This window comes from Nicotiana tabacum, chromosome 7 (genome assembly GCF_000715075.1).
Source record: "Nicotiana tabacum cultivar K326 chromosome 7, ASM71507v2, whole genome shotgun sequence".
Taxonomy (NCBI): domain Eukaryota; kingdom Viridiplantae; phylum Streptophyta; class Magnoliopsida; order Solanales; family Solanaceae; genus Nicotiana; species Nicotiana tabacum.
The window spans coordinates 149897190-149967294 of record NC_134086.1 but is presented as its reverse complement, the minus strand read 5'-3'; the positions used below and the strand labels follow the sequence as shown (position 1 = coordinate 149967294).

At 37.4% G+C, this 70105-nt stretch overlaps 7 protein-coding genes across 11 annotated transcripts; 3 read left to right on the top strand and 4 right to left on the bottom strand.

The window, feature by feature from the left end:
• Positions 1 to 19057: 19057 nt before the first annotated feature.
• Positions 19058 to 23759, top strand: LOC107767385 (uncharacterized). The gene is made up of 3 exons (XM_016586379.2): positions 19058 to 20094; positions 22201 to 22737; positions 22826 to 23759. The coding sequence occupies exons 1-3, from the start codon at positions 19231 to 19233 to the stop codon at positions 22919 to 22921; spliced, it is 1497 nt and encodes a 498-aa protein (XP_016441865.1). The 5' UTR covers positions 19058 to 19230; the 3' UTR covers positions 22922 to 23759.
• LOC107767386 (uncharacterized) lies at positions 23295 to 25855 on the bottom strand. The gene is made up of 4 exons (XM_016586381.2): positions 25427 to 25855; positions 24213 to 24367; positions 24055 to 24121; positions 23295 to 23942 (listed from the first exon to the last, which is right to left on the bottom strand). The coding sequence occupies exons 1-4, from the start codon at positions 25800 to 25802 to the stop codon at positions 23797 to 23799; spliced, it is 744 nt and encodes a 247-aa protein (XP_016441867.1). The 5' UTR covers positions 25803 to 25855; the 3' UTR covers positions 23295 to 23796.
• A 1095-nt stretch (positions 25856 to 26950) lies between these two features.
• On the bottom strand, positions 26951 to 32271 carry LOC107767384 (sphingoid long-chain bases kinase 2, mitochondrial). Of its 2 annotated transcripts, none has more exons than XM_016586377.2 (12): positions 31861 to 32271; positions 31605 to 31681; positions 30416 to 30469; positions 30280 to 30339; positions 29613 to 29690; positions 29427 to 29473; positions 29293 to 29333; positions 29030 to 29114; positions 28298 to 28412; positions 28017 to 28139; positions 27811 to 27911; positions 26951 to 27298 (listed from the first exon to the last, which is right to left on the bottom strand). In XM_016586377.2, exons 1-12 carry the CDS (start codon positions 32027 to 32029, stop codon positions 27169 to 27171), a joined length of 1080 nt encoding a protein of 359 aa, XP_016441863.1. In that variant the 5' UTR covers positions 32030 to 32271; the 3' UTR covers positions 26951 to 27168. The 2 variants fall into 2 exon arrangements, with proteins under 2 accessions (XP_016441863.1, XP_016441864.1); XM_016586378.2 differs by having other exon boundaries at positions 27886 to 27911; positions 31861 to 32220.
• Positions 32272 to 33760: 1489 nt separating this feature from the next.
• Positions 33761 to 43431, top strand: LOC107767383 (uncharacterized). 2 transcript variants are annotated; one of them, XM_016586375.2, is made up of 10 exons: positions 33761 to 34597; positions 34732 to 34830; positions 34982 to 35193; positions 37461 to 37654; positions 37798 to 37903; positions 38011 to 38330; positions 39525 to 39920; positions 40459 to 40540; positions 40647 to 42164; positions 43017 to 43431. In XM_016586375.2, the coding sequence occupies exons 1-10, from the start codon at positions 34533 to 34535 to the stop codon at positions 43169 to 43171; spliced, it is 3147 nt and encodes a 1048-aa protein (XP_016441861.1). In that variant the 5' UTR covers positions 33761 to 34532; the 3' UTR covers positions 43172 to 43431. The 2 variants fall into 2 exon arrangements, with proteins under 2 accessions (XP_016441861.1, XP_016441862.1); XM_016586376.2 differs by having other exon boundaries at positions 33762 to 34597; positions 43023 to 43431.
• Positions 43432 to 44421: 990 nt separating this feature from the next.
• Positions 44422 to 45554, top strand: LOC107767389 (agamous-like MADS-box protein AGL61). 2 transcript variants are annotated; one of them, XM_016586384.2, is made up of 2 exons: positions 44422 to 44538; positions 44830 to 45554. In XM_016586384.2, exon 2 carries the CDS (start codon positions 44854 to 44856, stop codon positions 45343 to 45345), a length of 492 nt encoding a protein of 163 aa, XP_016441870.1. In that variant the 5' UTR covers positions 44422 to 44538; positions 44830 to 44853; the 3' UTR covers positions 45346 to 45554. The 2 variants fall into 2 exon arrangements, with proteins under 2 accessions (XP_016441870.1, XP_016441869.1); XM_016586383.2 differs by having other exon boundaries at positions 44480 to 44595.
• A 489-nt stretch (positions 45555 to 46043) lies between these two features.
• Positions 46044 to 54622, bottom strand: LOC107767388 (protein REVEILLE 6). 2 transcript variants are annotated; one of them, XM_075217852.1, is made up of 8 exons: positions 54104 to 54622; positions 52792 to 52849; positions 51588 to 51711; positions 51332 to 51496; positions 51121 to 51246; positions 48294 to 48403; positions 47199 to 47295; positions 46044 to 46559 (listed from the first exon to the last, which is right to left on the bottom strand). In XM_075217852.1, exons 1-8 carry the CDS (start codon positions 54361 to 54363, stop codon positions 46525 to 46527), a joined length of 975 nt encoding a protein of 324 aa, XP_075073953.1. In that variant the 5' UTR covers positions 54364 to 54622; the 3' UTR covers positions 46044 to 46524. The 2 variants fall into 2 exon arrangements, with proteins under 2 accessions (XP_075073953.1, XP_075073952.1); XM_075217851.1 differs by having other exon boundaries at positions 47236 to 47295.
• Positions 54623 to 55265: 643 nt separating this feature from the next.
• On the bottom strand, positions 55266 to 61333 carry LOC107767382 (C-terminal binding protein AN). The gene is made up of 7 exons (XM_016586374.2): positions 60485 to 61333; positions 60065 to 60233; positions 59835 to 59965; positions 57202 to 57990; positions 56763 to 56810; positions 55911 to 56024; positions 55266 to 55603 (listed from the first exon to the last, which is right to left on the bottom strand). Exons 1-7 carry the CDS (start codon positions 61058 to 61060, stop codon positions 55532 to 55534), a joined length of 1899 nt encoding a protein of 632 aa, XP_016441860.2. The 5' UTR covers positions 61061 to 61333; the 3' UTR covers positions 55266 to 55531.
• Between the last annotated feature and the right edge of the window lie 8772 nt (positions 61334 to 70105).

Genomic DNA, 70105 nt, shown 5'->3' with positions numbered 1-70105 from the left:
ACAAGCAAATGCTATCTAATTGTTCATCTCAAATCAGAGTGTATGTTAATTTATACAAAGTATTTGCAGTTTGCGGTTAAACAAATACAGGCTAAACTAACATTCGACCTATTTTGAACACAAGTATTATAAAGTAAACAGGCATTCGTTTCTTTATTTCTGCTTCAAACTTCAAACTTTCAACAACATATGGTTTCAGAAGTTGTGTACCTGGAAATGTTTGACAATTGAAGAAAAAGAGAAGTCAGCAATGGCAACAAGTGCAGCAGCAGTAACAGCAAGTAACCAATAGAACAAATCCCAGTGCAAGATGCAGTTAGAGCCGATGAAAAATGGCAGAATGAAGCAAATTCCAGTAGTATGGAATCAGAATTTAAGCAGAACAAATCCATAAATGAACTAATGCTACAACACAACCAGTAACCTCAATCAAGACTCAGAAGAAAACCATATGGAGCAAGGAAATCCAGACCAGTGAGAATCAAGACAAAGATGAAAATGCAGTCCCTTTTTCGGTGCTATGCTTCTCCCTCTCTATTTCTGTCTGTGTGTGTATATATCAAAATCTGTTCCCCTAGATTTTTGTATGCCCCCCGTTTTCTGATGGAAGTCCTCCCCTTTTATAAGCCTTAACATCATCCCTTTAACAAATTGTTAGACCAAAAGAACACCCTCCCATGTGCTATCTTCTTTTTAGTTTCCACTTAGCTATTTAAGTATTAACCCCCCCATCACATTCCCTGGCAGACTTACTCTTTTAAATGAGGTTTAATACTTCTTAAACTAAAGCAGGGTAATGGGCAGCAGAATATATCTGACAGCATATACTGTCAAACTATTTTTAAATCAAAAAGCCCTTTATGCAGGAACCAGGCTGTGCACAAATGCACCTGTGGTGCACAAATGCACATGTTGCGCACAGGTGCGCATGCCCTCCAATTCAGAACTTAAACAAAACATTCCTTTTACATTTCTGATTCAAATTAACAACTATAAGTAAACAAACTCAGTTCCTAATTGATTCAAGCAAATGCTTAGCAGAAGTAAGTCGATTTGTTATTGTTCGGACAACTGAAACTAATTGACGACATATGTCGACTCGACTATACTAGTTATAACACATACAATCGTAACCAAAAATCAGACATTTAACAGTATCACACAAGGGGTTCAGATTGCAATGTTAATACAGAAAGGCCCTAGGAACTAAATGAACGAACCAATTCAAATTCATTTGATTGTACAGCTTACACATACACATTATCAGTGAACAGAAGAGGGACTTAATCAAACACGTAGGTTCAAACAAAGTGGACAGGACACAGTTGATAAAATTCGAAACACAAATTTTCACAAAACATGAACAGCCTTTTAAACAATCACATAGACTAAAACAAACAAAGAAAAGAAAGCAAAACTCACCTTAAACCCCGAAAAATCAAAAAACCCTAGCTTGGACTCGAACAGACCTTTCTTAAGGCAGAACGGACTTTAATCGAAGTGTTTCTCATATGAGAAACACTTCGATTAAGGTCCATTAGACCTTAATCTCTTGGTTTAAACGAGATACGGACCAGTGACGAGGAACCCTAAGGTTCCAAAAATTAGATCCGGGATTCATGCTTCCCTGGTCAGATTCGGACCAAACCAAGCATGGTTTGGTCACGAGGGGGGTCTGGGGAGTGTCTGGTGTGAAGTTGAGGCCGACTGGTGTAAATCAGGTTCCGACTCGAATCTTCAAATGAAGATTCGAGAAGGTGGGAGGGGATTCGAAGTGTGTGATTGGTGGATTTGGGTTCAGGATGGTGAGGAGCATCTACGGTGTTAAGGGTGGGGTCACCGGCGTCCATGCCGCCGGCTTTTCATGGTGAAAGTATACAGGGGCGGCTAGGGTTTGAAGGGGAAGGGTCTGGTGAAGACGAAGGCTGGGGTATTGGATAGGGGGCAGGGTATGGTTGTAGGTTTATATAGTTAGTGGATAGGTGGATCCTGGCCGTTGGATGAGACATGATGAAGGGCCAGGATCCTTCGACTAACAGGGAACGGCGTCGTTTCAAGGGTAAAGGGTTGAGGTCGGTCCGGGTGAGACGGGTCGGGTCTGTTAGTGGGTTCGGGGTGAGAGATCTTGGCCGTTGATCTTTCAGAGATCAACGGCTCAGATCAGCCTGGATTAAAACGGCGTCGTTTGGACGTTCTTGAAGTAGGCTGGTCACGGACCGGGCAAGCATGGGTTTTGGGCTGAGTTTGTTTGGGCCAATTTGTTTAAAATTGGACTGGCCCAAGTTCCTTTTATTATTATTTTATTTTCTTCTTTATTTTAAAAACAAAACCTAAGTAAATCAAATTAAAATTAAATAAACACTTAATACAATTGTTTGCACACACATATTAAAATATTTAAAACAGGTAAAATCAAACAAAAACACAATCACGGACAAAGATGCCTATTTATGATTTTCTATTTAACGAACGGATCCCGGTTCAAATTACGCATGACACATACATTTTTTGTATTTTGCTTTAATAAAAATAAAATGGGCAAAAATTATAAATAATTAACAAAGTGCCATGTAAAATCCAAAAAATTGTACAATAGGACCATTTGTTATTATTTTTATTTCTTTTTGGAGTGATTGTCGCGTAAAAGAAAAATCACGTGCTCACACTATTACCACACAACCCTGACGTGCAAAGACAGTTTAGAACTAGAGTGGGCTGGGAGCATTTCATGGATGACTGTGTAGACACCAATGAACATTTGGTCAAGGAGTTTTATTGCAATGTAGCCCACATCAAAAAGGGCTCCAAAGTGACCAAGGTTCGAAACTTGAAGGTGCTATTTGATGGGAAGTCGTTAAATCAGTATCTGGGATTCAATGAGGAGGATGAGACATTGTATATGGTGAAGTTTGAAATGGGCGAGGAGGTCCGTCAATGGCTAGCACAGTACTTGGCAATCCCAGGTACCGTCCCCGACTGGTTGACTGTTGGAGTCAAAATATTGAGAAGGGGCTTGAACATTGAGGCGAGGGGATGGGAGACTTTTGTTTGCATCCGGTTGGACCCTACCACTCTTGACAACACCCTCCCTCTCCACTGGGCTGTGTTAGTGGCTTCTATCATGGTAGGGTACCCCATCAACATAAGGAATGTGATATCCCAGATTATCACTATAGTAGGAGCGGAGCATGACCGGAACTATCTTTTCTCCATTTTCCTCACAATGTACTTTCGGGACTTAGAGGTGGACAAGAGATCCTATGACATCAAGGTCAAGGCGGCAACCCTATTTTCTTGGTATAGCACGAAGGGGGATGACAACCCCAAGATCAAGAACTACAAAGCTCCTGCTTCTGCTCCAACTGGCTAGTCTGAAGAGCCAGTTGTGGTAGAGGTTCCTGCTGAGCCTACCTCCACTCTTGCTGACATCCCTCCCGGACCTTCCACATCTACAGTTATTCCTGTCGGTCCATCCACATTAGTGGGCCCGGAGGTCCCATCTTCCCGGGCCCATCCTATTACTGCCCATCGTCTGAGCCAGGCACTTTTGAGTATTAACAACTGGATGCAGACTGCCTCATCCAAGTTTTCCATCTTAATTACCACTGTAGAGGCTCAGTCGGTTCCCCCAGCTCCATCAGATGCCACAGTCGATAGAGGATACACTCAAGGAGATACTTGGCAATCAGAAGAAGATCCTCGACACTCAGGCTGTGCTCTCAAAGGCAGTTGGTTCACATAGCAAGGCTCTCAAGGAGCTTGCTCGGGGGCACAAGAAGCTGCGGAAGACACGAGCCTCCAAGGAGTCCGTGAAGGAGCTGCGTGCAGATATTGACAGACTGAAGGCAGATCAACTACCTTTAGACTTATTGCTCGAGGACCCAGTCCCAGTAGCTCAGCCACAGTAGGAGCAGACACATAGGCCTCCGAAGAGGAGGAGGATGATTCCTAGAGCTGATGATGCTATCATCTAGTTGGCAGACCCACCGGAGACTTCCTCCAGTCAGCCACAAGATGTACCAGTTCCAAAGCCTGTCGAGGTCCAGGCCCAGGTTCCAGTAGCAGAGGAGCAACCATCGGGAACCAGTCTGAGGTTCCCGAGCACACAGAGGACCCAGGGACCACTCATGATCCTATACAGATAGACAGGGCTTAGGGAGTCTTCTATATCCTTTTTCCTCTTATCCTTTTGATGTTTTATTTAGACTAGTTGGCATTGGGGACAATGCCAGCTTTCATTTGAGGGGGTAGGACCTGCATTTTGGATGACTGTATATATATTGATACATTTTTATGCTTTCTTGATTTTTCATCTTTGGTCTGTATATAATTTGATATTTAGTTACATTTATTGCATTTTTATTTTACTTTGGGTCTGTATATAAAGTTACATTTCATTGTACATATTCATCCCATCTATTGTATATTCAAATCCTCTCTTGTATATATTCATTCTATTTTCCGCAAAATTTTTCGTTTTTAGCTTCTTATTTATGTTCGTAGCTTTTTGTTTTGTTTTGGACGTTTTTAATAAGCCTATGATTTTCTTAATGCCACGGTTCTTTCCAAAGATGGAGTGTTGTGTGAATCGGGTGGCTCTTCCCAGTGATGGATGACATGACAACCTTCTTAAGGGTTTTGAGTCCGTTTTTCTTTTTTGTTTTTAATAGTTAGTAGTTAAGGGTGCCTCAAGCAAAGCTTCAACTGGGCCTAGCACATTTTCCTTTGATCTCATGGTCAAAAATAAAGTATTGTGTTTAGGATGGTGAAAGTCGTGACCTTGAGACTCTTGTGTTGACCGATAATCATCAAATGGTTTTTCGGGACCATTGTGTGCTCAAATCGTATCTAAGATCGTTGTGGGCCTCCGACTCTATGTTTTTAGCAATCCCTTAGCTTGTGTGGTGAGTAATTGAATTGCACGTCTAAGTCCCAAGCCATTGGTCTAGAACTTGCCCTGAATGTTTGTTGAGGCGAAATCATAAGTGAATTTTGACTTGAAGCATGATTATAGGCTCTCCTTGATCCAAATGATAGTTTGAACAATTCCATAGCCTACCAATGATATGATCCCTAGTTAACCCTTTTGAGCCTTAGACCTTTTTTCTTTCAAGAACCATGATACAATCCTATACCCGTTCTAAAAGATATCCTCTTTTGGCACCCGATCTTTCCTTTAGCACATGGCAAAAGTATAAGTTTGGGGGGAGAGATGAGGATTGCAACAAAGTGGTAAAGGGGCATTAAAATGAAGAAAAGGAAAGGCAATGAAAAAGAAATAAAAGCAAAAAGACAAAACGAATGTTCAAAGTGAAAAACAATAAAAAGGGATTCAAGAAAAAGCAAAGATTGAAAGGTGTGGAAAGTTGAGAAAGGAGAAAAGGGTTTAAAATGCATAAGATAGAGTGACAATATGTCTCTCTAACCCCTTAGAAAGACGTGAAATGACTCAAAGAGTCAAGAGAATGTGTGCCAAATGAATCAAAAGAAGTACTTAAGGGAAGATGGAACCTACTTAGACCAAAATATGTCCTACCCTGAACCAAAAGCCTTCACAATATCTCCACAAAAGCCCTATATGATCTTGAGTTGAATGAAGCTTACATTAGTGGATTCTCACATAAGAGGCAAGCATATGGTACTCACATGAGAGATAAGTGAATTTCCATTAGCCTCGTTTTGCGTGCTAATATTCTAAAGGTGAGGTATGTTTAGGGAGAGTTAAGGATGTGTGAGTTTGGGTTCCACAATGACCAAAGTAATTGAAAGAGTTCTTTGATGTGTTGAGTCAACTCTTGATGCTCTTGTGTCACACTTGATCCATGGTTTTTCAAAGAGTAAATTTGTTAATTAATCATGTGTGTTGAGGGAAATTGTTAGTCCCAATTGATGCTAGTTGAGGTTGCTTTAGGAAAGCTGAAAATTTCTTGGATTTTCCCTTAAAGGGTGGGTCTTATTTTGTTTGCTTGAGGACAAGCAAAAGCTTAAGTTTTGGGGAGTTGATAACTAGGGATTTTGATGCATTTTATACTTATTCTTGCTTACGCTTTGATTATAAATTCATACAAAATAGTCCCAAAAGGCTCATAAGTTGTGCTTGATTGCAGGTTTGATCAACAAAGTGACAAGATGTCAAAGATCAGCTCAAAAGGAGCGAAACTTGCACAAGTACCAAAGACAAGACAAACTCAGGAAAAACAGGCCTAGTGCGGCTGCACTTCACTTTGTGTGGTCCGCACTAGGGAGATTCAGAGAGCTGGTATTTCAGGCATTAAGGCAGTGTGGCCGCAGAAGGTTTTGTGTGGTCCGCACTGAAGGCATTGCTGCCGCACTACCATTCTGTGCGGTTCGCAGAGCCAAAGTTCAGAGAGGGTGAAGTTGGAGTTTTCATGCCTATGCGGTCCGCGGTCCAGTTTGTGCGGACCGTACTAGAAATCTCTGCGGCCGCAGTCGATTCTGTGCGGTCCACGGAGCCTGAGTTCAGGGAGTCAAGTTTTCGAGTTGAAGAGCCTAGAACTTGCAGGACATTTCTTAAATGGGAAAAGCTAGGAGAAGTAACCTTTGTCCTGATTTTCTAGCATAGTATAAATAGATTCTTTTTCCATTTTTAGGGTATCAGACATTTAGAATAGCTGATGCGCTCGTGGGAACGTATCTTGTAGCCATTTTGGGCATTTTTACTTACTTTTTATCATTGAATATTTGTATTTAGCGTAGAAATTAATTAATATGCGTTCATCTTCATCTATATCTCTGTTTTTCTCTTCAAGCATGAGTAGTTATACCTGTTAGCTAGGGTTGTGGCTCAACCCTAGTGTAGGTAATTGATGGGTGTTGTGATTTAAGGCTAGATTGACTATGAGTGTTTGTTATTTGGGTCAATTTCATGGTTTAACTTATGAATTAGTGGTTGCAAACACTAGTTTGTGCTAAGTCGACTTGGGATCTTCTTGAGAAAGAGAGCCTAAGTCTCTGAAATTGACTCAACAAGGAATTGGGATGGACTCAAGAGATTTGATAGTCCCAATTAAAGGGTTAAACCTCGAGAGAGTAATACCCGACTTGAACCCTAGTTGCTTGGGCAAATATGCATACCCAATTGATCTTGAGAAAGTCAATTGGGCAAAATCAATCTTTCTACCGAGAGGTGTAGAGTGGGTAGTATCGATCAACGGTTATAATATATTACCCAATCATGTCAATCGTGCCTTAGATGCAATTACCCGTCAATTGACCACCTAGGCGGAAGTCACTACCCTAGTGCCTTTTAACCCATTAGATACAACTTGTAGCATTTAACTCTTAGCTTAACCTAGTTGCAACTGTAATTTGTAGTTTGATAATAGTAGAGTATAAAGAAAACCCAAAAAATGAATAGAAGTGCAATTTGGAACAATCACGCAATCTTAAGGTAAATATACACCCAATTCCATTCCTAGATCTCTGTGGAAATCGATCCCGACCCACAAATCAGGTAAAAGCTATTGCGATCCTCTCTCGCTACTTATTAGTGGTGCGGAGTTGGTTGCGGTAAGATATATCGGGCAAAAGCTACATGTCTTGGGTGCTTGATGCTGAAATTTGTACGGTTTAAAGCAATCTGGGCGATGTGGTATAATCGCCTTAGTAAATATTTGCTGAAAGAGGGTTACATAAATGATGTTATTTGTCTATATATTTTTATAAAGAAAATGGCCTCAGAATTTGTTATAATTGCAGTTTATGTTGATGACATAAATCTTGTTGGAACTCCAGAAGAGCTCTAAAAGGCAATTGAATATCTTAAGAATGATGAAAGATCTAGGAAAGACAAAACTTTGTCTTGGTCTGCAAATTGAACATTTAGAAGACGAGATCTTTATCCATTAATCTGCCTATACAGAAAGGGTCTTAAAATGCTTTTACATGGACAAAGCACACCCATTGAGTACACCAATGGTTGTTCGATCACTTGAAGTGAATAAGGATTTGTTCCGACCTCCAGAAGAGGATGAGGAGCTCCTTGGTCTTGAAGTACCCTATCTCAATGCAATTGGTGCACTAATATATCTTGCTAATGCTACAAGGCCTAACATAGCGTTTTCTGTTAATTTACTAGCAAGATATAATTCTTCTCCTACACGGAGACATTGGAACGAGATTAAGCATATATTATGATATTTAAAGGGAACTCTTGATATGAGTTTGTTTTATACTAACAAAGATAGTGCAGATCTTGTTAGTTATGCAGATGCAAGTTATTTATCTGATCCCCATAAATGTCGTTATCAAATCGGGTACGTATTTACATATGGAGGTACTGTCATGCCATGACTTTCCACAAAGCAATCTATTGTTGCTACTTCTTCAAATCATGCCGAGATAATAGCTATTCATGAAGCAATTAGGGAATGTGTATGGTTAAGATCAATAATTCATTTTATTCGAGAAAAATGTGGTTTGGAATGTGAGAAAGACCCATAATTTTATACAAAGACAATGATGCATGTATAGCCCAATTGAAGGTAGGATTTATAAAAGGAGATAGAACGAAGCACATTTCACCAAAATTATTCTACACACATGATCTTCAGAAAAATGGTGATATTGATGTGCAACAAATCCGTTCAAGCGATAATCCAGCAGATTTATTCACTAAATCTTTGCCAACTTCAACTTTTGAGAAGATGGTATACAAAATTGGAATGCGGAGACTCAAATATTTGAAACAAGGTTTTCGCCAGGGGGAGTAAAATACGTTATGCACTCTTTTTTTCTTACTTAATTTATCTCCGACTTTGATAATAAAGAATGATACTCGACATAAGACTAATAAAAAATAATACTCATGATACTAAAAGAATGACTATGGAGCGACTCTAAGTATTCAAAGAAAAGACCATAACAATTGATAAAAAAATCTTCGCCCATGCGAACAACTGCGAGGCTCACCAAGAATTCTCAACTTGAGTCCTCTAATAAACGAAATCCTAGCTCAGTGAGTAATAACACTTAACCACAACCATTTTTATTTGGGGACAAGTCAGAAAATATGCTAGTATCTCAAACAGATAACATCAAAATGCCCTTTCAGAAACCATAAATAATTTTCAGTCTCATCATACTTTTCTTGTAGTATAATACAATTAACAGTTCAGTAATAAGCTCGGTAACCACTGTATAATATCAATATTCACATTTGGGAGGTTTCAATGAACGGATCATGTAATCGGTATAACTGTGGACTTCTTTGCAAGCAGTCATATATAACGGTAGTCCCTACTCGAGGGAAATCGATAACGGTATGCTAGTTCTACCTTCCCAATAGCGAGGGCTATAATGGTAATCGGTAATTACAAGGTGCACCAGGTCTAACGAACCCGCCGTTAGCTCCGGGATCCTTCAATGTCTACTCCCATTTATACTTGTCTCTGTAATCCGTATATACTCGTAGAAAATAATTTAAAACAATATAGAGCATTTCGATTTTTATCAAATCATGTAATTTTATTTCAGTAACGGTAAATCTCATCTCAAGTAATAGAAAAACGTATTCAGTAACAATGAGAATATTCAGAATAACTGTAATTGTCTAAAATAAATATAATAGTATCATATCGAGTAAAGGACTTGTCCCACATGCAGATTCAAATCAGTCGGTATCATGCTCATATTAAAATCATATGTAAATCATGTTAGTTGTAGAAATACAAATTGAGGTAAGGTTACTACTCACAGTACTTGTGCCGAAATACCAATTACTTCACCTCAAGCAACTCGTACAAATTCCTCCAATCAATCTCTTGAGTCGGAGGAGAGCTTTAATACTTTCAATTTCAACTCTAAATTCTTCCTTTGCCCAAAGCTTTCTTCTTCTTCTTGTTCTCTTTTCCCCTTTTTTCTTTTTCTGCTCGTTTCCCTTCTTTTTTTGGCCATTTTGAAGCTTTTAGCTTCGTTATTCCTTATAAGGGTGTTGTTAACCCTTTTCAATTTTTTGTTGGCAGCTTATGTAATGGGCCTTTTGGCCCTTTTTGCTTTTTTCTTATTTTTTTTGTTATTTTGTTTTATTAATTTGCTCCCTTTTTTGTTATTATTATTATTATTATGATTTTGCTAATGACCAATACACCCTTATTAAATATAGGGTATCACATCCTCCCCACCTTATGAAATTCGGTCTCCGAATTTAACTCAAGTACGTACCTATAAACTGAAACAAATGGGGATACTTCGCTTTCGTATCTTTTTCTACCTCCCAAGTAGCTTCTTCAACGGTATGATTTCTCCATAAAACTTTAACGAACACAATTTCTTTTGACCGTAGCTTTCTTACTTGTCTATCAACAATTACCGACTGCTCCTCCTCGTAAGACAATTTCTCATCAAGCGGTATAGTTGGTGCTTCAAGCACCTGAGATGAGTCTGATATACATTTTCTTAGCATTGAGACATGAAACACTGGATGAATAAAGGAAAACTCGGGAGGAAGTGCCAAACGATAAGCCACAGCTCCCACTCGATCTAGTATCTCATACGGTCCTATAAACCTGGGGCTCAGCTTGCCTCTTTTCCCAAACCGCATCACACCTTTCATAGGAGAGACTCGTAGGAGCACTTTGTCTCCAATTGTGAACACTAAATTTCTTCTTCTCTTATCAGCATAAGACTTTTGTCTGCTTTGAGCTGTAAGCAATCTCTGTCTGATCAACTGGACTTTGTCCATTGCTTCTTGTACTAAGTCGAGTCCCAATAAGTTAGTCTCACCATCTTCAAACCATCTGATAGAAAAACAACATCTTCTACCATACAATGCTTCGTACGGTGCCATTTGAATATAGGACTGGAAGCTATTGTTGTAAGCAAATTTAGCTAACGTTAGATAAGTGTCCCAACTACCTCCAAACTCAAGAATGCAAGCTCTCAACATATCCTCCAAGATCTGAATAGTATGTTCAGACTGCTCGTCTGTCTGTGGATGAAATGCAATACTAAGATCTACTCGTGTACCTAATGCTTCTTGAAAAAATTTCCAAAAGCGTGAAGTGAACTGTGATCCTCTATCAGAGATGATGGATACTGGAACTCCATGAAGTCGGACAATTTCGTTCATAAATATCTATGCATACCTGACTCCACCATATGTAATCTTCACCGGCAAAAAGTGTGCTGATTTCGTCAGTCGGTCTACAATCACCCATACCGAGTCATAACCTCTATGGGTTCGTGGTAGCCCTATGACAAAATCCATAGTAATTTTTTCTCCTTTTCACTCTGGAATCTCAATTTGTTGTAGTAGTCCTGCGGGTCGCTGATGCTCTGCCTTGACCTGCTAATAAGTCAAACAAATAGAAATAAAGTTAGCAACATCTTTCTTCATACCTTCCCACCAATAAAATTTCTTCAAGTCATGGTACATTTTTGTGGATCCAGGATGTATAGTGTATTTAGTATTGTGAGCTTCTTTAAGAATAACATGTCTCAACTCATCTACGTCTGCTACACATAGCCGGTCACCCATTCGAAGAACATCATCACTTCCAACAATCATATCCTTGCTTTTACCAGCTAAGGCCTCATCCCTGTATTTGCATAATCGTTCATCCTCATATTGGGTGGCCTTAATACTCTCAAATAATGAAGACTTAGCCTGAGCACAAGCCAACAATGCCTCTAAATTTCCGACACTAAATCTGATACCTGTATCTTCTAGTCTCTGAGTATCTTTGGACAAAAGTCTCTTTGTAGGGGCTATATGTGCCAAACTCCCCATGGATTTTCTGCTCAATGCATCAGCCACATTGGCTTTTCCAAGATGATATAAAATAGAACAATCATAGTCTTTGAGTAGTTCCATCCATCGACACTGCCGAAGATTCAGATCTCTCTGCTGAAAGATATACTTCAGACTTTTATGGTCGGTATAAATCTCACAAGTTTCGCCGTATAGATAATACCTCCAAATTTTAGAGCAAATACCACTGCAGCCATCTCCAAATTATGTGTAGGATAGTTTTTCTCGTGCTTTTTCAATTGTCTCAAAGCATAAGCTATAACACTTCCATTTTACATGAGAACACATCCTAATCCCACCCTCGAGGCATCACAGAATACTGTAAATCCTCCAGAACCTGATGGTAAGGCTAATATTAGTGCAATTATCAGACACGTTTTGAGTTTCTGAAAGCTTTGCTCACATTCCTCTATCCACTGAAATTTTGCATTTTTCTATGTTAGCTTGGTCAGTGGCGCTGCTATTCTGGAGAAATCCTGCACAAAACGCCTGTAATAGCCTGCTAAGCCTAAAAAGCTGCGAATCTCTGTAGGAGAAGTAGGTCTGGGCCATTTCTGTACAGCTTCGATCTTCTTAGGATCTACCATAATTTCATCTTTGGATACAACATGTCCCAGAAATGATACCGAGTGTAGCCAGAATTCACACTTCAAGAACTTAGCCTAAAGCCGATGTTCTTGCAATGTCTGCAACACAGCCCTGAGATGATTCTCGTGTTCTTCTTGGCTATGAGAATATATTAGGATATCATCAATAAATACTATTACAAATCTATCTAGAAACGGCTTGAAAACCCTATTCATTAAATCCATGAATGCAGCTGGAGCATTTGTCAGTCCTAAAGGCATCACAAGGAACTCATAGTGCCCGTATCGAGTTATGAAAGCAGTCTTAGAAATATCTTCATCTTTGATTCTAAGTTGATGATAACCAGAATGAAGGTCAATCTTTGAAAAGTGGGCAGCTCCTTGTAACTGATCAAACATGTCATCTATACGAGGCAAAGGATATTTATTGCGTATTGTTATCTTGTTCAACTGCCTGTAGTCAATGCACAGTCCCAAGGATCCGTCTATCTTCTTTATGAATAGTACTGGTGCACCCCATGGTGATGCACTAGGTCTAATAAAACCCTTATCTAACAAATCTTGTAACTGTTGCTTTAGCTCCCTCAACTCTGCTGGTGCCATTCGATATGGGGGTATCGATATGGGTTGTGTGTTAGGTAGCAAATCAATACCAAAGTCTATTTCTCGTATTGGAGGCAATCCTGGTAAATCCTCAGGAAATACATCAGAAAATTCTCTTATTACTGGTACATTCTCTATACTAACTATTTCCTTTCTTGTATCATTTACAATAGCTAAGAGACCTAAGCAACCTTTCTTCAGAAGCCGTTGAGCCTTCATAAAAGATATAATTTTGTAAGTCTCTAGAACCTGACTCCCTCTTAGAATAAAACTGGGTTTATTTGGTATCTCAAACTTAACTATCTTTGCATGACAATCGACTATAGCATAGCAAGAAGATAACCAATCCATTCCCATCAGTACATCAAATTCAATCATATCAAGTACAATAAGGTCAGCTAGAGTATCTCTACCCTCAACCCGAATTTGACAAGCACGATACACGCATTCAACTAACAAAGACTCTCCAACATGAGTAGCAACTAGAAAAGGATCATTCAATAGCTCGGGTTGTCTACTAAATCTCAAAGCAAAGTATGAAGACACAAAGGAGTGAGTACAGCCTGGATCAATCAACGCAAGTGCATCAAATGAACAGACAGAAAGAATACCTGTAACCACTGCATTCGAGGCCTGAGCATCCTGTCTAGTAAATGCAAAAACTCTCGCCTGACCTCTACCAGCATTGCCTTATCCTTGATTCATAGTAGCACGGTCTCCAGCACCTCGACATCTATTTCCTGTACCTGTAGCACCTGAAGTATTACGAGTAGTCTGAGTCGGTGCAGCTGACTGAATAGAAGCCTGGTTGAAATTTCTCGGAGGCTGAGGGCAATCCCTCAAGTGATGTCCCAACTGGCCACACCGAAAGCACTCTCCAGTTAGAACACGACATTGGCCCAAATGTGATCTACCACAAGTCTGGCAGACTGGAGTAGTGGCATATATCTGCCCAGAATTACGATGTCCAGAAGATGATGGTCCTCTATTACCTTGTCTGTAATGTGGTCTGTATGTGGATTGTGAAGACATGTGTGTCCCTGTCTGAGAACCCTGTTGTTGTTGTTCTTGTCCCTGATTTCCTGCTCTTCTATTTCACTAAAACCACCACTAAAATCCCCTCCTATCTTGGCCTTCTTACGTAAATCACTAGCTGCACGCTCCTCATGTCCCTTGTTTTCAATCTTTCTAGCAAGGTCGACTACATCATAGTAGGATAAAGTCTTCATCCATGGGGCTACTACAGTGTATAGACGACCAACCAATCCATCAACAAACCTCTGAACTCGAGCTTTTTCGGTAGGCACTAAGTGAGAAACATATATAGCCAGCTTACCGAACTTAGTGTTATATGTTGACACATCTATATCTGGAGTCTGAACCAATCTCTCAAAGTCTCTAGCATATTGTTGCATCAGACTGTCTGGAAGAAAATGATTCTTGAACAACTTAGTGAACTCGTCCCATGTCAGCGGTGGTGCTCCTGCTGGCCTTCCTAGCAATACCGTTTCATAGCATGTGTTGGCCGTATCCTCTAGTTTGTATGCTGCGAGCTCCACGACTCTCTCACTAGAACATCCAAAAGCACGTAATGCCTTGAGTGTCCCATCCAAGAAACCTTGAGGATCTGCTGAGTTATCGGAACCTGTGAATTTTGGTGATTTCAATTTTAGGAACTCATGTAGGGATATTTCCTTATTCCCAAAAGGCTGAGTCTGTGTAGGTGCTTGTGTCTATAAAATAGCCTGAGGAGCTGAACTTCCGCCCTGAGTAGGCACCAATACCTCTAACACATTCAATAACTTTGCCACTGCATCTGCAGGTAAGGCGATAGTAGGTAAAACAGTTGGCATTGGTGGTGGAGCGTTCTGAACTCCTTGCTCTTGCACTTGATCTGGCATAACAACTTGGGTTTGATCCATGTTCCCAACTTGAGTTTGAGGAGCAGTCTGTCTTCTAGTTTGACGAACCCCAACTTGACTGCCACCTCGGGTAGCACCACGTCCAGCAGATGAGGGTGTGCGTGTCCTAGCCATCTGCGAAAGAAATATTCCAAAGTCAATCTCAAGTTATCTCAACGCACGATCAAAGAATGAAAGAAGGGAAAGCATTCCTAAATGTTCAGTAGCCTCAAGGTCATATGTATGGGCGCCTACATACCCATGAACAAGACTCTACTAAACATTGCTCCATGACTCGGGACTTAAAGTCTAAACTCTGATACCAACTTTGTCACGACCCAATTTAGGATCGTGACCGGCGCTTAGGAGCAAGTGCTCCCAAGTAAGCTTTATCGGTATTTTACAGAAAATCGGACAGAGTTTTCCCTGTTTTTGGACTATCCCAAAAAATTTCCTGTCTCAAATCAAAAACCAAACATCCTAATAGCAATTCAACCAATAGACAACTTATCAATTAACCAAAATAGTCTTCACCATTACTAGTCAACCTACTAACAACCAGAAATACTAATTTATCTCCGACTTTGATAATAAAGAACGATACTCGACATAAGACTAATGGCAAAATAATACTCATGACACTAAAAGAATAACTATGGAGCGACTCTAAGAATTCAAAGAAAAGACCATAACAATTGATAAAAAAATCTCCGCCCACGCAAACAAGTGCGAGGTTCACCAAGAATTCTCAACCTGTGCGCTCTAATTAACGAAATCCACGCCTGCGTCAACTGCTGTCTCTGTAAAAAGAAATTAGCGGGGAATGAGTCGCTAGTTCAGTGAGTAATAACACTTAACCACAACCATTTTTATTTGGGGACAAGTCAGAAAACATGCTAGTATCTCAAACAGATAACATCAAAATGCCCTTTCAGAAACCATAAATAATTTTCAGTCTCATCATATTTTTCTTGTAGTATAATATAATTAACAGTTCAGTAATAAGCTCGGTAACCACTGTATAATATCAATATTCACATTTGGGAGGTTTCAATGAACGGATCAGGTAATCGGTATAACCGTGGACTTCTTTGCAAGCAGTCATATATAACGGTAGTCCCTACTCGAGGAAAATCGGTAACGGTATGCTAGTTCTACCTTCCCACTAGCGAGGGCTATAACGGTAATCGGTAATTACAAGGTGCACCAAGTCTAGCGAACCCGCCATTAGCTACGGGATCCTTCAATGTCTACTCCCATTTATACTTGTCTCTGTAATCCGTATATACTCGTAGAAAATAATTTAAAACAATATAGAGCATTTCGAATTTTATCAAATCATGTAATTTTATTTCAGTAACGGTAAATCTCATCTCAAGTAACAGTAAAACGTATTCAGTAACAATGAGAATATTCAGAATAACTGTAATCGTCTAAAATAAATATAGTAATATCATATCGAGTAAAGGACTTGTCCCACATGCAGATTCAAATAAGTCGGTATCATGCTCATATTAAATCATATGTAAATCATGGTAGTTGTAGAAATACAAATTAAGGTAAGGTTACTACTCACAGTACTCGTGCCGAAATACCAACTGCTTCACCTCAAGCAACTTGTACAAATTCCTCCAATCAATCTCTTGAGTCGAAGGATAGCTTTAATACTTTCAATTTCAACTCCAAATTCTTCCTTTGCCCAAAGCTTTCTTCTTCTTCTCTTTCTCCTTTTTCTTTTTTCTGCTCGTTTTCCCTTCTTTTTTTTTTTTTGCCGTTTTGATGCTTTCTGCTTCGTTTTTCCTTATAAGGGTGTTGTTAACCCTTTTCAATTCTTTGTTGGCAGCTTATGTAATGGGCCTTTTCGGCCCTTTTTGCTTTTTTCTTATTTTTTTGTTATTTTGTTTTATTAATTTGCTTCCTCTTTTTATTATTATTATTTTGCTAATGATCAATACACCCTTATTAAATATAGGGTATCACACTAAGATTTTTTCCCACATAGTTTTTCTTATAAGGTTTTTAATGAGGCACCTAACAATATGTATTACTAAAAATATGTACTCTTTTTCCTTTACTAGAATTTTTTTCCCATGGGGTTTTTCCTAGTAAAATTTTAATGAGGCGCATTATCTTTTAAAGATCCAAGGGGGAGTGTTATAAATATATTATATTATAGATGTTTATTTAGTACTCCGTTGTAAATAAGCTTCCTGAAGAAGCCTATCCATATGGGACTCCGCCGTAAATATTTTTATCTATTTAGTACTCTATTGGAAATAAGCCTCCTCAAGAAGCTTATCCTTTCGATACTCCGCTATGGATAAACATTACCCTCGGTAAAAGATTATCCATACCTAGTACAATGAGCTTATCCTTTTGGTACTCTGTTATGGATAAACATTATCCTCAATAGAAGATTATCTATATCTGGTACAATAGCAGCTTACACAGCAGCTTGAAGTCTTCTATAAATAAAGGAGATTTCAGTTCATTATGTACATAAGTTTGAAGTTGAATAATATATCAGTTTCTCTCTATACTTGTCTTTGGTTTATTTACTTTATAGACGTTATTTTATAACAGAAAATTATTTTTTAGACAACATTAGACTCAGATCTAATATTTTCTCATAAAATATTAGATTGTGATCTAATATCTATAATAACTTATAAATCTATGGACCATAGTTTAACATTTTTTCATATAATTTTGGGTTTGCTTAAAAAGGATTTTTAGAGTGTGCTGCGAAAATTCACTAACAAGTAACTAAAAGCCCAAAGCAAAGACTTTCCATTGTGAAATGATGTACTATTTATCTAGATAAACAATTATTAGAGTTTTACTCATTTGGTATATTATTCGACTGAAGTCTAATACGTAGTTGGAATTACTTTATTTTACAGCAAGATTCCATCTTTTGACCAAAATTTAAGTAACGAGCTATCAAGTTTTTGGGAAAGTGTATATTTTATTCCCGAAATGCTTTCAAGATTATATTGTACTTACTCATTTTAACGTCTCAAGCTCGCACTTACCATTCATAGGAAAAAAATATTATTATACAATAAACTTGAAAGAATTTCCAAATTAACAAACCAAATCCAATACCCAAAGAAGTAACTCCAGTAAATTAACAGGTAAATCCTCTTTGCGATGTCTCCTTACTAAAAGGTAGTCTGGTGCATAAAGTATCCAGTATTTATGCAGGACTCGGAGAAGAATTGCACCTAATGAATGTGATGTAGGCATCCTAACCTAACTACATAAAGCATCTCGCATTCACGCAAGGTCCGGAGAAGGACTGCATCCAATAAGTGTGATTAGGATCGGCAAATAGTCGTGTCGGGTCGAATATGGTTCGGGTCGAAAACATGTAATGAAAAATGGATAAATTATCCGATCCGACCCATATTTAATACGGATAAAAAAGGATTAACCGGCGGATAATTTGGATAACCAAATTATCCATGACTTCTTGAATATGATCACTTTTGGGAGAATTCCTAGTCTCCCAAACTTGAGCAACCCCCAATTTGAGGCTTTACAAATGTAAAAGTTAAACTCATTGGTTAACCATTTTCTAAATGGATAATATGGTTCTTATCCATATTTGACCCATTTTAAAAAGTTCATTATTCAACCCATTTTTAGCGGATAATATGGGTGGTTAACTATTTTCTTTTAACTATTTTGTCACCACTATGTGTGATGTAGATATCCTAACCTAATGCAAACAAGTGACTACTTTCACGACTCGAACATGTAACCTATAGGTTACATGCACGAAGACAACTTTACCGTTTAATTTATTCATACTTTTTAGGGATATAAGGTTTAATAATACCATTATATTTTTTTGCCTTCTATATCAACTAATCTTGTTTTTATGGTAAACTATCCACTTACTATAAAAACAAGCCGCACTGTAGCATATTATATCAAATATACAATGATATAGTATTAGTTAGCATATATAGTTTGTTTTTGAACTTCCAACCAAATCAATACGGATATCTACCACAATTAGTTTACCTTATTTTGCAAGAGAATTATCTTTAAAAGAAAAACTTATTTTTTATCAACACTCGAATCAATCATGAATTAAACCAAAAAAGAAAGGTTGTTTACTTGTATCAAGCTTCTACTCCTATAAGTGTTCAAAAAGGCATTAAAACTTAAGAGTCTGTATCAAACTAAAACTTCAAATAGCCTTATTATACCCAATTTCCATCAAATTAAACCTCTCCTTTTCCATCTCCTTCCTTATTATTTGGGGAAAATTTCAGGTTTTGCAGAGGAAGTATCACTTTTCTCTTTCCTATATAGGAGGAACGATTTTTTTTTTTTATTGTCTTTGATTTTGCCAACAATGAAAAACAGACCACAATATGTGGTCTCCTTTATTATTGCTGAAACAAATAATGTGTTAAACACTTTTAGAAGAATACTTCCCAGAATCATGATCACCTTCATCTTTTTCTTTTGTCTTTTATGCGTTTTTTACTCTTTAATTTTCTTAAACCCTTCATTCAAGTCCACCCAAAAACCTTTAGGTATTTTTATTAGATTTAACGAAGAAAACCAGTCAAACACTATCCAAACTACCCCAGAAAAAACTCAGCTCCACCATATTGTATTTGGCATTGGATCGTCACGTACTACATGGAATTATAGAAAAGAGTACGTAAAATTATGGTGGAAGCCAAATAAAATGCGAGGATTTGTATGGTTAGACAAGCCAGCTATGTCAAAGAATAATCAAAGCACGAGTATTTACAACGTTACTTCTCTTCCAGAAATCAAGATTTCAAGCAGCACATCAAGATTTAAGTACACTAACCAAAAGGGCGATAGATCAGGAATTCGTATATCGCGAATTATATCAGAAACAGTAAGGATGGATTTGAAAAATGTGAGATGGTTTGTGATGGGAGATGATGATACATTTTTTGTGCCTGAAAATTTGGTTAGGGTATTGAGGAAATATGATCATAATCAGTATTATTACATAGGGAGTGTATCGGAAACACATTGGCAGAATCATGAATTTTCATATAATATGGCATATGGGGGTGGAGGTTTTGCTATAAGTTATCCATTGGCTAAGGCTCTTGAGAAAATACAAGATAAGTGTATTGAGAAATATCCTCATTTGTATGGATCGGATGACAGGATTCAAGCTTGTTTGGCTGAACTTGGAGTTCCTCTTACTAAAGAAGTTGGATTTCACCAGGTTTGTTCTTCTTTTTTTCGCATCTCTTTTTCTATTAGAATTCTTAGCCCAACTTGTTTGGAATTGAGACGCATTTTTTTGTTGTTGTTATTAGTATTCTGCATGATAGTTCAACTTAGTAATTTATTTACGGTCCTTCTTCTTAGGTAACTTAGTAACCGTGACCTTTCCTTTAATTTATAGTCGATAGGATCATACCAACTAATAAGTCCCTAATTAAAGGAGAATATAATTATTCCCTAAAATAACAAATAAATAAGAAGGCGATTAGTAAAGTGGGAGAGATTTTGTTGTTTATTGCAAGGCAAATGAATTTCCGAAATTAATTGACCCACTTTGACTTCATGTTATATAACCCCAAAATTGTTTAGGAGACACCAAATATCTAAATGTTGGTGGCGATTCTTGTCATGTAATTTCATCAAAAAAATCTGCTATATAATTCCAATTCTTCAAAAGTTAACATTGTCTCAATATTTTGGTTGTATTTCTGAAGGTAAACGGGGGAAAAATGCATTAGAAAAAGATATAAAACGTTAGAGTACAGTTTTTAAGAGATCAAAAGTGAGCCAAAAATCTTCACTGCACCTATTGCCGCATATCAGAGGCGGATGTAGTGTTTAAAGGTAGATTCAACTGAACCCATAACTTTTTATTCGGGGTAAAAATTTGTATTGTAAAAGTATTGATATGAACCCATAATTTTAAAAATATAATGGGTTCAATATTAAAAATCTTAAAAGTTGAACTCATAGGGTTTAAATCCTAGATCTGCCTCTGCTTTTGGCTAGTTCTAGCAGATGTATCAGATTTCCTTCGTTTTATGCAGGTAGGAAAGAGGAAGTAAAAATTAATCTTTGTCTACTTAGTGGAGGTGTTTGGGCAAGATAAGTTTGATATTAATAAAAGAGGTAGCATAAAGTCTTAAACTACCTGCAACTTCCACCAAGATAATTACTTATTAATTTTAGCATGTATTGGTTTTGCATAATCATGTACTTTTCTGTAACACTCTTTGCTTTCTAAACTTTTAATATTTAAGGACAAATAATATTCAAATTGCAATATCTCTAGTCAAAATATGTGTTGCAAAAAGAAAACGGATTTTCCTTTGGTTGTTATAGTGAATTAGAATTGGTAGGTTCTGGATGGAGAGGGCTAGTGGCATCTAATCCTCAATACTAAACCACTCCCCCGTTAAGGTGGGTGGCCTACAATTATCTACTTTTTAGGATATGTCCCTTAATTCCCATTTCTCAAATTTTTTTCCCCGGTTTCAATAATAGCAACACAAATACTACTATATTAGGAAAATGGTAGTTCAACTAAACAAATTTCCCTCTGCGTATATTATATCATATCAATATAGCTTTCTCATCAACCTACTTGTATAAATCAGAATACTTAAGTAGAACTTAGCCAATATAAGAGCCCGTTTGGATTGGCTTAAAAAAAAAGTGATTTTTCTGCAAAATAGTTTTTAATCCAAAAAGCAATAAGTTGGGGTTGCCCATTTCATTGTTTTTGGCTTGTTTTAAGCACTTTTAATCTTATTTTAAGCACCTTTTGACTTTGTCAAACACTAAAAAACTAAAAAGAGCTTAAAAGCCCGTCCAAAACACCCTCTAAGTTCAACAATAACAAATAAAAAGTAAAGGTATTAGTCACTCAAGAAAAATAAAACCAATAGGTCCAAAAGGGCAAGCATCATATAACCAATTAATAGAGAAATGACTTGTGTACATAGTTAAACCGATCCACACACCTAGGGGAATTAAATTTTAAAATCTTATATTAATTTTTTTGATCTAGTCATCTAGGTATCAAGATAACTTCGATTTATAATTATATTTGCTTAGAGATTATTGTGTTCGTTTTGCTCTCGTTTTTTGTTTGTTTGTAAAACTAATTATATTTGTGGCAAGTTTTAATAATTATATGTTTTTAGAATTTTAAACTATATTTATAGGTTAAGTCTGTCAATGTGGAGTAATAAATCCAATTCTTTTGTACCAATAATAAATTTCCTTGTATCGGTTTTTAACGCATACTGTATATGTTTATTATTTGATGATTTAACAATAAGACAATATTTACCTGGAACAGTTTGATCTACATGGCAGTGTGATGGGCTTCCTCTCAGCCCATCCAGTTGCACCACTAGTTTCTCTTCATCATCTTGATAAAGTTCAGCCCATATTCCCAAAATTAAGCCGAGTTGAAGCGTTAAGACGGCTCAACAAGCCCATAAAACTGGACTCAGCTGGGCTCATGCAACAGTCCATATGTTATGATAGGTCCAGGGGATGGACCGTTTCTGTCTCGTGGGGCTATTCGGTCCAGATCAATAGGGGCATCTTACCGGCCCGTGAAATGGAAAAGCCCATTACAACTTTCAATGATTGGTATGCAACTGGGGATGAGAATTCCTTTACATTCAACACAAGACCATATCATAAAAATGCTTGCCAAAGACCATTTTTCTACTTGTTGTCTAATGCATACGTGACAACCAATCGCACAACAAGCGACTACGTGTACGATGGGGCCCGTGGATCGAAGTGCAAGTGGCGTATGGCTGATCCATCGAACGTGCGCCACGTGGAAGTGTACAAGAAGCCTGATCCAAATTTATGGGACAAGGTAATTAATTTTAGTTTTATGAAGTTGTTGATAGCTAGTCACTATGGTATGTGCTGATAAATATGTCCCTTTTGATGTTGTCAAGCAGTCTCCTAGAAGAAATTGTTGCAGAGTTTTGCCAACAAGCAAGAATGACACTCTTTTAGTAGATGTGGGTGAATGCAGAGAAGGTGAAACCATCTAATTTTAGTGACAGAGACTTAAAGAGGATTTTTTGGTATTCATGTCATTATTTGTAGCCCCCACCCCCACCCCCACCCCAATTGAGTATTCTTTTCTTCTTCTTTTTTCTTCCTTTTCTAGGTCTGAAAATGAAAGGAGCTCCAGATTACATATATTGCCATGTATAGAAAAAGCTAACACAATGCTTCAGGTGAGGCTGTGAGCTCCTAATCTTCTTATACTTTGAAAGAATGCAAGATCTTATATATTTCATATAAACTTATAGTGAGGAAATTTTGTTAAATGAAGAATATCAATGTACTATCACTTGAACAATATAATAGTAACTCTTACTATTCTAAGAAGAATAACAACATTCAGAATATAAGGCAGAATGCGTCTAATTCTCTCTATATTCCTCATGAAACCAGCATAATTTTAGGTGTGAATCTGATGAACGGGCCTAAACAATATAAATACACTTAATAAAAACTCTACAAATTTGTTTCAGATACTTACACGCAAACTGTATTTAATATGTACCTAAAGCCCTAGTTCATTCAACATATTTGATGACATATATGACCAACTGCAAGACTTAACCCTCAAAGGGAGACTTCTCATCTAAAGGCCAAAGCTTATATTGGTCGCAAAATGCTGCAAGAAAAATCTATGCGCTACTTCTGCAACACTTGTATTGACCTTAATGCGCTAGGCATATGTTCCAGGAGTTATATCTTCTCATCCCTTCATTCTTTTTCGACACCATTCACATAACAGACCTCCCTCCTCTTAAAGTATCAATATAGTGTATTGGTGCTGTTTATATTCTTGTTCATGTTGTGAATTTGAGCCAGTTTTGAGGCTTGTAGTTCACATGGATCACTAGCTATTACTTCAACCACTGGCTTTTTTCTGCCATATTCCCCTACTAGGCCGTATGATTTGCTTCAGAAGAGCCATCTTTGGGACATTCCAATGCTCTATATGCCTGCATACTTTTCCAGATTTCTCACTGAAATAGTATTCTGTATAACCAGTTGCTGCAATAGAATATAATGTTGAGTTAAGGGCAACGACAAGCATCACAGTCAATAGAATGTCCCATAAAAATAAGAAACGCTTTCTATATGTAAAAACAGTGATTTCACAAACCTGAAAGAATGGGCTTCCATGGAAATGACAGTATGCAACAGAAACGCCAGTGACCAATCGCCTTCTCCTGTATTTACAAACACGCGCACTTGGTAAACAACAAAACTAAGCATGAAAAGTAAAACTTTTAGTGCTATCTGAATCAATTGTGATCTTACCTCAAAGTCCTCCCACTTCACGAGCTTCATATTTGATCTCTCAACAAGGTAACCAAAATTAGTGCAATTCCTTTTAAACCGACTAAGCCCTTTGAAGGAACCTGCTGGATCCGCAAATTCACAATTCTCTTCATATGCATTAAGGGTCAGGTTTCCTGAAGCATAAGATAGCAAAAGACTTTAAGCTGATGGAATTTGCAAGTGTCAATACTTGATCATTGATCTCATAAACAGCAATATCAAGTTCTGATCCAACTTATTGTACTCAACAATATATAGCGCTCAGTTTAGCTCATCTTTTTAAGCATAGTTTCTGCTTTAGAATTAGGCTAAGTTTATTACTGACTGCTTTTCTTGCTCCTTATTTGTAATGGCCATGAAAACTTGGACGAATTAGTAATTTAGTTATCGCTAATTTGTTCTTATCAGAGGATAGAGTGCGGAACTTATTTCAAGATTTTCTTCCTTCCCAGTAGCTACAACCGAAATCTCCAAAAGCTATTATTCCTTAGCAATACTCAACAAACCAATTAAATACAAATAGTATCACACTACAGGAAATGAGAATTTGGAATCTAGATATACGAGCCCATTTGTTAACGGCAGGGTTATATTTGACCCCAACTTTTACAGCTTGCTTGGATGGTGGTTACGCATCGTTTCATGATGTATCGTATCGTACTGTATTGTATTGTACTGTATCGTTTAATAAAAACAATGTTTGGATAGATTGTGTCGTTTGCCATCGTTTTATGATATCACGCACCAGCAATATGAAGATTAAACATGTAATATTAAAAAAAAATGATACAGGGTATATTAGAAGGTAGGGTAAATGACAAAATAAAATTATTTAATAATAATAAAGGGTGAGATTGAGAGAAAAAGACAAGGTAACGACGCGACCACACTAAATCGGTCGTTACGTAAAGTGGCACATTTCATCGTTATGTAACGACGGATTTAACGATACGATACAATAAAATTTAAGTAACAATCAAAACAAACATCGTATTTAAAGTATATACGATACAATAAAATGGGTAACAACCATACAAACAAGCTGTTAATGGAGGGCAAAGTTAGACCAATTCGCATAGTTAAGGGGTAAATTTCGACCTTTTCCCTCAGTATAGCCAATTCCACCAAATCCCGAATTAAGTCTGACAGGTTGGTCGATTGAAAATGTTAGTTAATTGTCTTCAAGAAAATACCTGTAACAAAGTAGGATCTTTGGAAGTCATCTTTAATAGTATCAGCCACAAGGGCACGATCAACAACTCCAGACCCATCAATTTCAAGTTCCAAATTCCCCCCAGAAGAAGCTTCAGTACCCGTGGGAGAACGAAAAAAGGAAGCAGCAATGCCAAGAACCTCAGAACCATACCAAGCCATCTTCAGCAGCACATTTTCAGACTCAGAACCTTGGCTGCTAGTACTAGTACTGGTGGATGAATTGCCTGTTGAGTTTTCAGCATTGCATCGCAATAACTTGTGTATTTTCTGACTACCATTTGGATGGAAAATAGAACGTCGGTCGCTGGACTGAAGATTGGGAATTCTGATAGCAAAAGAAGTAAAAGTTGCCATAGCAAGACACAGACAAGTTAGGCAGTTGGAAATTGAAATTGAACTATTTGCCACATGGTTTACCTTATAAAATATCTGTCCTCATTAAATACTGACCACGGAAAAATTTGAGGCGGCAAAAAATGAATTGACTTGAGAGGAAATTTTATTTTTTTATATTTCCATTAATGGAATATTTGTTAGTTTTACAATGCAATCTTAATCGGAAAAGAATTAGTAATACTCCTAACAAATATAAACTTGGCTACTCCCTCCGATCCAAAATAAATGATTTTTTGGCCTTTTTCCTGTGGTCCAAAATAAGTTATTTTTCCAGATTTCAAGAATGAATTAATCATTTTTTCCTACATTGCCCTTTGAGTAATTAATGTTGAAGTATGTGTTAGGAGTGTTTATATGAATAGATAGTAAAGGTTAATATGGTCAATTTTATTGCTAATTAATATTAAAAGGTGAGTTTCTTAATATATGTGAAAACAATTAAAAAATCACTTATTTTGGACTAGAGGGAGTATATTGCAAGACTAACATTTCAAATTCTCTTTTTGAAGATACAAATGTACTAATCAAGACACACTCAGAGAGCATTACATTCTTAGTCAAATTATACATGGATCGTAATTCGAAAAATAATAATCATTATAATATTCTCATTTGTTATCATCATAATAAACTTAGCTACCTTACCAATTTAAACAATATTGTTGTTTTCCTCTGTTATTGAAATGAGTAGCATACTACAATTAATAATCAAAATAAATCTATAATATCAATATTCAATTATCTCATACAAAGAACTAATTTTAAGTGAATTTAAAATGAGACATGCTTAAGTATGAGATAAATAAAGAAATATTGCACTAAATATGATATTTTGCAATAAAGAAATACTTCAAACACTTACTTTGCTAGAAATATGTTAGAGATAATATCTAACTAAACAAGTGAAAATATAATGGACATTTTTCACATTTACAAATGGTACAGAAATTCGTATAACAAATTTGGATATTGTTAATAAGAGAAACCAAAAAGCCACCCAAAAACTCATTGTTGATGCAAAATTTAATAGCAAAACAATTTGTGATAATTCAGGTAACCAAACGACTCCTAAGTGCGTGTTAGAAGAACATTAAAAAAAATAAAAATAGTCTGAACTTATACAAATTATTGCAGCAATTAACCGTGTGCAGACAATGAAATGCTAACAAGACCAGTTCAAATATCTAGCAATTCCAGTGGGTTCAATCTTCTGCAACTATGAGTACACATGAAATATACCAACTTGCCTCCAAAATGAAGTCCTAAAACTGCTTACTAAATTATTTCCAAAATCATGTCCTTTCATTAAGTTTTTTCCTAAAGATTAGCAAATCAGTTCAATAACACCAGGTAGTAAAGAAAACTTCCTAGGAAGGAATCCTAAGAATTCTCCATCAGACTGAACGTATATTGAGCTATTGCTTCCAATCTCTTCGACTTCAATTGAACGTGCCCTGCAAAGACAAATAAAACTGTTGAAGAATCTCATAAACAAAAACCAAGCTAAGTAGATTATAAACAGTATGTCAAATGAATCATGTTCAAATAAAAAATTGCCGGAGAAATTTATCTCCTCTACTTTTATACTTTGACAAAGAGCCTTTTGCATTAAAGTGCTTAATAAGGAAACGTAGACGAAGAGAAGGAAAAGCAACCGTCACAGATGAGAGTCGTGATTCAAATATGAATACACAAAGACCCCTTAAAGTGATTATTGGAGGTTCTTATGGAAATTGTAGTATATGACCTGGGAAACCCCCAAGACTGTGTGTTAAAACACAGAATCATATAGATATACTTTCTCAAAAGCTGAAACAAAAATCAGTAACTATGTATAAACTGACTTCTGTAGTGATGCAACATGCACTGTTGCACTACTGTAAACAATGGGCAATCTGGAATTCACAATAAAATTTGAAGAAGAGATGAGAAATGCTTTTTTCTTTCTGAAGCAGTGGCGCTACACCTTCTTGAAGATACATTTTTCACTGATAAGTGTGTCCCATTGTACAGCTTATGCATTTTGAAAATGAAATCATACCACTTGAAGTCCTGCAGGATGACCACCTGCACAAAAAGTAATTAGTCATAGTAAGTCACATCTAAACAGTTCTTGGAAAACAGAGATGTTGAAAATGATGACCAAGGACAGGGAAAGAGAAATCATTCCACCTCATAATCCCCGCTTGAGGGGTTGGCATTTGGTGTAATCTCCATTCCGCCACCAAAATATTTTGCATTCCCAATGCAAAGAGCAGTTACTTGGGAGCATACTTCCCATTCCCCCTCATCAACCTAGATCATCATGTTGTTTTTCTACTGATAAGTGAGAACAAGCAAAGCAGAAAGACTGACTAATGTATATTGACTATGCAGTGCATTGCAAAATGAACGACCCCCCTTGCTGCAAATAATCGAGAAATACCCAACTCCAGCAGGTAAACCAAACTGACCTTGATCCTTAAATCTTGGTTGTGGTGCCGAAAGAAAGCTTGCAAAGCACCAATAACATAACATAAGTTTCCAAATTTCTTGTACCTTGAGGCATAATAACCTGCTTTTGCGCTTCTGCGAAACATTAAAATTTACAAGGTTCAATCAGATGTATTTCCTGATCAGAAGCTAGAACTGCATTGGCACACAAGAATAAGACTACTCACTAAGAATGGAATGAAGGCAACAAAGCCAGAAATTTTAGTTCCTTTCCCACAATTTGCTATATGCTAGAATCAGTTCCCCTTTTCATGCAATGCTTAATTTTGGTGAAGACTCAATTGCTTGAAGGGGCAAATACAAGGAGAACAGAATGGAGTAAATCGAGAGAATGTAGAGGACATGACTAGCCTGTCCAATCGTTTTATTCAATGCCTAATTTTGGTGAAGACTCAATGCCTTGAAGGGGGTAAATACAAGGGAAATAGAATAGAGTAGATTATGGTGAATGTAAGGACACGACTAGCCTGTCTAATCTTCCTAAGAATTAACCTCACTCGCACCTTAACAAGAATCACAATTTTATGGGGGTGCCTGAGCAATGAAATCAGCAGCAATACAGGAATTACCAATCCAAAAAATAGAAGAGTGGGAATGGAGCCCTTATTGCAGATTCCCCTCCCCTCCCCTCCTCCCCTCACCAAATGTCAAACATAACCTTAGACTTAGGAATCTTCAGAAACTGTCCTTACAGATGAATATCAGCAACATTGATGAAATAATGGGATTCTCCAATTTCTCCAGTTATGCATCCAACATCAATTTTGGATTTCAGCCCTACAAAAGACCTAAATCAGACTTTCTTCAGCAAAAGGAAGGAGAAGGGCGAAGGATAGAAATACTGAAGCTGTTACTATAGAGTAGGACATCTCTTTTTCTCTCCATTTTATTAGAAGAAATGATGTTTCAGATCAGAAGTTTCTACAGCAAGAGATGGAGTCTTTCTGCCAAGTACCTTTAGCAATGCGTTCTATGGCGTCATGAGGATCATTTTTCCTGATGAGAAGCAAGACCATCTATAAATACCGATACACTATGCAAGGAAATGACAAAAAATTAAGCTACAAAAACAGCAGAAGTTCCAGTTACCAGCCAAGCGTCCTGGCAAAGTCAGATCCAGTACCTAAGGGGATTATCTGTTAAGAAAGGAGACCATTTAGGTATCTTCACATGGTAATTGATACCAAGCAGTTTATGATGCAACTAACATACAAAATCTCAAGATAAGCTTTTCAATTTGATGTAAACAACGCCAATCAGCCAATGATGACTTACGCCAAGAGCAGTTGAATGACTGGAGTTCATATCATGATTACAAACAGGTTTTCCACTGCAGAAGAAGCCATTAACAACCTGAAATAATTGAGCAAAAAGTTAATAGTGAGCACAGACATCATGTGCCAACAGGGGAAAAAACATGAAACACTGTTTGAGCTATAATATCTGCTAGCAGTCATAGAAGTTGCAGCAAAGAAAAGCGAGCATTAAGATAATTTCAAGGAAAAATTGATAAGGGAGTTTTATGACTAAGCCAAAATGATGATATGCTACCACCAGCTACCCATAATGGCAGGTGAGAGAACCTTACATGAACAATATTTCACCAGCTGTTTATTTGTTACAGGACAGTTTTTTACTGGATAGCAGTTCTGGGCTACTAGAAGAAATGCGAGTTATTAATTTCCTTCTTATCTGTGCCAGAATACTATCTAAGTGTCTTAAGGCTGGATGAACCTTAGAAGAAAAGACAACTGAAAAGCTTAGTCCAAGAGAGGTTCAGAGGCAAATGAGGAAAAACAAATATAGAAATTTAAGTGATAGCCAAACACAAGCCACACCACTCCTTTCTGTTTCCTTCTTTTGTGCTAACTACATGTACGTGTGCTGATGAGTGAAAGCAGAAAGAAGAGATTTTAGATTTCAAGAAAGAAGCAGGATGCACCTCATGAAGAGTCCCATCACCGCCCACTGCAATTACAGCATCAGCTCCTTCACGGATAGCCTGACAGTACAATTGAGATAAAAGTTTCTGCATTCCATCTGATACTAGCTTAAAGCAGAGATGTTTAGGTGTTTACCTCTCTTGTTATATCAATGGCATGAGAAGGACCTGAAGTTAAAGATTCGCATATCTGGTCAAAATAGAGAGAACTTTTTCACCTAAACAATCATTAATAAAGAACCATAGTCTATCGGAGCAGCGCCATTGCATTTGACATTTATTTCCATTTAAGTTACAGCACGTCGATCTGTTACATGTAGGACGGGTATATCCTACCAGTTGAAAATTCTTACCAAAATCAACTTATATGATACTTCCACCATATTTAATTTAGCATTGAGAACATGAACAGGCTGAAAAATGTTAGGTTCCCTAGTATTTACTGGGAGAACATAGAATGAGATTGTGAGGATCAGGGGCGGACCTAGAGCTTACAATACGGGTTCCCGGGAACCCAGTAACTTTTGCGTAGACCTTGTATTTATATTAAGAAATTCACTAAATATTTGTAAATATCTAACTGTGAACCCAGTTATTATTGCATATTAATCTAAAATTACGGAAGGAACCCATAAGCCTCAAATCCTGGATCCGCCTCTGGTGAGGATCTCTTGGATACTCGTGCATGCAAAAGTGAGATGTTACCAATATGTGCTTCATCACTACATTCATTTTTAAAGCCTTGGCGTGTTGTAAGAACTTACATTGACCAAAATCCTGAATTTCCAGAAGTACTGGAATCAAAATTTAACTCAACATATACAATCAAGTTCATGAGAAGTCTAACAACCCTGGTATGTGAGAATTTTGAAAGTGGTTCTAAGCATTGACCACTGCCGTATGCTAAAGTTCTTGCATTTTTTTTATAAATATGAGCATTCTCACATCGTCTACTAACGGAAGGCATCTTTCAGTGTCATAACAATGGTATCTGCCAAAAACAGCCATAGATTGCAGGAAACTGGTGTGTGTGTGTGTGTGTGTGGTGGTGTGTGTGGTGGTGTGTGTGATGGGGGGTGGGGGGGATCACTTTCAAAAAGGGGTAGAAAATAAAGAAAAGATATGCTTTTGTGAGCAATTACAAAGTTGTACCTTCTGAAATAAATTGCCTTAACATATTGAAACGAAACATCAAATTCATATGAAAACACAATACTATCATAAAAACAAGAAAATAAACATTACAAGTTCTACTTTCTACCGAAGTTAGAAACTTTAACATCGAAAAGAAAAGCAAGGAAAAAACATGAGTTGGAAAAACTCACATTACAGTCATCACCCAAGCGAGACCTAAGGTAAGGAAGTAGCCTCTTCCATTGCTGAACCGTTGTTCCATTAGCTCCTGCTCCAATAAAATCAAAAGAGTAATCAATCAATTAAACCCCAATCCCCAAATGCTGCTATTTAATTCCTTTATATGAATCCAGTTCATTGCATTCCAGTATAAAAATAAAAAAACACGTTATTCAACACCTTAATTCGAAAAAACAACAAAGACAAAATTTATGAAAGAAACAAAACCTCGGGGATTAACGACGAAGACGAGGTCACGGCGGCGACGAAGGGAAGCGCCGCCACGGAGAGCCGTGCAGTCGGTTGAAGAGAGATCTGAAGCCATAGGCTGTTCTGCTCTGATTAAAGAAGGATTTCTCGCCAGTGCAACTGCTACTATACCTTGATATATAATCATTCTTGTAGCAATAAATTTTTATATATACTCAACTAATTATAGTAAAGGCACACCTTTCTATGTGGGGTTGGGAGGTTTTGATGAGGATAAAGAAAGAGAGTGATTAATAAAGCTTTTTCAAATGGTGATCAATGGGAGCGTTGAGAGTTCGAAAAAATGAAATGAGGGGTTTGCTTAGTTGTGTAATTACTGAATTATTTTTGGATTGATTACTGACTAATAGGCCTCTGTTTTTTAATTCTAATCCTTTATTGTGTCTTTTTGTTGTTTAAATCCGTTTGTTCCTCTATCTTGTTTTCCCTTTCAGACAACCAAAAGTCATTTCACAACAAAATGTTAGGATCAATGATTAATACTGTTTGGCCCAGCTTCAGCACTTTTTTTTGTCAAAAATATTATTTTTCTAAAATTAAGGCGTTTGGCCCAGCTTTTAAAAGAAAAAAAGATGCTTTTCGGGAGAAGCAGAACCAGTTTTGGAGAAGCAGAAAAAAGTAGTTTCTCTTCGAAAGCACTTTTTTGAAAAACACTTTTGAGAAAAATACACTTAGAAGCAATTTTTTTAAAGCTTGGCCAAACATCAATCAAACACAAACTGTTTTTCACCAAAATACTTTTGAGAAAAGTACTTTTGACAAAAATCACTTCTCAAAATAAGCTAATTTTTGCCGCTCGGCCAAACGGGCTATAAAAAGTTATCTATTAGATGGGATCTCTTTTGGACTTGTCATTACTCAAAGCTTGTTTGATTTAGGGATGGTAACATACGAATTATTTATTACAACTAAATTTTAATTCATGATATTAATTATTATCTCTTCTAATGCTCTTTAAATTCGTCAAAACTTATAAATTGTTCTGTTTTGCTAGAATTTGAGGTATACATCTTGGAACAGTGGCTTCTATTCAAGTGCTTTTTCATGCGAATTTATCATCGTATTTTTATTTTTAATAACGAAATATAAGAACAACAACAACAATAACTCAGTAAAATCTCACAAGTGTAATTTGGGGAGGCTGAATCTTACCCCTACCACGAGGTTGTTTCCGAGACACCCTCAGTTAAAGAAAACAAACATAGATAATAGAATCTGTGAGAGCAACAAAAATCAGAAAAATAATATAAACATGTAGGAAACAAAAAATAGATGAAAAACCAATAACAATAATCACGTTACTAGGAAATACCAGAAAAACGAGAAGAAGAAGAAAAAAATAGAAAATGATCCTTCTTTCACCATTTTCGTGCTCTTCATTTGCACAAACTCTGGTTAAATAAGTCAAAAATTATATGTACAATCAACTGTGAAATATATTTATCACGGTATTTTTATATTTTACTACTAAGCAAATGTGTTTAGTTGGCACAAGTCTAAGTAAGAGAGCTGATTTTATAAACTTGTGCAAGTTAAAATGTCAACTTTTGTATTAAGCTTTCTAAACTAATGTTATTATAGCTAAAAATGTACCTCAAAAAAATATTTTTCTAATTGATGAAAATAATTTCTGCCATAAAGATAAAATTGGCTTTCTTGAAAGTTTCATTTCTTTTTTACTTCTCTACTAGTAATATTAATTTACTCTTGTATATCACATGCCAACTTCTTAACACAATCAAAATTTTAAAATAAATTTTCTAGATAACATTTGTTACAGTAAAGCAAATACACCTATTTTTTTTTTAACAAATTTATTTATTTTTATTTAGTTTTTAAGTAGGCAAAAGTCATCTCCTTGGTCCCGTTTTTGATAGAAGAACAGAGAACCCCTCCAGCCTTGTCTCTCTCATCTTCTCCTCCTCCTCTCCATATACATACGACTATATACATACCTATATACACATGTCTACCTATGCAAACATATACGTATAGATTGATGTATCTATCGCAATCAGTTGAACGATTTTGAATTTGCACCCCAAACCCCTCTCTCTTGATCCAGGTAGAATTATCAACCCTAGCTTCGTATATGAAAAGATCAATTTCAACATCAGTTTACGAAGGAAAACCCTAGATTGCGCGAATCGTACTGAGCAATAACTGCTTGTATATAATCCTGAGAGAAAGGAAAGAAAATAGGTTGTAGGCAATATTAGGTTTTGCATTGTTTATATCAGGAGGTGGAAGTTGAATTGAAAATAGCTGAGCTGATTTTGTCGTATATTTTGCTGGATCGAAGTTCGAATTACTGTTGGGTAGCTGTGTATAATTCGTTTCCGGTTTCATTTGAATGGAAGTTTCTGGAATTTAGATAGGTGCTGGCATTGGATTGATGTTTTAGGAATTTGGTATTGGTTTGATCATGTTATGAATTTTGGTCCTTTATTGCAAATTTGGATTAGTTGGAACGTTATTGGATCGCTTTTCTTCTGGGGGTTGATTTGAAAGAAGTTTTGTAGAAGATGGACTTGAATCTCGTTTATTATTGTTGATTGATTTCTTGTATCAAGTTTTTTTTGTGGGTGAAGTATAGCTGGTGCACAAGTTGTTATACGTGGTATTGCACAATGAGCTTGGAGAATGAGGATCGAAGCGCCACCGATCACGTTTCTGAAATTGGTGAAGTCCGGAAGTAATGATTTAACTTTCTTGTTCCATTAATTACAGGGAAAGTTGCAGCTTATTCTATTTTCTTGGAGGTGTTGGTCTGTTATCATTTTTGTTTATTAACTTTTTTAAATGCGAATGTTCTTTGCCATGACCCAGGCATTCAAAAGTATCGTATACAAGAGAGTTTCTTTTGTCACTCAGTCAACTGGAGATTTGCAAGAAGATACCAACTGGTTTTGATCAGTCGATCCTGAGGTAAGAGTGTTTGCATAACGTGCCATTTGCTTGAAATTTAGGAGCAATTAATGTTTTACTCTCCCATATTTTATTGGTATTGCTCTATTAGGTAGTTTTATTTTGGTCGGCATGGAAAGGATTAGTAATGTGCATTTTACAATTTAAATAGTGAGCTTGAGGACACCTCACGTGGCATACAAGACCGCCAAAGAATACCTGGAAGCTTGCCCTCTCAAGGTTTCAGACGTAATGATTATAGTTCGTCTCCACCTACTCGTGGGGATTCTGATGGCAATTCAAGAGGCATTTATGGAAGATGGGAAAGTCGTTCCTCTGGGCGTAGTGATCGAGATAGTGATACACAATCAGATAAAGATTCCGGTACAGCTGATATTCTTTCAGATATAGCTGTTGTCTATGTTATACTTGATTGTTTCAATTCCGAATACATATTTGTATTCTATGTATTATTAATGGGTTGTAAGATTACTGTGGTGGTTGCATAGCATTTCAATCCATGATTTTAAAATTTACTGCCCCGAGACCACAGACTAGGCATTCACATATCCGCTATCTACTTTGTAGTAGAGTTGATTCTTCCAGTGCAGAATTGGTCCTTTGGAAGGGGAGCCTTGCGTAACTGGTAAAGTTCCTGCCATGTGACCAGGAGTTCATGAGTTCGGGCCGTAGAAACAGCCTCTTGCACGAATGCAGGGTAAGGCTGCATACAATGGACCCTTGTGGTCCGGCCCTTCCCCGGACCCTGCGCATAGCAGGAGCTTAGTTTATCGGGCTGCCCTTTAGAATTGGTCCTTTGCATGATCCTAGGCCGTCCAGCATAACACTTGGGATCAAATATGCGTTGTGCCTAACCATAACATAAAATGCTTATTCATGAAATACAATTACGTGGGAGAATACCTTGAGAAAAAACTGCCGCTTCCATAAGACTATTCTGTCTCTTCTTTGGTGTATCCAGAAGCTCTTGGGAAGTTGAAATTTGACAAATTATATATGCTTTCATTACCTGCACGAACAAAGATAGAACTGCAGAATCAATTAGGCAGAAGTGTTGAGGAGGACATGTGGGGGAGCTAATATTAAGATATATTCAACACCTTGGCTATTAAATAGGTATTCAATGTCTGGAAGATATTCTAATTGGTTAATTGGAGCCAAACATCGGGAAAAGGTGACATTTTGTGTTTAGTTGGAAGCAGATGACTAAAGGTTCAGGCCTTTTGATGTGAAACATCCGAGGTGGAGTTGCTGTAACTATTAATGAGGCCTTTGCCCCCGATTGATGGGTCCTTCCTGTTTGTGATCTCATAATGTGAAGCTAATGTAAGTGGCTGTCCCTGAGTAATAGTGAAATAACAAAGGCCATTAATGTGAATAACTGGGACTAATCTTCGCAACCAACTAATGTAGAAAGCTCGGGCTAAGAACCATATGGAATGTTAAGGGGTATTTAATATCTAAGGTTTTCCTAGAAGTTTTCTTTACTAAATAGTAAATATCACTTGCTCACTAGACATGGATGTCGTATTATCTTCATGTTACAAGGATTTACTATAAAAAAAAATAGTGATTTAGGACAAAGGTGTTAGCCTGAATAACTAGAGAGGTCCTGTTAGGAACATCATGTTGTACGTGTCTCGTCTGCCAAGCTTGGTGATTCAGGTACCACCGTCAAATGAGTTATCGGAGGGTAACAGTCCAGGAGTATTGATGCAATCTAAACATAATGCGAGCACACTAACCGCACAAGTAGTACAACGCAGAAAAAGTGTTGATCATATGAAGATTATATTATATGTACGATTTCTTTTAAACCAAAAGAGAATTATGTTACATATACTATCAAGAATTTTTTTCTTCTATTTGTTATTTGAGAACAGATTTAGAGGGTGTTTGGATTGGCTTATTTTAAGTGCTTATTGACTTTTAAGCTCTTTTTTAGTTTGTGTGGTGTTTGGCAAAGATAAAAAGTGCTTAAAAGCACTTACTTTTAGGCATAAAAAGTACAAAAATAAGCCAAAAGCCAAAAGTTGGGTATTACCAACTTATGGCTTTTGGCTTTTAGCTTAAAAGCAACTTTTTATAAGCCAATCCAAACACCCCCTTAGTTGTGAAGATCAAGATCTACTGACTGTTATGAACAATTAAAGTGGTGTATGCAAAGTAGAAAGGAAATGAGACAGTGTAAGACTTAAGAGTAATATCATGAAGAATAATGTCGGAATCGACTTTTCCAAGACAAATGCTAAGGTTAACAAGTGTTGGAATGTCCCACATTGGTTGAGGAATGAACTGTTGTCTCCTTATATTTTCTTTAGCAATTCTCACCTCATGAGCTAGTTTTTTAGGTTGAGTTAGGTCAAAGGTCCATTTTCTTAACTTGGAATCAGAGCCAAACCTATCCTTTTGCTCAGTTTACCCAATATAGGGCCCCTATCCACGCTCCAAATGTCTGGCGTTGCGCATGTAGAGGGGTGTTATAATGGTCCACAATAGTAGAGGGAATGAACTATTGTCTCCTTATACAGTATGATCTTGGGCAATTTGTTCATTTTATGCGCATGTGCATGTGGGTACTAAATGGTAATTTTCCCTTTAAGAAATTTATTTAGCGACATTTTATACAGATCCTGGTAGACGCTACGGGAATCAAGCACGCCGCACTTGGCAGAGTTCTGAGCATGATGGGCTTCTTGGAAGTGGTTCATTTCCCAAGCCATCTGCATATGCATCTGGAGTATCTGCAACTAAGGTCCGAGCAAGTGATAACTATCAGCTTAATAGGAGCAATGAGCCATACCATCCTCCTCGACCTTATAAGGTGAATTTTCACTTTATCATTGCTGTCCAACATGATGAGCACTTGCTTGATCTGCTACATTTGTCCCATCATTTCAGATTATGCTTTAAAGATCTTTGAGAAGAATTTAACTTATGTCAATTTTATTCTTGCGATACCTTCAGGCAATGCCTCATTCTCGTAGAAACACTGATGCATGCAATGATGAGACCTTTGGTTCAATTGAGAGTGCAAGTGAGGACAGAGTGGAAGAGGAAAGGAGGAGAAGAGGTATTACCTCTTTCAGTAATATCATGCATGGCTCTTACGGTGCTATATATATGTATGCAACTTTGATGAGTTTGTGGACGATTGAGTTTTGATTGACTTTCTCTCAGCTTCTTTTGAGTTGATGAGGAAGGAGCAGCAGAAGACTCTTCAAGAGAAGCAGAAATCAAATGCAGAGAAGCATACAGCTGAGTATGACTCGGACATTTCAGTACTGCTGGAAGATAATAAAAAGGATAGGAGGCTTCTGGACAAGAATGCTGAAGTAGATATAACGACCAGCCAGCCTTGCGCAAGCAATGAATCTGGAAAATCATCTTCCTCTTCACAGAATCTCCCATCTAGACCACTTGTGCCCCCAGGCTTCAAAACCACTGTTTCAGATAAGAATTCTGGCTCAGCAACTTTGAACCTTTCATGTTTGACAGAGGTATTTACTTGTACTTCCCTTGGTTTGTCTTCTGTAGAATATAGTTGCACATGAGCCTCAACTCAGGTGCATCATTATTGGAGAGGAAGTAATCCACTCTGCATTGTGCATTAATTAGCCTGGTGAATCCACTAAGCATTGTGCATTTTATTGGCCTGACTTTTAGTGATATTTTCCTCCCTCCCTATCCTAATGATGGACTTTAGGTAACGGATCCAAGGGGGCAGCTGTGGGAAACTGGGAATTGATGATTCTTCTTCTTCCATCTTTGCTCTTTTCTTATTTAATTTACATTATATAAGACCCCATCCCCAAAGCCCTTTTTTATAATGAAGAAATTCCTTGAGTTTTGTTTGAATGGCACTAAGGGGTCGTCCATCTAAACTAGCTCTAGGTTCTGAAGCCCTCAAAGTAAGTGATATTGTCTATGCTTCTCTTGTCTTCCTCTCTGTTTCAATATATAACCCTTTTTTCCTGAAGCTCAATATTCAGGGAGAGACAGGTTTAATGTACTTTTTCGTTCATTGTTCATCTTTTCAAGACGAGCTAGAGACTGTGTGAAATATACACAGATCTCTGTGAGCTGCAATTTTTATTTTTTTTTGTTTTACATTTTTTTTTTTTGGAAAATAAAATTGTATCAACCAACTGGAAGTATTACAACGAAAAAAACTGCAGAACTACATTACAGTTTCAGCAGAACACAACTTTCTCTCCTTAACTTCAGACCCTGGCTAAACACTAAATAGGATAAAAATTCAGGGTTTGCAACTTCTTAGCTATCTTAGGTTTTGCCTGGCCCCGATAGAAGATCTCCTGAACAATAGTTTTGATGATATGCTCAGTACTCCTGCTTTTTCCCTGGAAAATTCTCAAATTTCTTTCTTTCCAAAGATGATACACAGTTGCAACTTTCTTCTTCCTTTTGGGGCTGTCTTCAGCAGTAGGTGATAGGCTGCTGTTAGGCATCCTAATCCTTAATAATGTTTAATAGCTTAGTTTAGTCCCATCTCTTTCTCCCTCCCTCTCTCTCTCTCTCTCTCCCTATATATATATACACACACAATATATATATATATGTGTGTGTGTGTGTATATATATATATATATATATGTGCACACACATATAAAATAGATCTTCATGAATCTAAATGATGTTTTCTTTAATTGCCTGCTCTTCATATCACTTTAACAGATAGGAAAGCATGAAACTGAAGAAATTCTATTGGAAGCTAAATCCGACGCCCAAAATGGTATCTGTCAGAGCTTAGAAAGACAAAGTTCCCGAGAAATTAGTTCGTGTGATCAACTTGAACACAAGAGTTTGCATGCTTCAATTCTGAAGAAGAATGACCAAATTGTGAAATTGTCAGTGAACTCAGATGATTCTGACAGGAAATTTAGCATGGAAGATCATTCACGCCGGACTTCAAGTCTAGATTTAAACGAGCCTGCAATTTTGGAACTCAGTGCCCAGAATTCAGGGGGCAAATTTGTTGCGGAGTCCAATATCAACCATTCAACATCCATCCTGGATAAGATTTTTGGAAGTGCCATTGCAAATCTCACCGACTCTGATGCTCCAGTTACGGTAAATATTGTTCATGCTTTATGACTCGGTGTGATATTTGAATCTCGATTTGCTATTCCTAATGCAATCCTGTGAAGCCCCATGACCCTCGTCCTTTTGCAGTTCACCTCAAATTTCTTCATGTTTTCCAAACCACGTAGATTGAAATGGGTTATTATTTGGGATGATCATAATGTTGTTCATAGATTTATGAGTAATTCATTACTGGACTTGCGATTGTTTTCATGAATGCTGTGGTAACATGTCATTTCATCCACACCAAAGATTATGACAGTATCCTTAACATAGGAAAACAATTTTAAAGACGCCCTATTATGACTGGGATTGGTGCAGGAACATATACAATCAATAGGATGGATGTTTTCTTTTATTTTTAATGTGATCTGCAGAGATGCTAGAGATCAGCTTGTCTGTTTGTTTTCCTCTTTTACTGTCCAAGAATATTTAATAAATATTCAGACTTATTTAGTCGTCAAAACTTCTCACTTTCTGGCATCCGTTCTAACTAGTTATTTTTTGGCTCGACCATGTTGTCCAGAATGAAGATAGTAAGCCTAATGACAAATTAGACCCCAAAGCTGTTCAGTCATCAAAATTTGCTCATTGGTTTTTCGAAGAAGGTATATCCATTTCTTTTTTGTTTTCCCCCCTGGGTTTCTTACTGAATCCTATCAAAATCTCTTGAAATCTTATGTAGATGGTCTCATCTCATTTATGTTGTTGCAGAAAGGAAGCTGGAAGATGATTCTTCATCAAGTAGGCCTAGTGATTTGCTTGCATTAATTGTTGGTGGTGATAAAAACAGAAAGCAACCCTTTGAGGGTAATACTTTGGAACAATTACCATCAGAATTCTCCTATCAAAGTCTTGAGCCTACAAGTAAGTTTGTCTCGAATTTACCTTCTTCACTGCTTGGCGGGCCTGAGCTTGTGTATAAGTCCAGTAAAAGGGGGGCAGCGCCGACGATCCTTACTTGTGAAGACCTTGAACATACAATGTTGTCAGAGTTCAGCGAAAAAAAGTCTAATTCACAGCCACAAGGCTCGAGTACTAATCACACAAAGACTGAAAAACCTGTAAATGTGGATAGCCAGGCATCTCAGCACCTCCTTTCATTATTACAGAAGGGGCCAAATCTTGGAAATGTGAAACAGAGGTCCAATGCTGGCATTGAATCATTGGAGGCACATGGTGAGACTACCGTGCAAGACAGATCTAAGAAGGAAGATAACAATAGTCATGTTTCAGGGAATACACTTACTCTTGAATCACTTTTTGGAACTGCTTTTATGACGGAATTACAATCTGCACAAGCTCCAGTTTCAATTCAGAGGATTTCAGTTGGTTCTGGACTAAATGATTCTCAGGAAACTCAAAAGTCGTCATTGCCTAGTTCTGATGATACCCTTTCTTCTTCGATAATTGATGATATTGGACTGAGAGGAGCAACGAAGGAGAATAACGTCTTACCTTCAAATTGCAGAGATCACCCAAAGCTGGATAAGGCAGAAAACTGGTTGGGATTCAATGATTCTTCGTTTGAAGTCAACTCCTTAAAGCGCCAAACTGAAGCGCTGTCCAGAAATGGTGATTATCGGGCTGGTGAATTTCGTCTACCTGAAGGAGAGAGCTTATTTAGTGTTGGTGATCCTTTGGTATCCCAGGTCCCAATGCCAGCAGGAAATATGAGTAAAGGTGACCTGGTGACTGTTAATTCAGTTGGCAGTGATCAAAGGTCTTTGGTGGGTCCAGGGGCACTACCCTTTCCACGAGTTTCTCATGACCAGATTGAGTCTGAGATGCTTTTTCACCATCTTCGTGCTCAACCATCATCTTCTCAGTTTCATCCTTTGCAAATGAGTCAAGGGAAACCATTACTTCATCCATTGGATTCTCGTCCTGCACATTTGAACTCTCAGATTTTCTCTGGTCCAGAGGGCATGATTCAGCACGATGCTCTTCCTGGTCATCAGTTTGCCGGAAGTATAATGAGACCTCCATTTCACCATCCGAATGCTAGGGTGACAGGATTTGATCTTCCTGCTCATCATCCTATGTTGCAGCAGATGCAAATGTCTGGAACTCACCCCCCTCATCTGCTCCATGACCGTCTAAACGGTGGTCCAGTTCCTTCACATTCCAGTAATCAGGCTGCTGGCGTTGTGCATGAAGCTAACCCGATGCAAGGGTTCCCTTTTACGTCTCACCAAGTCAACATTAATGGACTTGGGATGCAAGTTCCAGGTAAAGCCTTGATGTGCCGTCTCTACTGCTCCATGTCTGTGTCTTGTTCTTCTTTGGCTGACACCTCAATATTATGTTGCTCATCTCTGATCTTGCTCAAGTTAAAGCAAAGAGTTTCTTGATCTTTGCAACAGCTTCTGCTTATTTCTTAGTTCTATTATCGCAATGTTGATATTGCTTTCTTTCCTGCTATCCCCTGTCTGCACCATCTCACTAACATGGTTTACTGATGGCAAAGACATAAGCCTGAATTGCAGCTTGTTAGGATTTTTACTCCGTTAGTTACTGCCTCCATACACATAACTGTTAAATGTATTTCCACAACTTACTCATTTTTCGAAGGCTCTCTTTCCTGTTAGGCTTTGAGTTGTTATCAAGTCGAAATTTATGATTAACATGACCAAGTGGTATGCTTTCCATCAGTAGCCTTAGCTTGCCCTGGAAAACCTGTAGAATAGTAAATCATTTCTCCTCAAAAGAAGTAGGTATCTGCTTGTTCTTTTTCCTTTCCTTTTCTGCAGAGTTGTTTTCGTGGTATACTGGTGTTACTACTCCCCCCCCCCCTTCCTAATTGCTACAAATTACTCTGTTTGCTTTTGAGGTTTGATCAAGTAAATGCTATCCCCATGGCCACTTCTTTTCTGGATGCTATGTCTCAAGATTTATACCCTGCTGAATATCATTGGACGCTAAACATCTAGAACATATTAGAATATATTGTGCACATATCATGCATTCTTAAAAAGGGTTTGCACTTAGTCCTTTAATTGGTGCTACTTTTCTGATTGAGGATGAATACTCTATCGATGTTCTACACTGTTCGAGTTTACATTATATTCTTTTCGTCCTCAGGTCCAGATATCAACAGCAGAAACAATCATCCTGAGGCCCTGCAAAGGCTTATTGAGATGGAGCTTAAGGCTTCAAAGCAGAATCACACTTTTCCTGCTGGGCGTGGACAGGGGACGTACAGTCACGAGCTTGACATGGGATTGCGATATAGATAGTTGGCCATGTAAGGTTAACATTTTTCATGCGGTACTCATCTACCATCACCTATGTGCAAGTATTTGGTAAACATATCAGGGGAAATGACATAAGTCTTAGATTCTACTTTCTGGGTACTTTGTGGGGGTGGGTGGGTTAGTGTCATCTACATACGCCAGTGACGAGTGACTGGAAAGGGCCTCTGTATCCACAACTCTTACTATATTGTGCAAACATGGTTGTGCAATTTTTCAGTTCATATTTATCTTTCTTGTGTTCCTAATTTAGTTGTTGCCTGCTCTCTTCCCTTTTTTATTTTTCTCTGGCATCACTGGAATCCTCATTATAGTACTGGAGTTAACCAATTTCAAAGTGGTGGGACTCGGTTGTTGAAGAATTTCATTCTATTGAAGAGTCGTTTCGATTTCAACTCTTGTACACTTATTTTCACATCTTAAAAGTACTACTAATCGTTTGATTTGATTTTTGAACAATGCTATTGAAGTCAAAAAATGTTCTAGTTAAGAGTAAGGAAGTAAAATATTTATTTTAACTGAACAATTGACGAATTATCTCCCCTATGATTGATCAATGAACGTCCCCGTTTTAAGTTTTATTAGGTAAAACATAGTATTATCAAGTAAGAAAGAAAAATTAGGCAGATTGCCACATTCTCTACGTCCTTACCCGGTTACCCTTCTTCTTTAGTAAGATATTTCTTCGTTAAATTATTTTCTTTAACGAATAACTGTAAGGTTTCCCCAAAGGCAACTAATTATCCAAGAGTCTAATGTCTAGTGCAATAACGAATAATCACAATTCAACGAGGTGAATTAATATTCAGTAATATGGCCGTTCAAAGAAAAAAAGAATTTATATTCGGTAATATAGCCGTTTTCGATATAAAGCTTGCCCCAGCTGATGGCCTTTTTCATCCCATTTACGCCCCCACCAAAATTTGTTACTCCTTCATAACATTTTGCTTTATCATAAGGTGGAAATTACCATTATTATTACTTTTCCTCTAGTGATGCTTGAATGTAAATTTAATATAAATATACTTCCTTCGCCTAAAAGGAAATTACAATGCAACTATTTGAGGAGTTCAATTTTTTATTTTTATTTTTAAGTGTGACTTTTTCAATCATTATTTAAATACAAAAAATTTGCAATTTATTTATTTTTGGATAGTTTCTATATGTTAATTATATTTAAATCTTTTACTTTTGCGAAAATAAAAATTCACATTGAAAATTAAATGAATTAAAGTTATATATAGAGTTATACACAGAGCCGTCTTGTGGCCTAGTGAATTACGTCTCCCATTGTGTTACTTTGGCGGCAAAGCGCAGTCTGATTGAAGAGAAAGGCACATTCTCTCTCATTGGTAATCCTCCTTTCCTCTAGAAAATAATTTCGTTACTGTTACTGATCATCTCTCATGGTAAGTTACCCATTAATTTGTGTATCCATTGGCTTGTAGTACTAGTTTTCATTAACTACTAATCTGTATTTTCAAAAAGAATAAAGCAGATTCATGTTTGAATTCGAACTACCTATTGACTTAGTGCAGTTCTACATTCAGAAAAACTAGGGTTTTAATTTCTATTTTTCTTCTTCTTGCATCGTTAAACAAGTCAGGAAAAACCCTAGATTTAAACCCCTTTCAAAATTGCAGGTTAAGTACTACTACCAAGCAAGCATGGTGCGTACAAAAGTAGAGATCAAGAGAATAGAGGATAAAGCTAAAAGGCATACCACTTTCACCAAACGTCGACAAGGTCTTTTTAAGAAAGCTAAGGAGTTGGCCAAAAGATGCGACGCTCAAGCCGCTGTTATCACGTTTTCTTTGGCCGGCAACGTCTTTGCCTTCGGCCATCCTTCTGTTGACGACGTCGTAAACCGTTATATTGCCGCCACGTCAGCTCCTGAAGAAGGCAATGAAATTCCGGTTCATAAAGAGGCTGAAAAGAAGGATAAAGATGTAGTGATTGAGAATAATGTGGATCAGGAAGATGAAGAGACGACATCGTTTGAGTTGCCGGTTGGAGATATGGGTATGGAGGAATTGGAGCAGTTAGAGGTTGCAATGGTGCAGATAAAAAAGAAAGTTGTTGATAGAATAAATGGGATAATTTCAAGCTCAAAGGATGAGGACCTTGGATTGCCATATACAGGTTTAACGTTGAACTGAATATACGTAGTTCTATACATATATCAAGAATTTAGAGACATTAGTGGATTCTTTAGCTTCAGTATTATATAGATGTGATTTGCATGCAAGCTAGGATTTGATTTTAATTTTTCTCTTTAGAGGGGTCAAGGTAGATTTTGATTAGTTCCCCAATTAATACATGTTCTTAGTAGTGAAAGGTGCAATTACAAAGTAAAGTTCCTGAGTCATATTGTGGTATCATTTGATTTGTGCTTAGTGTACGCGTTATTGCTGGTGTACTGATGCAAAAGTAACAACAAAAAGAAACCGAAGAAAATGATAAAGGAAAAGTTGATCTAACGTATTCCGGTGAATCGTGATAAAGCGATCAAATGTTTTTGATGTATACTCTTACGAAAATGCGATCTTTAACACTGTTCAACAAATTGTTTTTAACATGAAATTCGTTGGCTGATTCTCCAATTTTATCCGATATGGTTCAAAAATGTACTGGTCAATCCCTTCAATTTTTGGCTAAAGGACCCAGATTAATGTGTATAGGCATCTACTTGGTCACATTAGCTTCAAACAAATGGCCTAAAATGCATTGATATCTTACAATACTCACTGGAGTTTGTTTTTCTCTGTAACTGAAGCATTCTCCACCTTTAACACTATTTATGCTCCTTGCTTTCTTTCCGCCTTACACAGTTTTTATCATTTAGGTGACTGATCTATTTCTTCAAAACCACAGTTTCGATTTCCGTTCTTCTCAACATTGCCAAACAGTATGCTAAACACACTGCTACAAACGTGTCTAACCTATTACACATTTTTAGGACAAAACCCATGAAGGCACACCCCTCAACAATATACAACACAAGCCCTACGCCATCTACCTATAATACAGCACAAACATATACTACTCTCCACAAGTACATACAAGCCCTCAAAGTGTATCTCTACTCCCGCATTGTCTTTCCCTAAAAGTATATACAGAATGGAGCTGGAAACACTGCGAACAACTTGCAAGTTTGAACCATATAAACAGACTAGATACACAAGCTGCACGTGTTTGCATCACGCTGCCCTCTCTTCTGTCTCCACCAGGTATATGCAATGACCACGCATCTTCTAAAACTTCCTCCAGATTCCTAGACAGCTCGGATTGCATTCTCTCTAAAATCAGTTTTTATAGGATGGTCCATTTTATCTTTTTCAGCGCCCAAGCCATACGATGAGAGCAACCTCCTCTGCACAAAGCATGAGAAAACGAATTAAGATAAACAATGGATAATTGACTAACTCACTTAGCTTTCATGCTATGCAACATTTTATCCTAGTTAAAATTACAGTATGGTGATATAGCTAGGCCAACGGATGAACTAGGGACCAAACAGATCTCATTGTTGCTTCGTCTCGGAGTGTACTGGAAAGCTACTACCTCAAAAATAGACCAATGGATGAAGGTCGTTAAAATTCAGCACAGCAGCGAAACTCCATTTCTTAGTTCGTTTTGACTTCTCTCTCTCTCTCTCAATATCCATTTGTTCTTTTTACTTTCTTCACGAAAAGAGAAATAAAAAAAGATTGCATATGCGCTGAGCCCGAGCCATGTCAAACTCAAACCTCCATTAATAGAACCTTAGAAAACAACACCTGCTCAGCTCAACTTGGCTTTTATTTTGTAGAATTGGACTTGGTGTCTCAACACTAAAAAGTATTGCAACAACAGGTACAAGAAGATACTACAAAGAAAATTAGACTTAACCAGTACTATCAGAAACCATAATAAAACAGAAGAATAATCCCTCCCTTAAAAAGACCAAAGTGCAATTCCTCCAGCTCTATCACTATTTTGAGATTTCTAATTAGATCACATAAGCCTTTACCGATTAAGAAAGATGTAACTGATTGATTGAAACTCACGTGATCCTCAAATTCAGGGCTCAATAAATTGAAGGACAGATTCTTCATCAACATCAGTGCCTGTAAACCAACAAAACAGTACATTTCAGTCAAGTGACAGATGAAGCAATTCATAGACTAACATGTCAACATGGCAGCATGCAGTAGTGTATCTGAGGTCTGATAAAAAGAAGTTCACGTCCACCATAATCTGAAGAATCTAACACTCCAGGAACCAAGACCTTACTTACAGTTTGCAGATGAGAGAGAGAGAGAGAGAGAGGAGAAAGGATAAAACAGGATAAGATTTTGCTATCTTAAAAAGACAAATCTATAGGAAAAAAGAAGTTTGTAATGATCATGTCTGTCGATCGCAGTGTAACTGTCTAAATGTCAAATGTACCTAAAGATGCTGTAAAGGGATGATTCTGACACCTCTGATACTAGCACCAACTCTACTAAGAGAGGCGGTCAGGTACTCAAGAAAGGGAGTGTGCTGAGTTGTATACACAAGCACAAAACACTGAACCTCAGCGTCCTAAAAAGCATGCATTGTTGCCTTTCAAAATTTTGACTTTTTATTGTTCTAGGACATGCATTTCAAAGTGTACAATAGATCAGGAAAGTGCCTTTTTCCCTTCAGTTTTGTGCAATATTGAACAAAACAAAATTGATAGGTTTCAGAGGCTCCCACTAATATGAAGTGCATAGGGGCTGATGATCTACTACTAATTGGAAATAATAGAGATTCGTCGTTGGCCAGTTGTAATGTCTAATGCACACATCTAACTCAGTTATTTCCTGGTATAAAAAATTTCTCCATCTTCAAAACTTTGAAAAGTATTTCATCTTTGCTTAGCCTGCCCAACGACACACATTTCGACTGTGACCTATAAAATTAACCATTCAAGTTCTTCCACCATGGTAGACAAAGTAAGTCATTCCATTTGGGATCAGAAGAGCATTATCTAAGACCCATCTCTCTGCTCCCTCTCGTTGTTCACAACTTTACACATGTGAGATGCAAACTGGATCTATCTAACATTATATGTGTCTCTGCTAAACTAATTCCCACATACCGTCTGAACATCTATGGGGTCCATCTTTTTTAGCCTCTGTAAGTGGTCCCTCGTACTTGGATCAAAGACACTGCCAATGAACCTGTAAACTTGTGCAAAGTCTGGCATAACTGCAATTGAAAAAGGAAAGGAGAACAAATCAAATATATTGAATTGATAAAATATTCTGCACAGAAAAATAACTGCAAAGAAAGAAGCGGTAATCTCTGTAATCTCTGTCTTGGTACTGCAACATATCCTTTTATTGGCACGAACTAAATGAAGATAAAATAAAGGTTATAGGGAGACAGAAGTAGCCTTTTCCCCCCATCTGATTACAAGTCATACAGGGAAAAGAAAAGCATCAAATACTCTCAAATTTGCTCCCCTTTGCTCTAACGGACTGAATGGACCCAACTACTCGTATATTTTGTAAATGTACCTACAGCTGTAAACAAGTACATTGATCATGTGTGGTAAGATCCACATGATATGAGAAACACATTTTCTCAATCTCATCCTAACAACCCTCTTTTCCCAGGAGTATCTCCCTGGATCCCCCAAGAATTTCCAGTACTTTTCACTTTCTTCTCTCTTTTCCTGCTTGTGACTGATTTTTAACCCATGAACCTTTGCATAAATACCACGTTACGTAAAAGAAAGGTTGATGACAACACTACAGAAAATTCTTGTTGGATATTGATACAACATAATATGTCTGATTAATCCAATAAGTTCACTGAAGATTCTCATTGGGCTGTCTCTAAACTACCACTAAAACCAGTACGGATTGCGACCAAGTGCTTCATGATGTCACCAGCTTTAATTTTGCTATGTGATCAAGTAGATTCAAGCTAAGATGATAAGAGCTAAATCAAGTGGAGTCCTAGAGTTATCTACAAGGCAGAGCATGAGAGAGGTAGGACATGAAAAACTTCCCAAGTAGGGGCAGCCAGAGTTGAGGAAGAGAGGCATAGCAACTTTTTGTTTCTTTTAACAATGAAAAGGTGGCATTTCAAATTTGAACGCGGGGAGAGATGAGAAAAGTAACATAAAAAGATAGCACAATTATGATACCTTTAATACAGCATATAATTAACCAGACTCCATATAGAAGTCACCTTTGTCCTTCTGTTAACAATGAAAAGCTGGTATCTTGCATTTGAAAGAGTAGGGAAAGATAAGAAAAGGAACTAGAAAGATACCATGATTATGATACCTCTGGTACTGCATATCATGTAACAGACCCCATATAGAAGCTAATAAAGAAAAAATGGAGATCAATATCTGTGCTTAACAGATGACAAAATGCATAGCTTACACACTGATGATATCTTGAATTTTTTGGTACAAACAGCAAATCATCAGCATGCTTGTCTTGGTATCTCTTTTTTTGTCAATTGCATTTGTCAAGCAGAATAGTCGACTGTGTGATTGACATTCAAGGATCAATCTTTGGACAACTTCTAAGAGACATTTAGAATACAATAATCAATCCTCTTGTGACATTTCCCACACAGTATATTTGCTTCAATAACTACTGACTACACTAACGTTCCACTGTTATCACAAATTGGAGTGTTTTTTTTTTAACTCATTATTTCAGGTTGCATTTTCAGTTTCCCTCCATGTCCAGAAGTTGAAAGTAGCGAAGATGAGAATGCTGAGATGGATGTGTGGGCATACTAGAAGAGATAAGATTAGGAATGAAGATATTTGGGAAAAGATGGGAGTGGCCTCCGTATTGGACAAGATGCGGGGAGCGAGTCTGAGATGGTTCGGGCATGTGAAGAGGATGTGCCTAGATGCCCCGGTGAGGAGGTGTGAGACGTTGGCCATGGGGGCGGTCTAATGAGAGGTAGAGGCAAGCCAAAGAAGTACGGGGGAGAGGTGATTAGGCAAGACATGGCACATTTGCAGCTTACCCAGGACATGGTCCTTGATAGGAGCGTGTGGAGGTTGAAAATTAGTGTAGAAGGTTAGTAGGATGTTAAGCATATTCTCTTTTCATGCCTTTAGTATCATCATCACTCTCATAGTTTCTTATACATAGATCTCTATTACTACCGGTTGTTTTTTTGGTTTGGTTGTCTTATTATCATGTTGTTGTACTACTTTTTTATATGGCTTCTCCATTGATGTATTTCTTTTCATTTATATTGTTACTATGCTATTTTCGAGTCAAGGGTCTCTCGGAATAACCTCTCTACCTTCACAATGTAGGGGTAAGGTCTGCATAAACGCTACCCTCCCCAAACATTAACACTGGTTTTGTTGTTGTAGTATTTTCAGTTTCCCAAATAACAGTTTTTTCCTCCAATGAAGCGCCTGACTTCCACCCAAAGATAAGTCTTTTTCCACCAGTATATAGCTCTAAATAATGACTGAAACTAGCATCAAACTCCAAAAGACAACTAATTCGACTGCGGCATTTCTACAAGCATTCCACAATCCATCCTAAGCCCACCAATGGTTAAAACTCAGTTTAGGTCTAACTGGCGTATACCACTTAGGTTAGAGGAGGAAAGTCATTATCAAGCCTAACAGGGCAGAAGAGATTGCTTTTGATATATCATACAGTTCTTATGAGTGTATCGCATCAGGTTAGTGGGCGCTAACATGAACTGACACTTTCTTTAACAAGCCTATGCATGTTCCTTAGAGATATATGAAACTTGTTCCAATTATTATATGCACCAAAAGCATGATGAAACAAGATAGGACCTAAGTAGTACGTTACTTTAAAATGAATAATTCATCAGCTTACACTGAGCCAGATCACCGGCACATCCTGAGAATGGGGAATCTTTCATAAAATTACACCTTTTAACCCAAAGAGAATACACACCTTTCATTTGCTTCTTGCTCTCCTTTTGGGCATTGCTCTCTTTAGTCGTACAAATCCTAGGCATGCTCTCGTTACTGCTGCTGCTGCAATTTTGCACGACTCCTCCACTGGATAATTGTGCGTCATCTGAGAATAACAAAATTCAACCTGTAGTTTTTCTTGAACAAGTCTGTTCAAATTACATATATCTCCTTAATCAGCAGACAAATACCTTTTCTCATGTGTGTTGTGCTGATAGCAGGCACATTGTCGTAAGTCCAGGGAGAGAAATTAATTGTATTTCCAGGCACTGCTAGAGAATCAGGCCCGATACCAAATCCTGGTTCAGGCAAAGCTCCTGGAGGTTGAAATTGGATGCTGCCAACTTGGGACAGAACTGTTGCAGGCAGATACAACAATGCAAGCAACAATTAGTTTCAGCCCAGTATCTTGTAACAAACAAAACAGATGAAGGATATTGTCCCTACCCTTTTTAGGAGCTTTTTGTGGATAAGGATGAGCTGCTTTTCTCTTTGGGCGCGGGGGAGGTACATGTTCACTTGTCCCACTCTTCTGGACCTTCAGAAAGTATTTCTGCGCATGGCTACGTATCTGCATAGCTTGCTTTTTAGCATATTGACATATATCAAAATATACAGCATATTTCGTTAAGTGTGCCCAAATATGTGAAGCAACTGGCACTATGTTTGCCCCCAGATATTAAGCCGATGCTAGCTTGTCCTGACATACAACAGCTGTTTCTCTTCCAATAATTCTTGTAGACTCTAGCTAAAAGACAACACATTCGGGAAACTATGTGAAGATTGCTCCTCATCAACTACAATGATGTGTATACTATTAAGGGCTCTTGTAAACGTGTGAGAAGTTATTGTAATGACAAGCTTTTAACTAAGCACACTTTCTAAGCAGATTGCCTTGGGCCAGCATAAGATAAACAAAAAATAAGGAACAAAGACTCCGATGATTCTCTTAACTAGAACGGACTCGAACACAAGTATCATGTGAAATGCAGATGGGCAAGAAAGAAATAACAATATTGAGAATATCTTTTATCGAACAATTACTTTCTTATATATATATATAAGAAAGTTATTGCATGTTCGCAATAACTTTCTCTTTTGATAAAGGTAAGATATTATTGATAAACAAAAAGAACTAAGAAAGTGCAATAGAAGTCTAAAAGTTGTGCAAAGCATGTCTAACAGAACATTACATCATTTACAAAAGCCTGGTTGCACCAAAAGGATAGAAGAATAATAGACCGATGTTTAAGGCTAAGTACATTTTCCTTTTTGCCTTAAAAATTCTAAAGTTCCTTTCTAACCACCTGTCCACCAAATGGCAGCAGGAAGATAGGGGTAAGTTTGAGCCCAAAGAAAACGTTAGGGGCATTTGTAGCCCAAAAGGTTAATGGAGGGTATTTTGAGACATTTTCAATACGTTAGGGCCATTTTTGGCCCTTTTCCGATTTTAGAAAAGCAAAAAATGCACAACTAGAATCTAACTTCTCTTAGGAATCAAAATATTCTCTCAATCTGAAGGTAAATTTTAGCCAGATAATTAGATACGGTTCTTTCTTCTCTATAGAAAACATCAGATGTCAGATATTCTTTCAATCCACAAAAACAAAGAATAAATAAACAAATAAAAACCATCTGCTTAACAAATTACCTGGATAACAGTCTTCGACCCAACAAATGCTTCAATCTTTTTCCAATCACGATCGAAGCTGAAAGAACAATAGGCACAAACTATTAGGATATGCATTCTCTGCAACTCTTAAATTGAGATTTCAGAATAGAGACTATCCTATGATCCTAAGCTAGACCTTGAAAACTATCCCAGCCTTGTTTTCTCATTAATCTTGTTCAACTAGAGGTTGTGAGTGTTAAAACATAGCTAGCACAGGAAGATCTGCAAATTATAATATAGTCTACGACAGAATAATCACTTGAAAGACTTCTTGCTTATGACATTAAGGTTTGATTTTAGTAAGTGCATAACATCACATATGGAATGATGAGCTTTTCTTCTCGGCTCCCACTTCTCCCTCCGTTGAAACTTGACCAATAGATGGTTCCTATCCACAGTAGACTAATTTTTTTTCTTTTTAATAGTAGGTAGCTTTGACAGCCTACTTAAAATCAGTGCCACTAAGACAGACTTTGCATTTATGATGTTGCATTCGTATCCCCCTAATTCTAAATTTATGATCATCATAGTTGCAATATTACTCCTTACCTCTGGTATCTAGCTTTCATTATAATAAGCATGTACCGTCAATGACAATTGGGGACAGTGAGCTATATTCAAAATGGGATAATGAGTTCTTCCTGATTCCCACTTTCCATCCCCTGAAGCTGGTCAGGAGGTGGCGCCCATCTGGTATATCACTAAGACTACCTAATTTTTAATAGGTAGATTTTGCCTCCAGGACAACTTTGCATCAGATAACTTTTTTTTCTTTTCGTATAGACTTTGTATCGACATATTATCACTTAAAATTTGGTCCTTGTCCACATAATTCAGAGCTCCTGTGTGCATCTTTGCTGTCCAATACTCCCCTTGTCTCTTCAAAAGTGGACTTTACTTCACTTAATTCCCTTTGTAAATGTTAGGAGTCCTAAGTCATCCAAAAGTGATATGCAACTGCGGTTCCATTGTTCTGCTCTAATTTAACTCACTTGCCTGTCTCCATGCTATTAATTTTTACTTCTCTTTGAAGAGACTCAATTTCTCCATTTGAAAAGACAAAAAAGAAACTACACCACTAAACCAATGTTACAACAATTACCCATTTCATCAACATAGTATAACCCAAAAAGTGCAACGCCACCATTTTTACCTCATTCCTCCTCAACTTTCTCAAGAACATCAAGTATTATTTAAACACACACATACACGCAAAACAAGCCGACAAGGAAGAAACATCAGCAAACACAAACAAGTATAGCGAGCAAAAAAGAGAGAGAGAAAAACTCACAGCTGAAGAGCTTCAAGAAACTTGTCATGTTCCTGCTCAGTCCAGCTCTCTCTAGACTTGGTAATTGTATAGGGCTTCCGGGTCTTCTTGTTATGGTCATCGGGTACAACTGAACCCGTACTCGAATTTAAATTCCCAAGTGTACCTGCTCCATTAGAACCAGATTGTATCGGATGCAAACCCGGAAGACCCATTTTCGTCGGATCCCCTATGTAGTAGAAATCTTGACCCGCTGGTGGTGTTGGGTATACAGACACCATATGTGTAACTTGTAGCTCTATCAACCAAAATTTCTGAAACGCTACAGCAACTTTAGAGGTTTGTGTGTGTTATCTGTGTGTGTGTTTCTGATTTATTTCTGGTCGTGAAAATGAAACAAGAGAGAAAGGCCATTTACATATGGAGTGTCTGATAGAGAAACGACGTAACCGACATTATTGTAATGGAGGGAAATTTGCGATCGAGGACGTCCACGTGTAGTAAACTGGAAGGTGGAGATGGGTTTCGCATCTCTTGACAAATGGCAGGTTCTAGAATTGTCCTAGGTCGTTAAAAAGATTTCATTTTCCAACTTTCATTTACTAGTTTCTTTTTTTTTCTCGATTTAATCATCTATTATTCAAATTCAAATAGTAAACCACATCAATCCGAATTTTGGTTGAATATAATAACAAAGGAATTATTTTAATCTTAAATATTTTTTTCAAAAAATCAAGAACTGAGTTTGCTAATTCATCTTTTGTTAACTCTAAGAAGGCGCCATTGTTTTAGCCCATTGGCTCCTCAGGACTTCAGCTTATAAACAGTACAGCTATTGCTGTTTCTGGCAATCAGTTTAGGAAAGTTGGGCGCTTAAGTGTCCAATCCCAATATTATATTAAGAACTCACGCGTATATTGTCTCCACGTTTTTGGACAAGTTAAAGTTAAACCTGGTTTAGGATGGGATTGCCACTCAATATTGCCACCCTATTAGGAGGCAAAACAAGGATAATTTAAGAAAAGAAATCACCAAGCAATATGTTTTTGCTTATGCTAGGATGTAAACTTTACTCTCACATAGTATTCGTTCCGTTTCATTGACCTCAGGCCAAAGTCTTTGGTGCTAAGGGGATTCAAGATTTTAAATAAGCAGTTGTAAAGAATCACTATATTCATCACTCTTTACTCACAAAGCATGCAAATTTCATTAGAACGCAACAGTCTAAACAAACAAAAAACAAGCCATTTTGAATCCTCGAAATACAATCAGGCCATTTTCATGGGGGGAAAAGATCCCTGATAGGAGGCAATAATGAAAGTTACATTAAAAACATACAACTCTTGCTTCGAGTGAGACTCAATGCCTTACAAAACTACTTGTGGTAAATATTCCAAACAAATCAGCATAGCATATTTTAAAAATCATGCGCAATGGCTCAGACACTGCCTAGTCAAGCCATCTAGTGATACCATCTTCTCCAACCGCTGCTAGTACTTCAACACGTACATCCAAAACAGCCTGCAGGTTGCAGTGACGACATTATCAAAATATGGGTATTTCTATAGTGGACGATAGGGAATAAAGCCTTGTTAAATAACTGATTCTTATGACGGTAGTACTTGTCACTTGATTAGAACCGGAGTTCAAAAAGGAAAGAGGTCAGGTAGAGATGTTTTGGAGAGAGTTTAGATGTTTTGGAGAGAGTTTTAGAAAAAGGGAAAAGATATGTTCTGGGACATTGTTACCAAAATAGTTACAATATGTGACTACCATATGATGGGGCAGGAACCTAGTTCTGAATGTCTGAAGCAGAACAAGAACTTACCAGAGGATTCCTACAGTTCACTAGTCGACATTCTTCCATAGTACCTTCAAATGTCCAGCTTTCCCAAACATCAAAACTGTGACTCGCAAATACAAATTCCATCCTCCTATTTATCTGCAATATCAGGGTCAGGGTGAAACCACAGCTTTTATGTGATACAATAAAATCAAGCAAGGTGATAATCTACAAAAGAACGGAGCAACAAATATAGTGCATCCATTCCCATTGAATACCTGCATACGTCAACCTCTAACATTGATAAATTTAGAACTTTTCCAGCATAAAACTTCTCTCAACCTTTGGAAAGAATAACTTCTTAGCCGCAAGTGTTGGCAACTTGCCATAGGAAATAAATTTCTATCATACTCAACTATTGGTCTAACTTCAACATGGACAAAGTATTCAATTTTTTATTTTTTATTTTGATAAGGATGGACAAAGTATTCAATATCCTACCAAAATTAAGGACGTAGAACAAGAGCACTTTGAAAGCTACGGCATCTTTGCGGTAAGGGGTAAAAAAGCACATTTCTTACTTCTAAATATAAAAATAAGAATTATTTTGATGAAATAAATATAAGAACTACTAATCCACACTTGCCCGGACACCGATCATTAAGAAAAAGAATTACTCATCCACACTTTTATACTTAATTATTTATCCAAGTGAAATAACACGCAAGTGATCTCAAACTTCCAGTTTCTAGCATGTGTAGAAGCAAGAGCAACAACTTAATGTTATAAGCTTTTGCAGTTTCTTAATGGTTAAGCACAATAGAACACCAAAATACTTCACCTGAGGTAGCATAGCTCAAGGATGTTTTATGACAACAAGTACAGTGATAACCATACCTGTAATAACTTCCCACCAGCAGTAAATGATCTCAACCCAATTGTATCCTGAAATAGAGCCTCGGTTATTAAATGTATTCCCAAGGCATTCATTTACGGAAATATTTTTGAAACTCGCACAAAATCTTTCCAACAAAACGCATTTAATTTTTTTCAAGAAGTTTCTGCAAATAGTTTTTTTTTAACTATTGTTTTTTCTGTAAAAATGGCTTGATGGTGCTGTCAAAGAAAAGTTTTTCTACTCACAGAACACTCACATCTAAAGAAATAAACTATAACCATCCAAACATAATTTCTTTTTGCAAAATACTTTTTTTTCAAAACATTTTCCAGAAGTCGTCCGAATGGCACCCAAAGCACTATGTGGATAGTTTGGCACTATCTGAAAGTAGAGGGCAGCGCTGCCGTAAATGGAAAACCAAATTTCTTTTCAGCATACCTTGCTTCTAAAAACCACGAGGAACTGTGCTGCTGGGTCTCTTTTTGTGACATCTGACATTGTGTCGAGGAACCAACCACCCCCTTTAACTCTTTGTCTGGAAACATGCAAAGCAGGGTGATGTCTTGCATGTAAAGCTATAATATAACCATCCTTCAGCAGTTCCGCAGATTTTCTGCTGAGATCCATGCCTTGTTTTGGGAGCTGCTCCCCTGATGATTCCTGTATTGATTCAATTGGTGTCTTCCTACCTCTTAAATCTTCTGGAGAAGCAAAACGTGAACTGGAACTCACACCTTGATCTGTTCCGCTCATCGTAGCACCATCTTCATGGTGTGACGTACTCTCCTTTTCAAATGCCAAAGAATCATCTACTTTGTGCTGTGATTTATGGCGTCCATGCCGCTTTTTAGCCTTTTTACCTGATCGGCTTCGCTTTACTTCAGATCTACCAGAACTATTTTGAGATACTATGGAGCCTTGAAGCTGACTAGGTGATTCCCTTGAATCATTCACTAATCTTTTCTGAGAGTTCTCTGCAACATCTTCAATGGGTTGATGACTAACAGAAACCTGCAATGTGCTTTCAACATCTTGTATTTGGTGTCGTTCGTTTTCATACCCTATCTCGCTTTCTTCTTCATCCTCAGATACAGAATCCTTTGGAGCAACACCATCCAAGAAGAATGATTGCAGCATAGAAATAGCTTTCTCCCTTATTTCCATCCACACTTCTTCACTATAATCTGCGCTACGTGGCAGTATCAGAACATTGGGCATCTCCCTTACCTAATCCAAAGATACATTGACTTCCTTCAATTAAAAAAATCTAATATATTTAACATCGCATATTCCTGATATCAAATTACTATAAATCCAAGAACCCAATGTGACAAATAGATACCACCAACAACATTTTAAATCTCCTGCTAATAATCATCAATCCTGCCTCTACTGAAAACAAAGTGGTGAAAAAAGAAAAAAGGACTGAACACTCCTTGAAGTCCAAGGGTAACCAAAACTTGAATTCAAAAAATTAAATCTACTAAGAGCTCCACACATGTCAAAAGGACCACACAAATATCAGAAAATTACAAAGTCTTAGTTAAATGAGCTCATAGTGTCACATAGTCGATAAAGCTTCTTACAAACAACTTCACTTAATACCATATACTCCCTCTGTTCCAATTTATGTGAACCTATTTCCTTTTTGGTCCGTTCCAAAAAGAATGAACCTTTTCTAATTTGGTAACAATTTAGCTTAAAGTTACAATTTTACCCTTAATGAGAAGCTTTTATAACCACACAAATACTCTGGGCCCCATTTGGACTTGTTTAGGACCACAAATTCCAAAAGTCTTCATTTTTTACTTAAACTCCGTGTCCAGTCAAACAGGTTCACATAAATTGGAACGGAGGGAGTAGTAAATATAACAACGTGAATATTCTAAATTTTGAAGAAGCTACTTTTGGCTAGTAATTAATTGGGAAAAGATCCAATACTATCAACATAGCTCTATCAACTGTTAGGTAGCTTACACATATTACAATCATAAATTTTCCAGAGTTTTTCGTTCTCCTTTCTTCTAGTAGCTTAGATTAGTAAAAGGCAAAAAGTTATAGAAAATAAAATAGATTTTCACAAGAGTCTAGTGAATTATCAAAATCAGTGTTTAGGAAGGACCCCCAAATTTGATAGTGAATAATAGCCAAAAAGCTATTTACTCTTAAACAAGTATATCTCTAGAAAGTAGAACATTGCCAAAAAGTCACAAGTAAGGCACAACCCTAACTACTTTAAAGGCCTTTCAAATGCAATAATAGAAAATATTACAAGGAAAAAGAAATAACAAAAGAAGAAAAGAAGATAAAAGGCAACAACATTCAGGTTGTTGGACTTGGGTCATAACCTTGTCATCCTGAAGAGAAGATGAAATGACAGCTCTCTCACCCAACTCCAACTTATGGAGCATAACAAGAGAAAGGAGTTGAGGGAAACTTCAGAACAACTAACCAACTCAAAAGCGTCCAGAATCCCTTCCCCTCACCATTAATCTCTCACCAAAACAAGTGTTCTGGAGGCAACCTCCTTGACAAGGTAAGGATGAGTGCTAGACCACACCAGACATGTGCTGGTTGCCTCATTGTATATACACCAGGTGGGGTCCGGTCTACTAGCTACGAATGAGAATCACTATTCACCAGCAAGCATTGGAGTATTGGACTCAGGGCTATAACACTTAGATTAGAACTCATCCTCGGTGCTTCAAAATTAATTCAATTTATATATGCAACCCAATTTCACTCTCACAATTGCAGAGAAATATCTATCAAACAAGCAAGATTTCACGGTGAAGCAATTACCCACTTTCTTCATAATTTCCTATATGAGTATCCATTCCTATAGGTGTATGAATCTCAGAACAACACCAATTATTACCTGGCCTCTCAGTCTTTCTTGCACAAAAGAAACAATTTTTTTGACGAAACAGCATCGTTCAAACTTCAAAGATGGAAAACTCAGTCCCACCATCATTTACTAGCAAGCACATGAGAGAAATTCAACAAAACAAAAGCTGCTTATCCAAATATAATCCTATCATTCAATCATACCCTAAGACTATTCATCATACCCATGCTTCCATCCATTGTGGCCCTTCAGCACCATCCAGAGCACAGCCGGCAAGGCCTCCCTCAATTAGAAGTTGTTTGACAGCACAATCATCTAACAGTTGGCTGCTACCGGTATTAACAAGAAATGCCCCTGCATGAAATGCTCAACAAGTCATCCCCCAGGATAGTAGAAATGGGTGATCAGGGCAACAGGGAACTACTTCAGATACATATCCAGAGCAAAAATTACCAGGCTTTAAATGCTGCAAGCAATCTGCATTGATAATTTGAACTGTTTCATTTGTTAGAGCACAGTGTAACGATATAAGGTCGCTTGCAGCAAGTAAGTCATGAAGGGTATCCATTCTCCTGGCAGCAGATGGAAATCTAATGGAGTGTCTGCTCACTTTTCCATTTCCCTGTAATCATTTAAGAAATGAAACCTTTGTTAGCATGCATTGATATTAAACACTAATACTTATCTCAACAATCCTTCACACTACTGTGAGAAGCTATGAAAAATCTACTCAATTAAACCGAAATCAATCAACTTTCCTACCTCATCAAAACGGAGCATGATCATGTTGATTAATTGATTATATTTCACTTAAGCTACGAAAATTTAGCCAGTAAAGTTAGAATTTAACGGAAATACTCTCAATTTCGCTACCTCAACATCAAAATAGAGCACGCTCATGTTGAATGCTAAACTCCGAGTAGCCAAAGACCTTGCCGAAGCAGATCTACCAATAATTCCCAGTACAAGGCCACGACACCGGCGCATTCCACGACATAGCGGCTGAACGGAGCCAAGCCAGCCGGAAGCCGATAAGGTATGGCGAGAGAGGAGATGAGTACGGCGGAGTAAACCGAGGATAAGCGCCATAACAGTATCCGCCACCTCCTCAGCGCGGCTAACGTCGACATGAACAAGCCGAGAGAGTCCGAGGTCGGAAGCCAACGCGGAGTCGACGGCTCGGTCGGAAGATCCGAGGCAGAGAATGAGCTGCCACGAACGGAGCCGGCGTTGTGCCGCGCGTGGGAGGAACGCGAGTGAGTGAAGAAGTACGGCTGTAGCTGACTCGATCCGCGCTTCCGCTAAGCGGCTGAGAGGCACGTGCTCGATGACTGCTATACCGGAGAGGCATTCTTGTTCTAACGCTGTGTCTTCGATGCAATTGAGAGTAATGACTAGAGGAACTTGTTGAGTAACCGACGAAGACGTTGTTTTGTTGTGGTGCGCCATTGTTTCTGTCCAGAGGAGATCTGGATGATGACGTTGTTGCTCGAAATGATTAAGGACGCCGGAGAAAGGCGGCGAGCATTTCCGTCTTTTTCTCCGGCGAATTTAGAAGGCAATGAGGTGTCAGTTTTTTTGCTAAAGAGTTGTGAGAGACCCTAGTCTCCTCTGTCACTTTTTTTGTGTCACACCGGCCCCGTGACTTTCTCTTTTGTTTCAAAAAAGCCTTTATTAATTACCTTATTTCTGAATCAAGTCCCTAATCTGCAGGAATATACTTGGGCAACGTGATGGAATCATCGCCTGGATTTATTTTGGATATTTTTCTCATTTGTTTTCTTTCCTCTTTTTTGGTTTTAAATTTGAAAATATTGCCGTTTAGACAGATTTTCGGAAACGGTTTTCACAAAATGGAAAATTTTATCTGAGAAAAAAATGTGTTTTGTTATAAAATAAAAGACGATAAAGTAAAGACTAATATAGAGAGAAACTGATATATTATTCGAATTAAAATTGATGTACATAATGAACTGAAATCTCTTCTATTTATAAAAGAAAGAAAGCTGTTGTGTAAGCTGCTACTGCAAACTGTTGTGTAAGCTGCTACTGCAAGCTACTGTGTAAGCTGCTACTGCAAGCTGCTGTGTAAGCTGCCATTATACCAGATATGGATAATTTTTTACTGAGAGCAATGTTTATCCATAACGGAGTACTGAATGGATAAGCTTATTATACCCGGTATGGATAATCTTCTACGGGGAGTAATGTTTATCCATAACCGGGTACTGAAGTGATAAGTTTCTTATTTTCAATAGAGTACTAAATAGATAAACATATTTACGGCGGAGTCCCATATGGATAAGCTTCTTTAGGAAGTTTATTTACAACTGAGTACTAAATGAACATTCATAATATAATATATTTATAACACTCCCCCTTGGATGTTCATTAAAAGATAATGTGCCTCATTAAAACCTTACTAGAAAAATCACGTGGGAAAAATCCTAATGAAGAAAAAAGAGTACACATATTTAGTAATACGCATTGTTATGTGCCTCATTAAAAACCTTATAAGGAAAACCTCATAGGAAAAAACATTAGTAAGAAAAAAAGAGTGCATCACGTATTTTACTCCCCCTGATAAAAATCTTATTTCAAATATTTGAGTCTCCGCATTCCAATCTTGTATACCATCTTCTCAAAAGTTGGAGTTGGCAAAGATTTAGTGAATAAATTTGTTGGATTGTCACTTGAACGGATTTGTTGCACATCAATGTCACCACTTTTATGAAGATCGTGTGTGTAGAATAATTTTGGTGAAATGTGCTTCTTTCTATCTCCTTTTATAAATCCTCCCTTCATTTGGGTTATGCATGCAGCATTGTCTTCATATAAAATTGTGGGTCTTTTCTCACATTTCAAACCACATTTTTCTCGAATAAAATGAATTATTGATCTCAACCATACGCATTCCCTACTTGCTTCATGAATAGCTATTATCTCGGTGTGATTTGAAGAAGTAGCAACAATAGATTGCTTTGTGGAGCGTCATGATATTACAATACCTCCATATGTAAATACGTACCCGGTTTGAGATCTAGCTTTATGGGGATCAGATAATAACATGCATCTGCATAACCAACAAGATCTGCACTATCTTTGTTAGCATAAAACAAACTCATATCAAAAGTTCCCTTCAAATATCGCAATATATGCTTAATCCCATTCCAATATCTCCGTGTAGGAGAAGGACTGTATCTTGCTAGTAAATTAACAAAAAATGCTATGTCAGGCCTTGTAGCATTAGCAAGATACATTAGTGCACCAATTGCACTGAGATGGGGTACTTCTGGACCAAGGAGTTCCTCGTCCTCTTCTGGAGCTCGAAACAAATCCTTATTCACTTCACGTGATCGAACAACCATTGATGTACTCCATGGGTGCGCTTTGTCCATGTAAAAGCGTTTTAAGACCATTTCTGTATAGGCAGATTGATGGATAAAAATTCCGTCTGCTAAATGTTCAATTTGCAGGCTAAGACAAAGTTTTGTCTTTCCAAGATCTTTCATCTCAAATTCTTTCTTAAGATATTCAATTGCCTTTTGGAGCTCTTCTGGAGTTCCAACAAGATTTATGTCGTCAACATAAACAGCAAGTATAACAAATTCTGATGCCATCTTTATTATAAAAATACATGGACAAATAACATCATTTATGTAACCTTTTTTCAGCAAATATTCACTTAGGCGATTATACCACATGCGCACAAATTGCTTTAAACCGTACAAAGATCTTTGTAATCTAATTGAATAAATTTCCTGAGATTTTGAATTCGTTTTAGGCATTTTAAATCCTTCAGGGATTTTCATATAAATTTCATTATCAAGTGAACCGTACAGATAAACTGTAACTACATCCATTAGATGTATTTCAAGCTTTTCATGATGTGCTAAACTGATGAGATATCTAAATGTTATGGCATCCATAACATGTGAATATGTTTCATCAAAATTGACTCCAGGTCGTTGTGAGAATCCTTGTGCAACAAGGCGAGCTTTGCATCTTTCAACTTCATTTTTATCATTCCTTTTTCGCACAAAAAAAACCATTTATAACTAACTGGTTTTATACCAGCAGGTGTTTAGACTACTGGTCCAAAGACCTCTCTTTTAGCAAGTGACTTTAATTCCGATTGAATTGCCTCTTTCCATTTTGGCCAATCAGATCTTTATCGACATTCTTCGACATATCGAGGTTCAAGATCCTCACTATCTTGCATAATATTAAGTGCAACATTATATGCAAAAATATTATCCACCACTATTTTAGATCGGTTTAAATTATTCCCATCACCGGTCGAACTTATTAAAAGTTCTTCACTCACATGAGCTTCGGGTTCATTGATTTCTTCAGGAATCTCAGAACTAATCAGATCTTGGGTTTCTTCAGGAGATCCCTTCATAGTATCGTTTTGACCATTTGTCGATTTTCTTTTTCGAGGATTTCGATCTTTAGAACCCAAAAGCCTACTACACTTCAGGCGTGCTTTAGGTTCACTAGCTCTCATGCTAGTAGATGGTCCTACTGGAACATTAATTCGGATGGGCACATTCTCTGCTGGGATATGTGACTTAGTTATCCTTTTCAAATCAGTAAATGCATCTGGCATTTGATTTGCTATATTCTATAAATGGATGATCTTCTGGACTTCCTGATTACATATAGGGGTACGGGGATCAAAGTGAGATAATGATGAAACTTTCCACACAATTTCTTTTTTGATTTCCCTTTTCTCTCCCCCTAATTGTGGGGAATTTGTTTCATCAAACCGACAATCTGCAAATCGAGCAGTAAATAAATCTCCTGTCAATGGATCAAGATAGCGAATAATAGAGGATGATTCAAACCCAACATATATTCATATCCTTCTCTGTGGTCCCATCTTACTACACTGTGGTGGTGCTACTGGCACATATACAGCACATCCGAAAATTCGTAGATAAGCAATATTTGTTTCATGGCCAAAAACTAGCTATGACGGAAAATATTTATTATAATTGTCACACCCCTTTTTTAACAACTTCACTAACCCTCTTAAAAATAATAAAAAAATTAGTAAAGCTCAAACAAGGGTTTTTAATTAAAAAGTGACAAAATTGTGTTCAAAAGGAAATAACTCAAAGTCACCACCTGACATTTATTTCGGTGTGCCAGGTCACCATTTTTTAAAAAGGATTTTCCTTTTAAAACACTTAGGACTCCAAAACTAAGTCTGCACCAGAGATTCAGGTAAGGGGGTTCATTTGACTCGGGGAGAAGGTGTTAGGCACTCCCCAAGTCCCGTGAAAGTCACGGTTGCATACTTGATCTAGTCGACTTTTAAAATATTTGAATTGAGGTAATAAACACATAAAAGCAAAATAAACACACGCGAGGCTCAAGGTCGTCCCCGCCTAATAAAAGAAAAATAAAAATAAAAAGAAAAATACTACGAGTTCTACTATCGACCTCCGAATACAAATACTTCGGGGCATACCCCGGAATAAAATATATACAAATCCCTCAGGGCATTCCCTGAATAAATTTAACTAAGGGAACGACCTCTCGCCTCGAAACTAATAAAAATCCTAAGTTTGCCTACCCAAGTGTGGTCGGCCTAAACATGATACTAGCGATTAAATTAGTAAAGTAAACAAAATAAAGCTAAGTGAAACAATTCATGGCTCAATTGTTTAAACTTGGTTGGTTAGCCCCTCCATTTTAATTTCCTATTGGTTAACACCCAATTCATTTTAGTTCATCAAAGTATCACCTGCAGCCCATTAACTAACAATTCCAGCACGTCTTCACCCAAAGAGACGCAATCATAGTTCGATTAATTATTATCCTATCAATATAGTCTAGTTAATATGTAGCAAATCATGGGTAATTCAACAAAAATAATACCCAATTAACATAATCAAAATAGAGTGTCGGAGAGAAAAATAGACCTCTGTTATCTCGGAAAATATGATTGTGCTACTGGACGAAACTAGAACCTTCGACCAGAAAATGAAATCGGCAAATAGGCACTCAACCCGAACCTCGAATGGCAGTCGCGCTGCTCGTAACTAATGTTGAATGTGTTGGAACCGCGACCGAACCTCGGACGAAACTGAAACGGAGCTCCTTGAACAACGACCACTAACAAACCTGAAGCTCGCCGAAATTTCAAACTCGAACCCAAAATCGAAGACTGAATAACGACGACCCAAATTCTGAAAAGGCGACGAGAGTTTTGGAGTGTGCTGCTGTTTTTTTAAAAAAAAATGAAGAGAGGACGAGAGCTGCTGGTTGTTTTAGTGAAGCAGGGGTGTCCAAGGTTAGAGATCGAGAGTGAGATGAGCGACGGATATGGAGGTCTCACCGGAGTTAATAAAGTCCATCAGAAAACGAAAACTCCAGACGGAATCTAAGAGCAACCCTGATGAAGCAATAGCCAAATCTGATGAAACAACGGTGGTTGCCGGATTTCTGTCCAAATCTGTCACTCTCCGTCGCCAGTAGTAACAGAGAAAGAGGAATACGACGGAGAACGACTAGCAGTAGTTGAGGCGGATGATTTCGCCGGTGATGGAGGTGGAAGGCTACTATGGGTGTGTGTCTAGTTTCATGAGGAAGAAGAAGTAACATAAGCCTTTTCTGTATTAGGATTCTAGTGTCCTTTTTTTTTGTCTAGGGTTTTTGGTCTCTCTCCATGAAAGAAAACGGCTTATTCCAAAATGTCTAGGTCTTGTTTTTTTTTTCTTGTATATTATGCTAAATGGGGTGTCTAGGTTTGGACTTTTGAGTTAATGGGCTAAGAGATTAGTTTAATTAGGCTACAAAAAAGACTAAATTAGTCCAAAAAAATTAATTATATTCCCTCCTCCTTTTTGTATGTAAAAATAATATAGCAAACAAGATAAACTATTAAAATACTACTTAATCTTACTTAAGAAAATAACTATTAAAATAACACTAACCATTTAAAACAAACCTATTTTTTGGTATTTTTTTCAAGATTAAAAATACTACAAAACCTTAATGAAACTATTTTTTTTGTAATTTTCATTTATGTGAGAAAATAAAGCAAAAGGGTCAAAACTAATTAAAATAGCGATATTAGGCCTAAACTAAATATTTACATGCTAAAATATAAAAAATCTTGGGGAGGGTCAAAAATCGCATGTCTACAATAATGTGTCGGTCTGAGACGGATAATTGATACTGCATGCAAGATAGCATGGCCCCAAACAGTAATGGGCAATGTTGTTTTCATAAGTAGTGGTCTTGCTATCAATTGCAGACGTTTAATAAATGACTCTGCAAGGCCATTTTGAGTATGAACATAAGCTACAGGATGTTCAACTTTTATCCCAACTGATAGACAATAATCATCAAAAGAGCTTGAGATGAGAATTCTCCAGCATTATCAAGGCGAATAGCCTTTATAGGATAATCTGGGAATTGTGCCCTTAATCAAATTATTTGTGATAGCATCTTTACATGTACAAATATAAAATGTGTAAATAGTTCTAGATATGCATTCATTTTATAGATCTCAAATTCAAATTCTGGCAACTTTTCATAGACAAACTCAAAGTACTTAATACTAATGCTAGTTGTTGGTGAAAATACAATTAATTACAGTCGACAAATAAGATGAAAAAAATAAATATTTTTCAAGCTGAGGCATGGATATCTCATTCTCTTTAAAGAGATTCAAGCCTATTGCGATAGCATCTTTACAGGTCTAGCAGTAATATTCTTGATTTGTCCTCTCCAAGATACAACAGCCCGATAACGTCGTATGACTCGAACAAACTCTAGACAAATTGTTGAGTCCAAAGCTACACCAGAATAAACACCTTCCTTCAACAAAATAATATTTTTTTTGTAGATAATAAGTTGGAGACTTAGATTTTTTCCTTCTCTCAACTCTCTTTTTCATTACAGCAATTTTCACTTTTTCCATGCACACTACAATATTTTTCCATCCACAATACAAGGAAGAAACACCACTATTTATAGGTGTAAAATTTCTTTCATAAAATAAATAACAAAGTAGTGGGATAATAAAATTGTAGAACATAATTGGCGGTTACAAAATTTAATCTTTAGTGGATAATTAGTGGTAGATCATGGCGTTAGTAGTTTCATGAGTTACACCAAAGTAATGACCACTTTCTTGCCAATTTATAACCACTACCTTACAAGAAATAATGCACTATAATATTATGATATAATATTAAAATGCACATACCAACATTCTCTCGCTCATTTTAATATTAAATTAGAGAGTTATCACTTGAAGGGAGACTATTATGCATAATGAAGATGTGCTCTGTATTGAACCTCTACTTAGTGAAACAGTAATATTTACTCCAGAATCAGTAGTGGTCTCGGACTTGAACTATGACTGCTTTAGGGAAATAAAATATCACTGCTCACATATAATAATTAAGGTGTTGACATGAGCTTCATTAGCCAGCACATTACGGTCTTGTGTTATCCCGATTTTCATGAGTGTTTTGAGAATAAGCCCAATTCTCATATGAAGCGGCATACTTCCATACTCACATAGGTGAAATCTGTCAAGGGTGGTCCTGTAACTCTAACATCCCACTCATACGAGCTACAGATTTCCTCTAAGAGTTAATAAAACTCAACCTCACTAATCATTATAGGATAAATGTACTCATACTATAGGGATGAAATAATAATAAATTTAATAGTGCTTCAAAGTAAGCAATCATATGATTTCTTCTTCCCATTGAACCTGATTATAGGATCTCTAGTCCCTAAGTTGGGTTTCCTCGATATGCTCCAAACCATTTCTCTTGCTAAGGCCTTCGTCAGTTGATTTGGAAGATTATCACAAGATTTAACATAATCAACATTAACAGTACTATGTCAAATATGATCTCATAGTACTGTGTTTTCTTCTTATAGGTTTGTATTACTATTGTAATAATGATTTTGTACTCTACTAATAGCAGCGGTGCTATCACAATAAATTAAATAAAGGAGAAATTGGTTTTTCAAAATAAAGAATTTGAAATAATAAATTTCTCAACCAATTCGCTTCCTCACTAGTTGAAGTTCAGCCTCCATGGTAGAGTTCGCGTAGAGGAAAGTTGAGCGGCTGGGTTGAGGTTGATTTGTTCTTCGAGTTCGCGGAAGGGGAGTCGCGTTCGTGATGAGTTAGGGAGCTAAGTCTTCGCATTTGCGAGTTGGGTGTCGCGATTGCGATGAAGGAATTTTGGTCAAAGTAAGTTTGTGCTTCGCGAACGCGAGGTGTTGACCGCGTTCGTGGATAAGGATTTGATGCCTGGGCAGAATGTTTAAATAGCACGATTTTGGTGTTAACTTCCACCATTTTTGAGCGATTTTGGAACTTTTTGAAGAGGATTAAAGAGGAATTTAAGGGGAAACACTTGGAGGTAAGATTTATGAATTTAATACTCGATTCTTATGTGAATTCTACCTAATTAATCATGAAAATTTAGCCTAATATTGAAGAACTAGGGCTTGTAATTGGAGACCTAGAATTTGGGATTTGAGGGGTCGTTTGTGGTTGGATTTTGATGCTTTTGGTATGAATGAACTCGGGGAGTGATAAGAAGTGTATTAATGCAAATTTTATCGAAATCCGAGATGTGGCTCGGGGGTCGGGTTTGGCCAATTTCGGGATTTGTGTTATAATTTAATTCTTTTCAAGTGGACTTTGTTCCCTTGGCATATTTTGATGGTTTTGCACTGATTTTGGTTAGATTTGGAGCATCCGGAGGCCGATTCGAGGGCAAAAGCATCGCGAGCTAGAGATTTGGACCGGGTAGAGGTGAGTAATGATTGTAAATGTTATCCTGAGGGTATGAAACTCCGGATTGCACATCGTTGTGCTATATTGAGGTGACACACAGGCTAGATGACGAGCGTGAGGTCGTGCACCATTGGGGATTATGACTTAGTCCATCCCGTATGACTGTTTTACCGCGTATTTGATTGAAAAACTAATTTCTATCATCATGTTTTAGGCTGAATGTCATATTTAGGCCTCATGCTAACTATTTGAACCATTAGGGGATTTTTACTGATATTTCTTCACTGTTTGACTTTATACTTGTACTCAGTCATGTTATATTCTACTATTTTCATAACTCAGCCATAGTTACTCTGTTTTGATACATTAAATGATATTTTAAATGATAAATTGGGTTGAGCATCATGTTTTATTGTTTCCCGAGTGGCTTATGAGATTCTGACCGAGTAAGGCTGAGGGTCTGTGTTGTGATGATATACTGATTTATGATTATGAGGCCGAGAGCCTAAGATTGTACGGCACGAGATGGCTTGATATTGCGCTTGGACCGGAAGGGGCCCTTCTAGGAGTTTGCACACCCCCAGTGAGCGTGGGTACCCATTGTGCTATGAGATATAGCCCGAGGAGCTGGTATTGTTCCATGTGTTGCCCGAGGGGCTGATTCTGTTGGTATTATGCCCAAGGGGTGGTTCTTTATGTGTTTATCT

What these genes read in the sequence shown, in the direction of transcription:
- LOC107767386 (XM_016586381.2), bottom strand. Translation starts at nt 25,802, where the DNA reads ATGGCAACTTTTACTTCTTTTGCTATCAGAATTCCCAATCTTCAGTCC. An exon ending in AAGATCCTACTTTGTTACAG is followed by an intron (nt 24,368 to 25,426) that starts GTATTTTCTTGA and finishes CTTATGCTTCAG; the next exon opens with GAAACCTGACCCTTAATGCA. An exon ending in ATGGAAGCCCATTCTTTCAG is followed by an intron (nt 23,943 to 24,054) that starts GTTTGTGAAATC and finishes ATTCTATTGCAG; the next exon opens with CAACTGGTTATACAGAATAC.
- LOC107767382 (XM_016586374.2), bottom strand. Translation starts at nt 61,060, where the DNA reads ATGGCGCACCACAACAAAACAACGTCTTCGTCGGTTACTCAACAAGTT. An exon ending in TCGTGGTTTTTAGAAGCAAG is followed by an intron (nt 56,811 to 57,201) that starts GTATGCTGAAAA and finishes GCTCTATTTCAG; the next exon opens with GATACAATTGGGTTGAGATC. An exon ending in TGAACTGTAGGAATCCTCTG is followed by an intron (nt 55,604 to 55,910) that starts GTAAGTTCTTGT and finishes TGCAACCTGCAG; the next exon opens with GCTGTTTTGGATGTACGTGT.
- LOC107767384 (XM_016586377.2), bottom strand. Translation starts at nt 32,029, where the DNA reads ATGATTATATATCAAGGTATAGTAGCAGTTGCACTGGCGAGAAATCCT. An exon ending in GTGATGGGACTCTTCATGAG is followed by an intron (nt 29,691 to 30,279) that starts GTGCATCCTGCT and finishes CAATTATTTCAG; the next exon opens with GTTGTTAATGGCTTCTTCTG. An exon ending in AAAAATGTATCTTCAAGAAG is followed by an intron (nt 27,299 to 27,810) that starts GTGTAGCGCCAC and finishes TTGTCTTTGCAG; the next exon opens with GGCACGTTCAATTGAAGTCG.
- LOC107767383 (XM_016586375.2), top strand. Translation starts at nt 34,533, where the DNA reads ATGAGCTTGGAGAATGAGGATCGAAGCGCCACCGATCACGTTTCTGAA. An exon ending in TTTGATCAGTCGATCCTGAG is followed by an intron (nt 34,831 to 34,981) that starts GTAAGAGTGTTT and finishes CAATTTAAATAG; the next exon opens with TGAGCTTGAGGACACCTCAC. An exon ending in ACTTGGGATGCAAGTTCCAG is followed by an intron (nt 42,165 to 43,016) that starts GTAAAGCCTTGA and finishes TTTCGTCCTCAG; the next exon opens with GTCCAGATATCAACAGCAGA.
- LOC107767385 (XM_016586379.2), top strand. Translation starts at nt 19,231, where the DNA reads ATGAAAAACAGACCACAATATGTGGTCTCCTTTATTATTGCTGAAACA. An exon ending in AAGAAGTTGGATTTCACCAG is followed by an intron (nt 20,095 to 22,200) that starts GTTTGTTCTTCT and finishes TACCTGGAACAG; the next exon opens with TTTGATCTACATGGCAGTGT. An exon ending in ATCCAAATTTATGGGACAAG is followed by an intron (nt 22,738 to 22,825) that starts GTAATTAATTTT and finishes GTTGTCAAGCAG; the next exon opens with TCTCCTAGAAGAAATTGTTG.
- LOC107767388 (XM_075217851.1), bottom strand. Translation starts at nt 54,363, where the DNA reads ATGGTGTCTGTATACCCAACACCACCAGCGGGTCAAGATTTCTACTAC. An exon ending in ACAAAAAGCTCCTAAAAAGG is followed by an intron (nt 51,497 to 51,587) that starts GTAGGGACAATA and finishes TGCCTGCAACAG; the next exon opens with TTCTGTCCCAAGTTGGCAGC. An exon ending in CACAACACACATGAGAAAAG is followed by an intron (nt 51,247 to 51,331) that starts GTATTTGTCTGC and finishes TGTTATTCTCAG; the next exon opens with ATGACGCACAATTATCCAGT.